This window comes from Oryx dammah, unplaced genomic scaffold (genome assembly GCF_014754425.2).
Source record: "Oryx dammah isolate SB20612 unplaced genomic scaffold, SCBI_Odam_1.1 HiC_scaffold_27, whole genome shotgun sequence".
In the NCBI taxonomy this organism is placed as follows: domain Eukaryota; kingdom Metazoa; phylum Chordata; class Mammalia; order Artiodactyla; family Bovidae; genus Oryx; species Oryx dammah.
This window is the reverse complement of record NW_024070211.1, coordinates 23,863,582-23,935,670: the sequence shown is the minus strand read 5'-3', so window position 1 is coordinate 23,935,670 and position 72,089 is coordinate 23,863,582. Positions and strand designations below refer to the sequence as shown.

General features: G+C 39.8%; 1 protein-coding gene and 1 long non-coding RNA gene across 2 annotated transcripts; both read right to left on the bottom strand.

Annotated features, from left to right (window-relative positions):
- Nucleotides 1-11,101: 11,101 nt before the first annotated feature.
- SCG2 (secretogranin II) lies at nucleotides 11,102-16,803 on the bottom strand. The gene is made up of 2 exons (XM_040228482.1): nucleotides 16,599-16,803; nucleotides 11,102-13,453 (listed from the first exon to the last, which is right to left on the bottom strand). The coding sequence occupies exons 1-2, from the start codon at nucleotides 16,603-16,605 to the stop codon at nucleotides 11,598-11,600; spliced, it is 1,863 nt and encodes a 620-aa protein (XP_040084416.1). The 5' UTR covers nucleotides 16,606-16,803; the 3' UTR covers nucleotides 11,102-11,597.
- Nucleotides 16,804-24,264: 7,461 nt separating this feature from the next.
- Nucleotides 24,265-28,867, bottom strand: LOC120854464. Its single transcript, XR_005718994.1, has 3 exons — nucleotides 28,858-28,867; nucleotides 26,861-26,866; nucleotides 24,265-24,337 (listed from the first exon to the last, which is right to left on the bottom strand). It is a non-coding gene; the product is annotated as an uncharacterized LOC120854464 (long non-coding RNA).
- Between the last annotated feature and the right edge of the window lie 43,222 nt (nucleotides 28,868-72,089).

Below are 72,089 nucleotides of genomic sequence, written 5' to 3'. Positions count from 1 at the left end.
TACAGTTTTCTATATATAGATCTTTTGTTTCTTTAGATAGATATATTGCTAAGTATTTTATTCTTTTTGTTGCAATGGGGAATGGATTGTTTCCTTAATTTCTCTTTCTGTTTTCTCATTGTTAGCATATAGGAATGCAAGGGATTTCAGTAGGTTGATTTTATATCCTGCAACTTTACTATATGCATTGATTCAGTTCAGTTCAGTTCAGTTGCTCAGTCGTGTCCAACTCTTTGTGACCCCGTGAATCACAGTACGCCAGGCCTCCCTGTCCATTATCTACTCTCGGAGTTTACTCAAACTTATGTCCATTGAGTTGGTGATTCCATCCAGCCATCTCATCCTCTGTCGTCCCCTTCTCCTCCTGCCCCTAATCCCTCCCAGCATCAGAGTCTTTTCCAATGAGTCAACTCTTCACATGAGGTGGCCAAAGTATTGGAGTTTCAGCTTTACCATCATGCCTTCCAAAGAATACCCAGGACTGATCTCCTTTAGGATGGACTGGTTGGATCTCCTTGCAGTCCAAGGGACTCATTCTCAAGAGTCTTCTCCAATACCACAGTTCAAAAGCATCAATTCTTCTGCACTCAGCTTTCTTCACAGTCCAACTTTCATATCCATACATGACCACTGGAAAAACCATAGCCTTGACTAGACAGAACTTTGTTGACAAAGAATGTCTCTGCTTTTGAATATGCTATCTAGGTTGGTCATAACTTTCCTTCCAAGGAGTAAGCGTCTTTTAATTTCATGGCTGCAGTCACCATCTGCAGTGATTTTGGAGCCCCCCAAAATAAAGTCTGACACTGTTTCCACTGTTTCCCCATCTAATTCCCATGAATAGATGGGACCAGATGCCATGATTTTAATTTATTGAAAGTTGAACTTTAAGCCAAATTTTTCACTCTCTTCTTTCACTTTTATCAATGGCTTTTTAGTTCCTCTTCACTTTCTGCCATAAGGGTGGTGTGATCTGCATATCTGAGGATATTGATATTTCTCCTGGCAATCTTGATTCCAGCTTGTGCTTCTTCCAGTCCAGCGTTTCTCATGATGTATTCTGCATATAAGTTAATTAAGCAGGGTGACAACATACAGCCTTGACGTACTCCTTGTCCTATTTGGAACCAGTCTGTTGTTCCATGCCCAGTTCTAACTGTTGCTTCCTGACCTGCATATAGGTTTCTCAAGAGGCAGGTCAGGTAGTCTGGTATTCCTATCTCTTTCAGAATTGTCCACAGTTTATTGTGATCCACACAGTCAAAGGCTTTGGCATAGTCAATAAAGCAGAAATAGATGTTTTTCTGGAACTCTCTTGCTTTTTCCATGATTCAGCAGATGTTGGCTGGAATCAGTCTCTGGAACCAGAGATTTAATCTCTGATTCCTCTGCCTTTTCTAAAACCAGCTTGAACATCTGAAAGTTCATGGTTCATATATTGCTGAAGCCTGGCTTGGAGAATTTTGAGCATTACTTTACTAGCATGTGAGATGAGTGCAATTGTGTAGTAGTTTGAGCATTCTTTGGTATTGCCTTTCTTTGGAATTGGAATGAAAACTGACATTTTCCAGTCCTGTGGCCACTGCTAAGTTTTCCAAATTAGCTGGCATATTGAGTGCAGCACTTTCACAGCATCATCTTCCAGGATTTGAAATAGCTGTACTGGAGTTCCATCACCTCCACTAGCTTTGTTCATAGTGATGCTTCCTAAGGCCTACTTGACTTCACAATCCAGATGTCTGGGTCTAGGTGAGTGATTACACCATTATGATTATCTTGGTCATGAAGATCTTTTCTGTACAGTTCTTCTGTGTATTCTTGCCACCTCTTCTTAATATCTTCTGCTTCTGTTAGGTCCATACCATTTCTGTCCTTTATTGTGCCCATCTTTGCATGAAATGTTCCCTTGGTATCTCTAATTTTCTTAAAGAGATCTCTAGTCTTTCCCATTCTGTTGTTTTCCTCTATTTCTTTGCATTGATCACTGAGAAAGGCTTTCTTATCTCTCCTTGCTCTTCTTTGGAACTCTGCATTCAGATGCTGATATCTTTCCTTTTCTCCTTTGCTTTTCGCCTCTCTTCTTTTCACAGCTTTTTATAAGGCCTCCCCAGACAGCCATTTTGCTTTTTTGCATTTCTTTTCCATGATGGTCTTGATCCCTGTCTCCTGTACAGTGTCATGAACCTCTGTCCATAGTTCATCAGGCACTCTATCTATCATATCTAGTCCCTTAAATCTGTTTCTCACTTCCACTGTATAATGATAAGGGATTTGATTTAGGTCATACCTGAATGGTCTAGTGGTTTTCCTTACTTTCTTCAATTTCAGTCAGAATTTGACAATAAGGAGTTCATGATCTAAGCCACAGTCAGCTCCCAGTCTTGTTTTTGCTGACTGTATAGAGCTTCTCTATCTTTGGCTGCAAAGAATATAATCAATTTGATTTCAGTGTTGACAATCTGGTGATGTTCATGTGTAGAGTCTTCTCTTGTGTTGTTGGAAGAGGGTGTTTGCTATGACCAGTGCATTATGTTGGCAAAACTCTGTTAGCCTTTGCCCTGCTTCATTCCGTATTCCAAGGCCAAATTTACCTGTAGTACCAGGTGTTTCTTGACTTCCTACTTTTGCATTCCAGTCTCCTTTAATGAAAAGGGCATCTTTTTTGGATGTTAGTTCTAAAAGGTCTTGTAGGTCTTCATAGAACCGTTCAACTTCAGCTTCTTCAGCGTTACTGGTTGGGGCATAGACTTGGATTACTGTGATATTGAATGGTTAACTCTAGTAATTTATAGAGACCAAAATAAAGCAGGAGTAGCAGTATTCATATCAGATAAAATAGACTTTACAACAAAGGCTGTGAAAAGAGACAAAGAAGGACAATACATAATGATCAAAGGATCAATTTAAGAAGAAGATATAACAATTATAAATATATATGCACCCAACATAGGATTACCGCAATATGTAGGACAAATGCTAACAAGTATGAAAGGCAAAATTAACAATAACATAACAATAGTGGGAGACTTTAATACCCCTCACACCTATGGCTAGATCTACTAAACAGAAAATTAACAAGAAAACACAAACTTTAAATGATACAATAGACCAGTTAGGCCTAATTGATATCTATAGACATTTCATCCCAAAACAATGAATTTCACCTTTTTCTCACGTGCACATGGAACCTTTTCTAGGATAGATCACATCCTGGGCCATAAATCTAGCCTTAGTAAATTCAAAAAAATTAAAATCATTCCAAGCATCTTTTCTGACCACAGTGCATTAAGATTAGATCTCAATTACAGGAGAAAAACCTTTAAAAATTCCAACATATGGAGGCTGAACAACACACTGCTGAATAACCAATAAATCACAGAAGAAATCAAAAAAAGAAATCAAAATATGCATAGAAATGAATGAAAATGAAAAGACAACAACCGCAAACCTGTGGGACACTGTAAAAGCATTGCTAAGGGGAAAGTTCATAGCAATACAGGCATACCTCAAGAAATAAGAAAAAAGTCAAATAAATAACCTAACTCTACATCTAAAGCAACTAAAAAAGGAAGAAATGAAGAACCCCAGGGTTAGTAGAAGGAAAGAAATCTTAAAAATTAGGGCAGAAATAAATGCAAAAGAAACAAAAGAGACCATAGCAAAAATCAACAAAGCCAAAAGCTAGTTCTTTGAAAGGATAAATAAAATAGACAAACCATTAGCCAGACTCATCAAGAAACAAAGGGAGAAAAATCAAATCAACAAAATTAGAAATGAAAATGGAGAGATCACAACAGACAACACAGAAATACAAAGGATCATGAGACTACTATCAGCAACTATGTGCTAATAAAATGGACAACGTGGAAGAAATGGACAAATTCTTAGAAAAGTACAACTTTCCAAAACTGAGCCAGGAAGAAACAGAGAATATTAACAGACCCATTACAAGCACAGAAATTGAAACTGTAATCAGAAATCTTCCAGCAAACAAAAGCCTGGGACCAGAGGGCTTCACAGCTGAATTCCACCAAAAATTTAGAGAAGAGCTAATACCTATCCTACTCAAACTCTTCCAGAAAATTGCAGAGGAAGGTAAACTTCAAAACTCATTCACCATCACCCTAATACCAAAACCTGACAAAGACGCCACAAAAAAAGAAAACTACAGGCCAATATCACTGATGAACATAGATGCAAAAATCCCTAACAAAATTCTAGCAAGCAGAATCCAACAACACATTAAAAAGATCATACATCATGACTAAGTGGGCTTTATCCCAGGGATGCAAGGATTCTTCAATATCCACAAATCAATCAATGTAATACACCACACTAACAAATTGAAAAATAAAAACCATATGATTATCTCAGTAAAACAGTTATTCAAAACAACAGAAAATCAGACACTGTACCATGGATGCAGGAGGGTAGTTAAAAGTAGAGATAAGGGTTTTTAGACATAGCGGGTTTGCAGCCATCTACATGGACATCAAGTCTACGTATTCATAGAAACATGAATTCATGTATTCATTTTTCTCAGTAAAACAGGAAGCAAGATCATCACCTAAGAGGATAGTTGGTGAATGCAGGATTGGATATTTGTAGATGGAGGAGAAAATATGATATTATCATCTAAGAAGAGAGAGATCTAATGGTTCAGGGGATATTAGGATTCCAGAACAGCATTAATGGGCCACTTGAGGTCTGTGAGTGTGAATTTAAAGTGAAATTTATCAGCGTGGTTATGTGTCCTCTCCTGTTACATTCAGTTGTAGGACAGAAGGTAAGAGTGGGTGGAAAACTGGACTTGACTAGAATTCTTGTTTGGCAAAAGAGATTACAATGAAGGGAGAGATAGAGAGGGGTCAAAAATGTTTTCAAAGGAATGACTATAATGATGAGCCATGAAAGTTAAACTTGACAACAAGGGTGGTGAAGAGTAAAGGGGATAAGAGAGAGTGAAAAGGGATGGTGGGATCCACAGGTTCCATTTTTGGTGGGTGTGAGGGATTATTGGAATTAAGGTACTAGAGGCAGTATAGCGGGAATATAGAAGGTGACTGCTAGTGTGAAATATTTGGAATTCAGATTTGGGATAGGTTGCATTTATTAGTAAGCTTGTAGTTATTAGTAAGGTTGAAGTTATTTTCAAGTGCATAACTATGCAAGTGAATAGGTGATGGAGAATGGAACCTGAAAAACATTGGAAAGGTCATCATTATGAATATTGAAATCAACAAGTATTAACACAGCAACGGTGTGAGAAAAAGTGACAGCGATCAGGGTCTGTGTTTAGTGGGTGAGTAAGTGACCTGGGCCAATAGATGTCTGCAACATGGAGGAGTAGAGGCTGAGTAAGTAATGACATGAGACAGGAAGTTGGATGCTTTTATGGAAGAGAGAAGACGAACTGTGAGCAGCAAAGAGGAGCAAGAAAGAGAGTCTCAGGGGAACCAGGAACCTCAGAGGAGAGGCAGGATTCCTTAGAAAAAGGTTAAAAAGAACACTTACAAAAGAGTTTGAGGATGCAGGGGATTTTGTTGACAACCAGCCTGAGTATCAAAGAACAGATGAAAAAAGATACTAGATATAGGAAGGAGTAGGAATTGGATCCAAAGAAGTGACATCCAAAGTTTAGGGGGCATTTTAAGTTGAACCATTCTATGAAGACTTACAAGAACTTTTAGAACTAACACCCAAAAAAAGATGTCCTTTTCATTACAGGGGAATGGAATGCAAAAGTAGGAAGTCAAGAAACACCTGGTACTACAGGCAAATTTGGCCTTGGAGTACAGAATGAAGCAGGGCAAAGGCTAATAGAGTTTTGCCAAGATAACGCACTGGTCATAGCAAACACCCTCTTCCAACAACACAAGAGAAGACTCGATACATGGATGTTACCAGATGGTCAGCACCAAAATCAGATTGATTATATTTTTTGCAGCCAAAGATGGAGAAGCTCTATACAGTCAGTTATAAACAAGACCAGGAGCTGACTGTGGCTCAGATCATGAGCTCCTTATTGCCAAATTCAGACTTAAATTGAAGAAACTGGGGAAAACCACTAGACCATTCAGATATGACCTAAATCAGATCCCTTATGATTATACAGTGGAAGTGAGAAATAGATTTAAGGGACTAGATTTGATAGAGTACCTGATGAAGTATGGATGGAGGTTCATGACATTGTACAGGAGACAGGGATCAAGACCATCCCCAAGAAAAAGAAATGCAAAAAAAGCAAAATGGCTGTCTGAGGAGGCCTTACAAATAACTGTGAAAAGAAGAGAAGCAAAAAGCAAAGGAGAAAGGGAAAAATATATCCATTTGAATGCAGAGTTCCAAAGAAGAGCAAGGAGAGATAAGAAAGCCTTCCTCAGTGATCAATGCAAAGAAATAGAGGAAAACAATAGAATGGAAAAGACTAGAGATCTCTTTAAGAAAATTAGAGATACCAAGGGAAAATTTCATGCAAAGATGGGCTCAAAAAAAGACAGAAATGGTATGGACCGAGCAGAAGCAGAAGATATTAAGAAGGGGTGGCAAGAATACACAGAGAACTGTACAAAAAAGATCTTCATGACCAAGATAATCATAATGGTGTGATCACTCACCTAGAGCCAGACATCCTGGAATGTGAAGTCAAGTGGGCCTTAGAAAGCATCACTATGAACAAAGCTAGTGGAGGTAATGGAATTCCAGTTGAGCTATTTCAAATCCTGGAAGATGATGCTGTGAAAGTGCTGCACTCAATATGCCAGCTAATTTGGAAAACTTAGCAGTGGCCACAGGACTGGAAAAGGTCAGCTTTCATTCCAATCCCAAAGAAAGGCAATACCAAAGAATGCTCAAACTACTACACAATTGCACTCATCTCACATGCTAGTAAAGTAATGCTCAAAATTCTCCAAGCCAGGCTTCAGCAATACATGAAACATGAGCTTCCAGATGTTCAAAGTAGTTTTTAAAAAAGCAGAGGAACCAGAGATCAAATTGCACCATCCACTGGATCATCAAAAAAGCCAGAGAGCTTCAGAAAAACATCTATTTCTGCTTTATTGACTATGCCAAAGCCTTTGACTCTGTGGATCACAATAAACTGTGGACAATTCTGAAAGAGATGGGAATACCAGACCACCTGACCTGCCTCTTGAGGAACCTGTACACAGGTCAGGAAGCAACAGTTAGAACTGGACGTGGAACAACAGACTGGTTCCAAATAGGACAAGGAGTACATCAAGGCTGTATATTGTCACCCTGCTTAATTAAATTATATGCAGAGTACATCATGAGAAATGCTGGGCTGGATGATGTACAAGCTGGAATCAAGATTGCTGGGAGAAATATCAATATGCTCAGATATGCAGATGACACCATCCTTATGGCAGAAAGTGAAGCAGAATTAAAAAGCCTCTTGATGAAAGTGAAAGTGGAGAGTGAAAAAGTTGGCTTAAAGCTCAATATTCAGAAAACTAAGATCATGGCATCCAGTCCCATTACTGCATGGCATAATGGGGAAACAGTGGAAACAGTGTCAGACTTTATTTTGGGGGGGCTCCAAAATCACTGCAGATGGTGATTGCAGCCATGAAATTAAAAGACGCTTACTCCTTGGAAGGAAAGTTATGACCAACCTAGACAGCATATTAAAAAGCAGAGACATTACTTTGTCAAACAAGGTCTGTCTAATCAAGGCTATGGTTTTTCCAGTAGTCATGTATGGATGTGAGGGTTGGACTATAAAGAAAGCTGAGTGCAGAAGAATTGATTCTTTGAACTGTGATTTTGGAGAAGACTCTCGAGAGTCCCTTGGACTGCAAGGATATCCAAAGAGTCCATTCTAAAGAAGATCAGTCCTGGGTGTTCATTGGAAGGACTGATGCTGAAGCTGAAACTCCAATAGTTTGCCCACCTGATGCAAAGAGCTGACTCATTTGAAAAGACCCTGATGCTGGGAAATCTGAAGGCGGGAAGAGAAGGGGACGACAAGGATGAGATGGTTGGATGGCATCATCGACTCAATGTACATGAATTGGGAAAACTCAAGGAGTTGGTAATGGACAGGGAGGCCTGGCATGCTTTGGTTCATGGGGTAGCAAAGAGTCAGACACGACTGAGTGACTGAACTGAACTGAACTGTACTGAAATAAGGGGTGACTTGGAAATCTTGTATGAAGGGCATCATTAGCTTTGTCTTGAGTGCGTGCATCCATGCTCAGTCACTTCAGTCGTGTGTGACTCTTTGCGACCCTATGAACTGTAGCCCGCCAGGCTCCTGTGTCCAAAGGATTCTCCAGGCAAGGATACTGAGGTGGGTTGTCATGCCCTCCTCCAGGGCAGCTTTGTCTTAACTGTCCTCAAAATGGGTAGGTTCGAGAGGCTGAGTGTTGAGGGGAGGGAAGGCTTGGTAGATGGTGGTCTTGACAAAAGTATACAGATTTCTGGGCCATCTGACTCCTGATGGAGGCATCAGTTCAGTTCAGTTCAGTAGCTCAGTCGTGTCCGACTCTTTGCGACCCCATGAATCGCAGCACGCCAGGCCTCCCTGTTCATCACCATCTCCCAGAGTTCACTCAGACTCACGTCCATTGAGTCCATGATGCCATCCAGCCATCTCATCCTGGGTCGTCCCCTTCTCCTGCCCCCATCTCTCCCAGCATCAGAGTCTTTTCCAATGAGTCAACTCTTCGCAAGAGGTGTCCAAAGTACTGGAGCTTCAGCTTTAGCATCATTCCTTCCAAAGAAACCCCAGGGTTAATCTCCTTCAGGTGGAGGCATGGACTCCTACAAAGGGGTACAGTCATAGTGAGCTCTTCCAGCAGTGGCCTGCAGAGGGCACTGGTGAGGAGGGCTCAAGCTACTTCCTGACTTCTGCTGAAAGAGGCTTCAGGGCAGGAAAAAGGGCAATGTTGCCCTAATCTCAATTAGTTTGTCATCCACCTCCTTGAATTATACTTAGAGCTTAATTTCTTATGCTAGTAAGCAGTGTACTGAAACACTTATGAAAAAGTATCTTTGGATCAGAAATAAATACATCTGATGACTCAATAGCTGGGGAATATGGTGATGCTGCAAAAGGGCAAAGATGCTTGCTGACTGGTGTCTGAGAGAAGTCACGCAGAATATATATATCCCAAATTAAAATATCTTCCCAACTGCCAATCATGGTGCCAGAAATGTCACCGTTAGAGAATCAGGGAATCTCAAGCGTAACTGAGACTGAGAAAAAGCAACATGGTTCCACAGAGTGAATGCAGGATTTGGCATCCCACTGATCTGTGTGTAAACCCCAGCCCAGGGCCTCATCAGCTGTGTAATGTCAGTTAACTTGCTCTAATTTTCTAACCTCCCCATAGAATATTCACACATGACAGGGAGGGCAAGTTTCTGTTGGGTGGAGACAGGTGTCAAGGTCGCGTTTCTGCTCCGGGTGACCATGGAAAGATTGTTGATTTAGGACATGAGGAGTGGCTGGCTGCATGAAACAGAAAACTGAAGAGAATGTTTAATGGGCAGAGGACATATGTGGACATCTGCAAAGCACGGTGTATAAATATGCTCTTAGACTTTAAGCCCCGCAAATATCCTGGATCTCTGCATAATCTCCAATTCATAGTATTCCCCTGTGAGGTATTTGAATAAAAAGCACTTATTAGAAAGAGACACTGTAGAGACAATTCACCTCTAAGCTCTCTTCCACTTACAGATTCTAGAATTCATTGAGAGTGTATGATAATTGAACAGAAAAGAGTCTGGGCAAAGTTAAAAAACAGGAAAACAAAAGTTCAGTGTTTTTCCAAAGGTATGCAGGACCCTCTTAGTGTGTTTTGACAATTCAAGGATTTCCTCTCCACCCTCCCTTCCTCATAGCTCAGACGGTAAAGAATCTGTCTGCAATGCAAGAGACCAGGATTTGATCACTGGGTCAGAAAGATCCCCTGGAGAAGGAAATGGCAACCCACTCCAGTATTCTTGCCTGGAAAATCCCATGGACAGAGGAGCCTGGCAGGATACAGTCAATGGAGTCGCGAAGAGTAGGACATGACATAGTGACTAAACAGCACTCCCTCCCTCACACACACACACACACACACAGACACACAGATGCCCTCTCATGGAAATGACCCACACTGAGATACATAGGCCTCTTACCACCCCACCACCAATGCCCCAATCGTCAGCTGAAAGACCACTCCCAGAGAGGCAGTGGGGTGGAGTTAGGTTAGGAACACAGGCTTTGGCAACTCGTGACACTGGGTGATTTGGGGGCAACTATTTAACCTTTCTGAGTTTTGCTTTTTCTGGTGTAAAAGGGAATAATAAGAGGCCCTTGACAGTGATACAGCACAGACTGAATGGGGTAAAGTGTTTAGTGTTGTGCCCAGGGCACAATAAATATTCAATAAATAGTAACTACGATTTGTTTCCTTGTTTCTTTATGAGCACTGTTGTTCTGTTGCTCTATATATTTTCTTGCTGCTGCTGTTGTTGTTGATTCCCTGTTGATATGTCAGGATGCTGATAGCCTCAACCCCTGAAGTAATGCACATTAAAACAATTCTGTACAGCCTCACCCACTCAGGATTTTCTCCAGACACAGAGAGAAGGCAGTTGATGTATTCTCCACTGTGCTTGTGTCATTCACTTACCCAACAGTCAGTCTGGGGGGTCCTCTGACACCTCTCACACCATACAAAAGAGTAGCAGTTTTGTCTTCTGGGGAGCAGGGTAACCTGAAAATAGGTAGATTGCTTCCGAGTCTGGTTGTTTCCAATTGCCCTATGCCCATCTCTTCTTTTTCAGTGCTTAAACTTCTTTTTAAGTTTTTTCAAAACTTAAATGTTTTTATGTACAAAAGTCAAAGGTGAAAGGTATAAATAGAAATTATTCCATAATCACAAAAAAATTAAAGGCAAGCTCTAGGTAGTGAGCTGCTAGAGGATATTGCATTCTACAAATGTATAATGTAATCGTGTATTTCCATTCATTATTTCTTACCTGGATTGATTGTGGAAGGAAATAATTTTCTCCTTTAGCTCCATACTGCTTGATCCACAGCCATTGCCTCTGGATTTCCAGAATGAATAACCCACAGTTGTCCAGAAATAACGTTTATTAAGCAACAATAAAACACACAATAGAAAAGGCCTTATAAGTAAAACTATATACTTATAATGCTTTATTGTTTTTTTTTTTTTTGCTCCAGTACTCCACAAAACACTACAGACAGTAACAAAATAATTCAGTAAATATTAAAAACTTTCAAGAGACTTATAGGACACTCTTTATCATATGTGAGCATCAACAATGCCACAGCTATTAGATACACTATTAAACACTATCATAGATATCTTTCTTGAATTAGGGTTATGATTAATATTTTTATTTAGAAGTCATAACATTTACACATACCCATACACAGGAGAACAGTTCAGAGTAAGTGAAGCAGATACTCCAATGAAATGGAATCATCTGCTTGTACAGCATTTAAAGGTATTACAGTGTTAACAAGAGAGAAGTCAGCACACTAAAGAGAAATATTGGGGTTTGCTTGGGATGGGAGGGGTGAAAATAGGGCAATCAATGAAAGCTGCTTACATATTTTCCATTGCTCTCTTAGCAATGTGCTCCCTTCCCTTTTCTCCCTTTTCTTGGTTGAGGTATTCCAGCACTTTCACTAACAGATCTTCATCCAAGTACGGTCTGTTGGGAGTATCATCACTCTTCAGGGTCCCTACAGGGAGCCTTTTGCTTACCGAGGCCAGTTTGTCAGTCTCCTGAGAGCTGTGTTGACTCAAATGCTCTTTGAGGGCCTGCTCGATTTGGTTCTCACCCTGTCGATCATCTTCAGTTGAGCCTTGACTGGGAACTCGCTTCACTGGGTTGGCATTCATGATCTCAGGGTATTTAACCAGCATCCTGGCCAAGTACTCTCCTAATTCTTGATCCTTGTCATTCAGGTTCTCATATGCCATCTGTCTGTTTTCAACATCTGGCATCCAGACAGCTTTGGGGAGCTGGTTAGCTTTAGATCTTCCAGGACCATAGGGCAGTCTTGACAGAACTTTCTCTCGGTTATACTGATTGGGAAAATATGGAGGCTTTGGATTTGCAGCACTCTCCATCCCTAAAAGATTTAGAATGTCCTCCACACTGAGCCCATCCGGTAGGGCCTCTGCCATAGCATGACTAGGTGTTTTGGGGTAGCCATTCTTGGAGAGCATCTTATTTTGGAACAGATCTGTATGGTCTAAGTCAACCTCTGAGATATCTTCAGGTTCAACAGGAATCTCAAGCTCCTGCCCTGGTTCCACTGGCTTCTCTCCAGTTTTGAGCATGTCAATCAAGTCTTCAGGGGGTATCTGTAAATTCCTTGAGATTTCAATCAGCTGATAAATAGATTGAGGATCAAGTGGTTTCTCAAAGAGCCTGGTTGCTCTTTCCCCAGTTTGCCCATTCTGGGACCTCCCACTTCCTGCAGCAGTCACTAACCTTTTCAGATAGGCAATTACTTTGGAGACATCATCTGAGAGTTGGTCTTTACTCTCTTTCTGGAGATCTTCATCTTGGAGGCCCAGCTGCCCGGAACGCTTCATTTCATCATTGATTTGCTCAGTTTTGTCTGCATTCTCTTTGCTGTCTCTTACCTCTTCCTGAGTTTGACTCTCTATTTTTTCCTCTACTGGGTTCCAATCCTCTCCCCCAACCACGTCTTCATAGGCAATGTTATTAGCCTTGTAGATATCATCTTCATCGTCTGTGTAAAGTTTTTGCTCCTCATCAGCCCTCTCATGCTTCTGGTTGTTTGGTCCCGTCAGTTTCCCCAGCTCTTGGAAGACAGACTCCAATGTAGCAAGATTTTGAGGAGTGTATTGCTCCTCCACCATTTCATTTGTGCGTTTGAAGGGGTTGTCCCTGGAATTCTCTTCATACATAGGAGGGAATCTCATGTGCTTGAGCTTTCTCTCTGCCCACTGTTGAGTCTCATAATCATCAGGCATGTCCATTGGAAAGTTCTTCTCTGAATTCAAAGTATAAGGCCTGTTTTCCTTTGGGGCAGACTGGGGCTCATTTTCAGCCTGTCTCAAAGCTTCAGCTATTATCTTCATCCATTCATCTTCACTCAGGGAATCCCTCGAACTTTCTGGCAAGTCACCGTTTTCTTTTTGTTGAAGGGGAACAGAAACACCTTGGTAGGGGTTGTAGTCTGAGTTGCTTTCTTCTTTGTGAGCTTGTTGTCGGAGATTTTCTATGTACTCTAAAGCCCTGATCATTTCAGGACTGGGAAACCTTTGGACATTTTCCAATCTGAGATCTGGTTCCTTCTGAAGCAGCTGGTTCCTCTGAAATGAAGCAGCTTCAGCTTCAGAGAGGAGGAAAATTAAAGGGATGAGAGACAGGACTGCTCCAAGCCAGTGAGTCTTAGCTTCTGCCATGTTTGAAAGATTTCCTTAAAGCATAGAAAACAGGAGTTAACACAAATGAAACTATTTGACTCTATAGCAAAAAAAGTAATTAATCATTGAGGGGGAAAAAGAACATAGATTACTCCACATTAATTTAGGATGACTCTTTTTGAAAACTATAAATGTTTCATATACAATCTTCACAAGCTAACCACAGGGATCTTTAGCAAAATTGTTGCCCATTTTGCATCAAATTTATATGGCATTCTTTTGGTTAAAATAATAGCAAAAACACTGATATGAGGTTTCTCAAGTATGATTTTTTAAATTATAAGACATGTTTTGTTTTAGGATGCATTATTTCTGTTAAATAAAGATTTTCCAAGATGAGTTTTAGTTATTTGTACAGCATTTATATTGAAAGCACTGGCAGAAAAATTAGATGGCTCAATTTAAAACATGCATGTACACACACACACAGACGTATATCCTTATCAAAAACCATGTGGTTTAATTACTGACTTGTCCATCTAATTTGTTGTAGAAACATAACAAAAGTGACATTACTATATAAGATGAAGTGATATTCCATGTTAATGTTAATCATACTGAATTCTCTTGTGGATGAGTCTCACTCATATATATTTTCAGAAATAACTTGTCCTTTAGTCTGATACCAAATCATATTATTAATTTTGGAAGGTCTGTACCTTAATGACCTCCAGAATATGGGTCTTCTCAAGTCCAAGCTAGTTGGCAAACTTAACAAATTTTTTTTTTAATATCCCCAAAGCAGTATTTATTTACTCAATGAATTCCAAAATATTGGATTTAGAAGTCTGGTATTTTAGAATCATTCATCTTGACTGATGTAATAGCACGCTTGGTACTATCAGGATGCACAAGCACAATAGTAAGAATTGCAAAAAAAAAAAAAAAATCCACGATATCCAATGATATCTATTTCAGTGTAAATGTACCAATGTACCAAAATATAAACTGTTTTAAAACATCTGTGCCCCATATTTCTTCTAATAATTTTGCTGAGACTGTCTTGTAAAATGCAATCATGATTATATTTTCCTCAGCCCTCAAGAGATATAGTAAATAATAACAGATGCTACAAAGAGAACATAAGTTTTCTGAACCAGTCTATTTCTGAACTTGTAAGTGTTCAAATTCAGCTTGACTCTGTGACTATTTGGGTGTGGACCTATGAAATCTCAAATGACTCATTCTGTTAGAAAATTTTAAAATAATCACTATGTAATTCTCAATTTAGAAAAATGCATACAGTGTATTGAATTCTTCCATTTAAAATTTTTCATTCATTCTTTTTCTTCAAGGCCTTATAGTCTCTTGTATGAATTAGCAAGAGGATTAGTTTTTACATGTTTTACATTTAGCATTGCTAACATTGAAATCTATTTTAATATGTGCAATTTTGTTACAAATAAAGTAAAGGAATTTTTTAAGTTTGCTCATGATATCTTAACTCAATTGTGGTTTTGTGATATATAAGATAAGTTATTGGATATCATTACTGTTAGCTTAGACATCAATTGTAGAAAATATCATTGTTCACTAGATCATATTGGTATTTAAGTAATATTTTCAGTTTTTAGAATCTAAAAATGTTGTACTTACAGAAATTTCTTTAGTACAGACTTATTTATTAAAATGATTATTTAAATTAATTATTTAAATATACACTTACTTACATTAATTTGGCTACTTAATTTACTGAAGGGAAAATATTTAAAGGCATGTCAGAGAAAACTTCTAAAATACTATGAATCAATGTTTACTAGAGCAAATTGTATTTATAACTTATTAGGCTTAAATAAAAGTACATTATGCATTCTCATTTATATTATTTCAGGATTAGTTTAAATTTTAAAATCAACTTTCCACATTGGCATTTGGACTAGCAATTTTAAGAATCTTAGTGAATGTATTTTCTTTGAAACCATTACCCTGAAGTATCCTTAACCCAGTTATATGCTAGGTTATGTGATGATCTTTAAAATCATTATTTTGTAGGTGAACTTTGCTGTGGTGTTGGGGCAGAATATTCAATGCAGTTATTTAAACCACAGGCCTAACAAGAGCTACCATTTGGTCATTTACTCAGATTCAGTTTGGGTGACATTGTTATTACCTTTGACTAAGACTCAAGGGATTTTTTTAGATGAGCTGATAGCAGCTCATCTAAATAGTGAAGGTGGTTTTAACAGTTCTGATGTTCTATGTAGAGTTTGAACCAAAAAACCTCATAAGATAAAATGTCTTTTCTATTTAAATTATACTAGAGCATTGACAAATGCAACTGAATGTATCAAATTTGAGCAATTCAATTAGTTAGGATACAGGAAAAAGAAACACTTGTCCCATTCAAAATATTTAGCAAAATGTTGTACAACATCTTTCAACCAAAGCATAATAATAAATAATTTATATGGTTATAAATGTTTCCTCCTACATTTCAGTTATCTCTTTGTAATCCACGGTCATATCCAACCTAAAACCCAAGATGATATTTTCCCCTGAAAAAAATGAAGAAGCTCATTCTAGTCTTACTTTGCTAGGACCAAAATTAGTAAACAATAATGTAAGCCCTTTCAGAGTATACCAATTGAGAAAATAATTGTATACAGTTAGTTAAATTTGAGCTCTTGCAAAGTAAATGTCAAAGAAAAAACAAGCAAACAAACAAACCTAGCTCCAAAATTGGTTGTTTCTATCACCGGAACCTGTTTAACAACCTTTGAATCATCGGACACCTACTGTTAAGTATATTAAGTATATAAATTGTATCCCTGCCATTGTATCTGGTCCTTAGGGGAAGAAACAATAAACTAAGGAAAGAAACAAAATGTCAGGCTTGGTTAACTTTACATTAATAATGTGTATTGACACAAATATCCTTAACTTTTTCATGTTCTTATATATGATTATCTAAATAACACAGTGGTTAATAAATACCTGACAGCAAGCAGTGTAAATCACAGATGCATATATATGTACATATATACAGTGTCCCTAGGTTGCCAGATGAGCAGCAGGTTGCCGTTCCGTTATTCTATAGATATAAGCTTGCCAAATGGTCTTTTTCTTCTTAGCTAGGAATTAAGGAGAGAATACGCAATTTAGAACTTTCCAGTAAGTAGAAGGGAAAAGCAGTCTTACCTCTCATTTATATGACAGAGAAAGTCCACAGCATGTTCCTCCTGGTCCGCGGCTTGAGCTGCTCGGACCGTTTCAGCACCCGGACAGCTCCTCGGCTTATAGCGAGCCCCCGCGGCTGACTCCGCACTGCCACACTGACGTCACCCGCTCAGCCACAAACCGGAGCACAGGCGAGCTTTTTCAAAGAACCCGAGAGAAAATAATCACTTTATAGATTAAAAAAAAAAAAAAAAAGTTGCATGCTTACGCCACCTGTCTTTCTGTGGCAAAAACTGCAGTTCCCTTTCTTTTAACAAAATCTTTGAGGCTTGAAATAAAATGTTCTGCGGCACAATTTCCCTTAGAAAAATCCGTCAGATAGACGTGGCTAATTGCAATATAATCTCATCTGTGTCCAAACTGCTTGTGATAAGGGTTTTCTGTTGCTATTGTTGTTATTGTCATCATTGTTAAAAGAAAGTTTTACAGTAAGGACTTTTTTTTTTTCCTTCAGTGGCCACAAAGAAATTACATTAACATTCCTCAGTATGCTTCAAGAGGAACAGAATACACGTTATGAATATGAAGTCATATTTCATATCATAACCACAAGTAGCATTGTTTTTAAAATCATGTTTATTTGACTAGAAAAGTGTCCTCTTTTTTTATGTGAGTCGACCTCAGGGCTCTAATGAATTAGGATTTTAGTCTATGGTTTCAATATAATTTTGAAGTGTGTATTTCTTAAGGACTCGGGTCTAATAGTTGATAATTCTATATGAATCTGTTGGCATCTTTTACAACATCTGATCTCAAAAAGGGAAGCTAGGAAGTTGAGAATACTTTCCATAAGAAAAAAAAATTGCTGTTTGAGAAAAGTGTGACACATATGCAACTGTAATTGTTTGTAACTGAAAGGAAGTTATAATATAAATATTTTATTCTTCCAGTTGAATCAGGTGAATCGAATACATTCCATAAATGTGACCAATTCAAGGAATAATATAGTATTAATACTTAACTTCCAACCTCTCAGACTTGTAGTCATAATCATTGTGCTTTACCAGGTAACCTGATTATATAGTTTATAATCTATATGTCTAAATTTTTAACTTCATTTTATTAAAGATATTGTTTTCCTAGAAACCATATATTTTGAAATAAACGTTATGCAAAAGAATCTTGCTATATAAAAGATCCCCTTTGTCTCTGTTAAATGAGTAATTAGCCACTGATTTACTCACTCAGTACGTTGTAATGCCTACTAAGTGCTAGATACAAAGATAAATAGTATCTACATGTATATATTCATATATATTTGTTAGGTTGGCCAAAAAGTTCATTTGGTCTTTCTATAAGATGTAATGGAACAACCTGAACAACCAAGCTTTTTGGGCAACCCAATATATATATTGGTCTAGTGGAGATAAGAGACAAACAGATTATTTTTATTTTAGGATAAGAGACAACAGGTTATTTTTATTTGATATAAATTGAAAACCACTAAGAAAGATGTCAGCCAGCAGACACAATAGGGAACATTGTTCAGTCTAGAAATCTTGAATGGGAAGTGTTCTGGGAAAAGAAGCCTGAGCTGAGATTTCCATTATCAAGTTTTATTTAATGATTTATAACTATTCTAGGTACACCACAATACTCTTGAACTCCTTGAGGAAACAGAAATAGTTTAAAACCTTAGGAAAAAAATAATCTTGGGGAAAATAACCCTTGATTTTCTCTCTTTGATCTCCTGGTTAAGATATTTGATTCCTGATGACTGGTCATCTGTGGATTGACATGGAACTCATAGGCTTAAACTGGAGTCCTATGGCCAATTTATCTAATCTATTTATGCCTCATAATGGGTTTTTAGCACCATTATGGTTAAGTGCTAAATTGATGAGACCTGAGTTAACAAATCTCATTTCTCAAGTGCATCTCAAAAAAATAAGTTCATTTGCAGATATCTTTGTTAGCTTTGCACACATAACATTTTCTTAAATCCTGACAAAGATAAACCACTTTGAGTTTCACCTAATTTACTTTCCAGTACTTCTGTGTGGCCAGTTGAACTAACCAATATCAACACAGCATCAGAAAATTCCACAAGATTACTCTTAAAGGATTGACTTGATTCAATAGAGGTCTCAACAACCCTCAAGGAAGTCACTCTTGATCAGCTAGTACATATATGTGAAACTAAACTTTTTGGCAAGGATCAGAAGCTGTAGTTCTTCTAAGATCCCATAGTCAAACTCTTTGTTGAGAATGTCTTTAATTATCAAAAATCCATATAAAACCTCATTCAAAAACTCCAAGTAGAAGTGAGATGTCAGGAGGCAGCCAGTGGGATGGACTGGCTTTATCAGCTAAAGGTAGAGCATTGGGAGAGCATTGAGCCATTTGTGAGTAACTGAATTCCTTTCTACTATATAAAACTGTGATAAACACCTACCATTTACTGAGTTCCATTATGTTCCAGGCACTGTGCTTGGAGTTTCGGCAATCTAATTTAACCCTCTTGTCAACTATAATCGGTAGCTCTATTTGTCTCCATTTTACAGTTGAAGAATCTGAAGTTCAGAAATAACTCAGTTGGCCACTGTTTCCTCTCTCATAATTGGTAGAGGTAAGATTTGAACTTAGCTCTTTCCAAAGGTATAGCCATAATAAAGACCATGATTTGGGCACTTTAGCTAGGTGATAGGAATACAGAAATGACTATGGCTTGGATCTAATAACGAAAGATCCAAGTCTAGAATACAATCACTTTGACAAAATTCTCAAGGGTTGTTTCAATTGTTTTTCCTGGTCACTGCTCAGGGGGTACAGCCCCAGACTCCTATTTGGGGCAGCAAACATGGAAAACAAGAGTCACATTAGATCACCTCCTTGATGTTATGGGGGCATATTATAATGTCTTCCAAATAAGAGAGTAGTTACTGAATTTGGAAAATTATATTCAGTGGCCTCTGTTTTATGGATTTTTCAATGAGTTATACTTAATATATCTCTAAAAGTCATTAATTTTTTTGCCAGTAGTTATTTTTTCTAAAGGGAACTATATTTTCTAATAGAAATCTATTTGGAAAAAAAGTTAAAATGCAATATACATAGAGAAAGCAAACTTCTTGTTGAATCTTTTAGAGCATGTATAATATAGTAAAGATAACTTATAAATCTTTTTATCACTAAGCTTGAGATAAGATCATTTTGAACATTCCTCACAAAATTTTAATTTTCTGTTAGCTCTAAATTGCCAATTATCATTGCTTCCAAGAAGCAAAGCTCTATATCTTGGACATTTTCAAAATAATTATGTACTGTGTATGATAATGGTTTTTACTAAATTAGTTTGCATCCTCACTGTGGTGCTGTTAAGATCAAGCTAATCATTCACAACTTAAATTTAAGTAATTAGAAGGGACTCATTCCTTTTTAAGATCAGATTTTCTTAAATCTTTGTTATTTAATTTCATATTTCATTTAGACCAGATTCTGATTCTCCTATCATTTGTACATGCAATTCTCTACCTTAGTAATCCTTCAGTTTGAAATGTCTCTTCCACTCCATTACGCTTCTCATTTTGTTTCAATTTATATGAAAGCAATTAAGATCCAGAAGGCCAATACATCTTCTTTCTTCTCTTTCTCTCCCCTCTTTCCCTCTTCCCATTTTCCTCTAACTTCCTCCCTCACCCCTCTCTCTTGGAAAACAAGATTTTCATGGAGAATCCAGTCTGTAGCCTTATTTTATACAGTTCTGGGAGTTCTCACAGCAAGTTCACTGGAGTAGTTTGCTATTCCTTCCTCCAGGGTATCACGTTTTGTCAGAACTCTCCACTATGACCCGTCTGTCTTGGGTGGTCCTGCATGGCACGGCTCATAACTTCACTGAGTTAGGCAAGCCCCTTTGCCATTACAAGGTAATGATTCATGAAAGAGGGCAAACTCTGGGAGATGGTGAGGGACAGAGAAGCTTGGCATGATGCAATCCATTGGGTCACAGAGTCAGACACAATTTGGCAACTGAATAGCAACCGGTCTGCAGCATATGTGACCTGAGGTCCTCCAGCACTTGCTGGGGGACAGAGGTGGTCTGTACTGTCTTCCCTGAGCCCCTCAAGGCCTGGGATCCTTTTTATCACTCATTCATCCCCTGTTTTCCTCTCTTCCCTCCTTCCTGCTTTCCTTCTTTATACTTCTTATTGACGCTTTACCTCCCTGATGTGATGCTTTACCTCCATGATGTGTTGCTTCCAAAATTTACCTAAACTCTTCTAATTATAGTACAATGTATTACAATAAGTTCTAATTTTTTACAATTGGAATTTATCACAATTTATTTGTTATTATACTTTGCTACAATAAATTACATTTGATGGCTTTAAAAAGAAAACTCACTATCAAAGAAGAGTAAAACGTTTTTCTACTTCCCTTGCAAAAGCAGAGCTTGTCAGAGAACATATAAATTGGAAACTTCATACTGTATTAATATTAATATTGTAACTACTTAATACTATAAATACCTAGTTTTTCAGATGACATTCATTTGGACAATGGCTGGCCAAAAATAAGTTGGGTTGAATTGAGTTAACATTTTCTCATGCCTACTGTCAAAGCTTCAAACACTTCATTTTGGAAATTTTTATCCTCTCAAAGTATCCTTATGCAAACAAACTGCCTTTATTTGTTAGAGCTCCAGGCACTGCCAGAAAACTATGCTTAAAAAAATTTTTAAGATAAATTTTTTTTCATTATAGGAGCACTTTCTTTTTTTCTACTGTTTCCCTTATTTTGTAAAACATTTTCCTAGTAGTTTAGTTAAAATTTTAAATTTCACATAAAGAAAACCAAACTACTTATAATTGCAGTGTCTGTTTATTCTTTGTAACGGTTTTGCTCCTCTTAGCAATTACTGGTGGCCTCACATGGACTAGATAACATTTAAGATGCTTTCTAACCCTTGAACCCAATACCTCTTTTCTTTGTGAAATGAAAATCATCTGTGAAACTACATTTGCATTTGTCTACTAAGTACTAAAATATGATCTTTCTCATAAACCCTCAGTGAGAACCACTTAAACCAAATAAATTTAGGCTTTCTTCTCCATTGCCTTTGGATTCTGAAGCCATCTGGTGCTCATAGGAAGAGAAAGTACCATTCTCTTAAATCTAATACCATGCGTGTTTGAGCATCTGCTTCTTCAGTGGGTTAGGGAGAACAAAGTTCATGTGCTAGAAGTTACTTTGCCTGAAACAACACTGTATGTCTTAATCTTTCAAATTTTCCTGCCACAATTGTTTTGTGAATCAACATTTTCAGTATTTACATGCAAATATTTTAATAAGGATATTTTCTGTTTGGAAACAACCCAACTACATACTCCTATGCCTCCTTTTAATAGGAAATCCAGAAAGATGTAGGAGAATCTTGAAGATCAAAGTTCAGCATCTTTACCAGGTGGCTCAGATGGTAAAGCGTCTGCCTACAACGACGTGAGAGACCTGGGTTCAATCCCTGGGTTGGGAAGATCTCCTGGAGAAGAAAATGGCAACCCACTCCAGTATTCTTGCCTGGAAAATCCCATGGACAGAGAAGTCTGGTAGGCTACAGTAATGAGGTCGCAAAAAGTTGGACATGACTAAGTGATTTCACTTTAGCATTTCAGGTCTGGGGCTCCCACTGACGTACCAGATGACTTTCACAGTTCACTTAGCCTTTGCATGGATTTTAGAGAGCTGTTTTGATAAAAGGAATATATCAGTTCTGGAGGTAGGGCACTTGCATATATAATATCAGGTAAGAGCTGAAAACCTAAAATGTTCTCCTCGAATCCAGCCACTGTGTCTGTATTTCACATCACAGTGGATTTTTCTCTTGGATATTTTTGTCCAGAAATTAGCACACAAGTTGAAACATCTAATTACTTTGACACTGAAATTATTTGAACTGTAAGTGGGGGATATAAAATACATGGTACAGCAGTGATTTTCAAAGTGCAGTCCAGATCAGCAATATTGGCATCACCTAGATGCAGAGGACACCACCCTTATGGCAGAAAGTGAAGAGGAACTAAAAAGAGTCTTGACAAAAGTGAAAGAAGAGAGTAAAAAAGTTAGCTTAAAGCTCAACATTCAGAAAACAAAGATCATGGCATCTGGTCCCATCACTTCATGGGAAATAGATGGGGAAACAGTGGAAACAGTGTCAGACTTTATTTTTGGGGCTCCAAAATCACTGCAGATGGTGATTGCAGCCATGAAATTAAAAGACGCTTACTCCTCGGAAGGAAAGTTATGACCAACCTAGATAGCATATTCAAAAGCAGAGACATTACTTTGCCAACAAAGGCCTGTCTAGTCAAGGCTGTGGTTTTTCCAGTGGTCATGGATGGATGTGAGAATTGGACTATAAACAAAGCTGAGTGCCAAAGAACTGATGGTTTTGAACTGTGGTGTTGGAGAAGACTCTTGAGAGTCCCTTGGCCTGCAAGGAGATCCAACCAGTCCATTCTAAAGGAGATTAGCCCTGGGTGTTCTTTGGAAGGAATGTTTTCATTTCATTTTAGTTTTCAGCTAAAGCTGAAACTCTAGTACTTTGGCCACCTCATGCGACGAGCTGACTCATTGGAAAAGACACTGATGCTGGGAGGGATTGGGGGCAGGAGGAGAAGGGGACGACAGAGGATGAGATGGCTGGACGGCATCACTGACTCGATGGACGCGACTCTGAGTGAACTCTGGGAGTTGGTGATGGACAGGGAGGCCTGGTGTGCTGCGATTCATGGGGTCACAGAGAGTTGGACACGACTGAGCGACTGAACTGAACTGAACTGAACAGTTGTAATTCAGTATTCATTGTTACCACATATAACCTAGCCTGTCCTGACTGATACAACTATTGAAATCAACTTTGGGACATCATTATAACTTGAATGTCTATACCCTACTGTCATAGTCATACCCAGACAAAAATGATGAGATGAATTTTCAGTGAGGCTCTTGTCCTGCTTCCTGGGATTCCTGTTTTCCAAGAAGCCAATCAGATGTATCTGTGTTTCCCAATGTATAGAGGCATATCCTCAGCACTATCGAAAGTCATTTGATGCCAGATGTAGACATAGCATCAAGTAACACTGAATTTCATAGTCTGAAATGTATTCTTTGCACAATGTCACAATTTTCTTGGTTCCATAAAGACAATTTCAGTTGGGGGCTAGTGTGTTTTTAACAGTTTTCTAACATTTGAAAATCTTCCTTTTTGGCCTCAGGCTTAGAGCTGTCTGTAAGTTGCAGGATCTACCAAGATTTGTTAACAACTTTATATTTTTATTGCAATATGGTTTAGGTTGCTTCCTGTTTATGTAGGTGGTAAAATTTTCAAATTGAGGCAGTGATACAGACCTCCTTATATTTAAGCTTAAGAAAAGAAGCGTTTACAGAACACATTTTTCTGTATTTTTTTCTTTTCTAATATTTATTTTATTTATTTGGCTGTGCCAGGTCTTATTTGATCTTTGTTGTAGCGTAAGGGATCTTTTTTAGTTGAAGCATGTAGGATTTTTATTTATTTATTTATTTTTTTGGTTACAGCATATGGGATCTTCAGCTGCAGCATGCAAACTTTTTAGTTGCAGCATGTGAATTTCCTTTTTTAGTTGTGGTATGTGAACTCTTATTTGGGGCATGTGGGATCTAGTTCCCCAATCTGGGTTTGAACCTGGGCACCCTGCATTGGGGGCATGGAGTATTAGCCACTGAACTTAAGGAAATCCCTGTTTTCTTAAATATAGAAAACACACACTAAGAAAATAATAGTATTGATAATGCTTAGAGATAGCAGAAATAATTCTTTGATTGACAATTTTGGGGGAAAATTCTGTGTTACACTGTTGTTTAACCTTGTGCTGTGTGCTTAGTTGTGCAGTCGTGTCTAACTTTTTGTGACCTCATGGACTGTAGACCACCAGGCTCCTCTGACCATGGAGATTCTCCAGGCAATAATACTGGAGAGGGATGCCATGCCCTTCAACAGGGAATCTTCCCAATCCAGGGATCAAACCCAGGTCTCCTGCATTGCAGACGGATACTTTACCATCTGAGCCACCATGGAAGAATAACCTTCAGTGAGATTTAATTCTCATTTTGGCACCCAGAACCACTATAAAGTCACATCCTCCTCCTCCTCTTCCCATCTCCAAGAATGTTATATTCCATGGCCAAAAAGAAAGAAAAGTTCTTAATATAAAAAATATTTCAGTTCCACAGTCAAACTTGCCTAAGAAAAATTCAACAGCAGCAGTTACAGATGGCAGAAAATAGAACGCCAAGCTTCTGTCTAGCTGTGTGACCTCAGGCAAATCACTCAACCTCTCTGGGCCTCGGTTTCCTCGTTTGTCAAGTGGGGGTCCTATTACCTAGGCCGCGGGCCTCAGACAGTTGCTGCAAGAATCCAGTTATATAACAGTTGCAGAAATGCCCTGGAAAGTTTGAAGCTTTCTGCAGCTGGGCTGCCTGATTATTATTCATCTCCCAGCCCCTGAGAATTCACCGAGCTTTCTGTACCTGAATTTTAAAACGGTAACCAACCAAAAAAAAAAAAAAGTCGTTTCCTTTGTATCAGTGTGATTAGAATTGATTTTCTGGACGCTGCTGCAAGGCAAGTCGTTTGCAATCTCGCCTCAATTAGGAGGAAGAGAAGAAACGCAAGTGTTTGCGTAAACGCTGGAAGCCAGTTCCGCTCTCCAGCCCGCGGAGGTGGGGTTTCTTCTGGGAGGCCGCTTCTGGCACAAGCTGCCTCGACTCCAGAGTGGCGTCAGACGGATGAATTGGAAGTCCAAACACACACGGCTATAGGGAATAAGACGTGAGTCACGGTTTTCTGGGGCTGAGAGGCAGCTATGAATGAAAGCGAACATTTCTTTTTAGGCCCGCGCCGCCGCCGCTCAGCCCAAGGCCAGGTTCACGGTTTAATCATCAGCATCTCCGCACAGCCCAGCACGAAGGGGCACAGTGGAGGCAATTTTCGCATTAAGCATTCATAAAGACGAGGCCGTTCCATTCATCCCCCGGCTCTGTCTTAATGAGCCTCGGGAACAAAGCTGAAGTGTCGTGACTTCGGTGCCTTTCCCTGATGGGCGGACTTCAGGAGGCTGATGCTAGAGACAGCACAGCAGCAGCGTTTCAGAGGGCCCGGGGATGCAGGCACCACACGCAGCCCCGGAAATGACTACCATCCCGAAGGCTTCCAGCCATCTTGCTGGCTGAGCCAGCGTCAGGTTTCTGAGCGAAGGGGATTCCTTAAGGGCTTTTGTTTCCTGACCTCAACTATGAAATCTCTAAATTGCCTCTGACTCCCTAGTATCTAAGAATTTAAGTAGGATTTGGGGGTCTTTTAACAGCAGCCACCAAAAGGCAAGGAGATAAAAATCCCATTTGTCTACTACAACCGTGGATTCCTTCCTTCCAAACTATGCTTTGTTACTCTTCATCTTAGCCAAAAGTCAAGGATCTCTTATCTGTTAAAAGAAGGGAGAATTGGTTAATGGGCAAGTTCTGGCGCCAGGCTGCCCAGGTTTGAACACTGTCTCTGCCACTGACCAGTGTGGAGGTCTGATCAGGGTGTTTTCTTTGTGACTCTGCTTTCTCCTCCATAAAGTAGAAATCATTAGGCACCTCACAGGGTTTTTTGCACATTCAACCGTAAGCATTTAATAAATAGAGTGATACTTATTAGTAGTAGTAATACAGTATATAGTACTATTACTATTATTATTAACAAATGTTTATCAGGTATTTCCCTGGTGCCAGACAATGCACCGAGAGTATAGAAGGTATCAAGGATAGAAGTGAATAAAATTCAGGGGTTGCCCATACACCCATGGAGTCTAGTGAGGAAAATGGCTTTTGGGGAAGACATCTGTATACAGAGCTAATTGTAATGGGCTAGGATAAACATATACACAAGGAGCAGTGGATGGAGAGAGACCACAATTAGTCCTGCGTAGTCAGGCTGGAGACTTCAGAGAGCAGGGAAACTTTGAACTTGTCTAAGATGGTTTCAAGCTGCTGGGGAAACAGATGCATTTGCTTCATCTCAACCTCCCAAGCAGCCTGCATCTTTACACAGAGCTTTCTTCCATTGTCTACAGAGCAGTCTGATCCCATACCCTGCATGTGATCACGGGGTGCATGGCTATTCTGGAGCCTCATCTCTGGATCTAGGGCCTCTCTCCTCATACCTGTGCTTCCTCAGAAGACATCCATGTTCCAGGATTTACCTGTGTCTTCCAAATACAAAGATAATAAACCCAGTTTAAAGAATGAGTCTATTTTAAGAATAAGAAAGAGATTTGCCAGAAGCCAAGATTTCTTCTGCTATCAGAATATCCTCCTCTTTGGGCCCTGGAATTATAGTTTTTATCAAATAGTTTTTATCATAGTTTTATCAATAGTTTTATCTCATAGTTTTTATCACATAGCCACAATAGAACACTGAGATTACCATTTTTCAGGAATTCTTAGATGAGAAAAGGAAAAGTACATACCATACATCAACATGTATGGCTCAGAATATGATGGATATAGTTACTGGCTGTAAATGACATCTACTCTGGAATTCATAGACTATAGCACAAGTTTTGTTTTGTTTTTCTTTGCAAAGTCAATCAAATCCAATTCAATAATTGAATTTCTACTAGATGCCAAATTCTAGGGATATTCCTATAAATGTAATAAAAGGAGCAGAAAGCCATGGAAATACACACAAAAAGATGAACTAGGAAAATGAAGGGAATGGTATAGTGAGAATAGTTAATGTTCATTAAGTTTACTACGTGCCACACATTTTACAATGACTGTATCTTTACGTAGGAAATGCTGCTGCTAAGTCACTTCAGTCATGTCCGACTCTGTGCGACCCCATAGACAGCAGCCCACCAGGCTCCCCCATCCCTGGGATTCTCCAGGTAAGAACACTGGAGTGGGTTGCCATTTCCTTCTCCAATGCATGAAAGTGAAAAGTAAAAAGTGAAAGTGAAGTCACTCAGTCATGTCCGACTCTTGGCGACCCCATGGACGGCAGCCCACCAGGCTCCTCCCCCCATGGGATTTTCCAGGCAAGAGTACTGGAGTGGGATGCCATTTATATGTCAAATTCTCCAAAATTGCCATTTTTAGATAAAAATTGTTGCATATGGACAATATTACGTGATTCAACTAATTTTGTTGATGAGGCCAATGAGGTTCAGAGAGTGTCATGAGCAGACACAAATGACCTGTGGTCAGACAATCTGGGCTGTATTTCTGGCTTTACCACTCAATGTTTCCCATCCTTATAAGGACACTGGGAGGATTAAGTGGAAAGCCGTGATAAATGCAGTTACTGGCAAATTATGAGACCTTAATACTCTTTTCTTCTATAATAACCAGCCCCTGCTTAAGGGAGAAAAAGAAAAGAGATAAGCTGACCCCCATTTCCTAGGCAATCAAGGGATTGAGGGTGGATGGACTTTCTGAACACCAAGTCAGACTGAACACCAAGTCTGGCCCTGTTTACCCCAGGTCCCAAATCTGGAAATATTTAAGAATGTAAGGTAGCAGTTCAGCTCAAGGCTAAATTAGAGCCAAGAAAAATCATCCTACATCAACCATGGACACCAGGGAACTAGACCAGAGGAAGGTTCTGAGTTAGAGGTTAAAGGAGCAGACTCTGAAAGAGGGGGCTTCCATGGTAAGTAGAACCTGGAGAAATCAATGAGTTCAAGGTCAGGAAACTGGAGACAGAGGGCTTTTGTTGAATTTCTGGAGACTTAGGATGAGCCTGCCAGGTCTGATTAAAGCGAATGCTGAGAAGTTGACAAAAACTACTGGAATGGAGCATGAAAAGAACATAGCGAGTCATTTCAGTTCAGTTCAGTCACTCAGTCATGTTCAGCTCTTTGCAACCCCATGGACTGTTGCATACCAGGCTTCCCTGTCCATTACCAACTCCCGGAGCTTGCTCAAACTCCTGTCCAGCCAGTGATGCCATTCAACCATTTCGTTCTCTGTCGTCCCCTTCTCTTCCTGCCTTCAATCTTTCCCAGCATCAGGGTCTTTTCCAGTGAGTCAGTTCTTACACAGAGTAAGACATAGAGTGTAAGAGAACTAAAATGTTGAGCATCCCATCGGTGGTATCTCTGAGGGCAACTTCCCCAAAGCCATGGACATGGAAAAGCTTTCTAAAGATTCTCATAAAGCCTCCTCTACTACTTCTGTTTGCTGCCCTGGGGCAAACCATGAGGGAGAGCTGGCACCTGGCAATTATGCTGACATGATAGGAACTCTCCACCCCCCATCAGAATTGAGACTACAGTTTTCACCCTCATAGTCTCGGTATTTTATACCACCCCCAAAATATGATGAGGTAAGTAAAACAAATTTAAGCTAAAGAATTTGGTGATCATCTTTTAAATAAGTGGAATCCCCGCTGAACACATTTAGATCTAATTGGGCATTGCTGGCACTTGGTTTTGTATAATTGGACCTTACATAGGCTACATGGTGAATGTGTCTCCCTCGGACTCCCACTTCACCCCGTGAATCTGATAGAAGCAATTCCCTCCTGCAAGACCCATGATTACTCAGTGTTGCAAAACCCAGCAAGACGGATCAGATGTTCATCGCGTTGTGCTTGTCATCATCTCTCTTGTGATTACTTGTCACCATCAACACAAACCATGGCCACAGAACATGGGTTGTTAAGTTGTTTTGTTTTGTTTTGTTTTTTAAAGAAAAGGAAATAGTACTTGTTTGGGATCCCTACATCTTCCTTGGTACCCCTCTCTCTCCATGACTGCACCACCATGAGGACCAACCACACTGAAACTTGAATTTCCTGAAGCCCTACTCTCGGATTAAACCAATCTGTGAGAAAGACAGAAAATGTCATTTGAGTAAGCTTCCACTCAAGCATTCCTTCAGTCCTTTGCTCATTCACCAAATGTTTAGTGAACTGATTGAATTATTCAGGACGGAATGATCTGTGTTCCCTGCCCTCTCATAGCTCAGAGCCTAGTAGGTGGCAGTGAGGTTTATGGAGGTGGATGACAGAGACACATACATATGTCCTTGTGACCAAAAAAAAAGACAAACAGAAGAAAGTACATTCTCAAGAGAGTCACAGAGAAAAGGCCAAGAAGCAGTAGGAGTTATTAATTCTCCCCAAATTCAAGAAAGCAGTCATGAATATGATGGCATTTAAACAGGGCCTCGAAGAAACGAAGCTCATGCTAACATGAGCCAGATACAGGGTGGGGAGAAAACAGGTCTGCAGGAAAAAATAGAATTTGGTTTGTCATGATGAAAGCTAACATTTATTAAATGTTTTCCTGTTACAGATTTTTAAGATAACTTGTAATATTTAATTCTTATAATAATCTTGTGAGACAGGTGTCCTTTTTTCTTACTTTACAGAGAAGAGAAACATAATGGCAAAAATATCCAGCAACATTCCAAGCTCAGGCTTTTACTAAGGGGAGGAGCTGCCTGCCTCCTAACCATGCCCCCACACTGAAGGATGTGGCAGAGCAAGTCTAGAGTCTTGACAGAGGACCCCATCCCCTTGGAATGCCAGGTGGAAGGGCTTGGGCTTTTTTATTGTCCTACTTTCTAAGGACAGAAAGGAAATAAATGACAACACAGAGGAAAACAACTTGGGCAGCTGTGTAGAGAATTCATTTGCATTTTAATGAGAACGTTTACCACCTCCAGCCAGAGCTTTTAACTAAGGGAAGCTCAAATTCAAGGTGGGAGGGAGCTTAAGAGGTTAGAGACTTCCAGATGGAGCCTGAGTGGGAACAAGGTCAGCAGAAAGAGACTCACAAGTCTAGCGAAGGTAGCTCTCCAGCAGAGAAGAATCCACCCCATTCCTTCTTATTCTATAAGGAGGGAGAAAATCTCTGTCATTTTATCCAAAGTCACAGAGGTCTAGAGGGTGGCAGAACGGAGATCCAAACATTAGTCTTCTCTCTCCAAGTCTTATGTTCCTTCCATTGCATGACTCGTGTTTAAGCTTCTCGATATTTCAACTAGGAAGAGCCCTCTAACAGGCTGCCTGAAGCTGAGCTTCCAAGCTCTGCCAGGTGCCTCCAGCCCAAGTGGCACATCCAGCTCCCGTGGCACCACGTTTGTGCAGCACAGGGAGGACTGTCAACTGCTCCCTTTTTCCCACCCCAGGCTACTTGAAGGTGCACTCCTCCACTGCCCGGGTGCCTCCTACTCTCACCCATTCATGTGTTGTCTCCTAAGTTTCCCCGTGGACTGTAGCCCACCAGGCTCCTCTGCCCATGGAATTTTCCAAGTAAGAATACTAAGAGTGGTTTGCCATTTCCTACTCCAGAGGATCTTGCCAACCCAGGGATGGAACCCATGTCTCTTGCATCTCCCGCATTGGCAGGCGAATTCTTTAACACTACTAGCGCCACCTGGGAAGCTCTTCTCCTAAGTTTGAAAGTGTGCATGCTAAGTTGCTTCAGTCGTGTCCAACTCTGTGTGACCCTATGGACTGTAACTGCCAGGTGACTCTGTCTATGGGATTCTCCAAGCAAGAATACTGGAGTGGGTTGCCATGCCTTCCTCCAAAGGATCTTCCCAACCCAGGGATCAAACCCCTGACATCTCTTGCATTGGCAAGCAAGTTCTTTACCACTAGTGCCATGTGGGGAGCCCTCTCTTAAGTTTAGACCAAAGCAAATAATCTAGAAGTACCCACAGAAAGTGAAATCCAGTTGGGATGGCAGGTGGACCAGATGCAGAAGATCCTTAGGAATGAGATATGAATCTCATGATCACTGTGGGACTTATCCTCTTATGACTACATGACTGGACACACAAAGCTATTGACCTTTCACCTAATTGGTCCAAATTAGGTTTTGCATCTGATTGCATGCAAGCCATGCTGATTTGTTATTTGTGCATTTGGCCACCTGATGCAAAGAGCTGATTCACTGGGAAAAGACCCTGGTGCTGGGAAAGATAGAAGGCAAGAGGAGAAGGGAATGACAGAGGATGTGATGGTTGGAAGGTATCACAAACTCAATGGACATGAGTTTGAGCAAACTCTAGGAGATAGTGAAGGATGGGGAAGCCTGTTGTGTTGCAGTCCATAAAGTCACAAAGAGTCAGACATGACTGAGTGATTAAACAACAGCAAGAGGAAACACAGCCAGCTCTGTGCTCCTCTGCACACCACTCTTTCTTTCTTTAGTTGGAGTGTCTTAGGAGGAGAGAGTACTTCCTGACAAAGAAGCCACTTTTCATCAAGTCATTCAACATTTTGCAAATTTGACTCAAGCAACCCCAGTAGAAAGCTTCTCTGTTTGCTGAAACGGCAGCCACATGGACTAAGAGAGGAAGACCAGAAGACCAGAAAGGCAGCCAGGAGGGGCAAATCCAAGCATGATCAGTCAGTTGTCTGTCGAAGGAAGTTTCATCTGCTGGGTGAAGCGTAGGGAAAATCAGCGGTACTCCACATCAGGAATGCAGCAATATTGATGGTGACTGTAATATTTAGAAGGAGAGAAACAGGATCCACTCACACAGAGGAGGACTCTGCTCATATCTAGGTCAAGTGTAAGAGACCAACCAAGCAGGCAGGATGGGGGTTCTTGACCATCCCCTACTGAAACTCCTTGAATGGCTAGGCACTGCTCTCAAATTCACATCCTAATTTCTGGCTCTGCTCAGCAGTTACTGTTGAGCCTGTCCCTCCTTACCTCTCAAGATCCACCTCCTTTCACTCTAGTCTTACTTTTCTGCCCCTCAGTCACACAGGGCTTTCTCCCACTCCAGGACCTTTGTACATGCCATGTCCTGAATGTGGAGCATGGCTCCTAAGCCCTCTTAATTAACTTCCATTCAGTGTGTAGCCTTCCCTTTACTCATCATCTTCTAATGAAGCCATCTTTGACATCCAGGTTGAAATAGGTTCCCTTTTCACAGACTCACAAGGACCCCAATTTCCTATTGTATTGACTATATTTTCTTAATTTCTAGCTTGAAGAAGTATAGTCAAACTCTCTGATTTCTTTTTTTTTTTTTAAGATTTGTTTGATGTGGCCATTTTTTAAGTCTTTATTGAATTTGTCACAATATTGCTTATGTTTGGGCTTTTTGGCAGCAAGGCATGTGGGATCTTAGCTCCCTGACCAGGGATCAAGCTCACACCCCCTGTATTGGAAGGCAATGTCTTAATCACTGGACCACCAGGGAAGTCCCCCAAACTGGCTGTTGAATCTGCATTGTATGATAACACGCCCCATCCTGAGTGAGCCTCCATAGCCATTTATCTCACCACCCAGGTAACATGAGGATGGTAAAATTATACATGAATGAGGTTAGGGCTCCACTTTGCTAAGGAGAAAATCATAAGTAGTCAGGAACTTACTTTGCGTGTGTTTATGTTTTATTATTTATTTCTTATTGCAACATAATTGAGATAAACATTGTATAAGTTTAAAGTGTTGATTTGATATGTTTATCTGTCTCAAAGATTACCACCATAACATGAACAACCACCTTCTATCACATCACATAATTATCATTTCTTTTTTGTGGTGAGAACATGTAAGAGCTAGTCTCTCAGCAACTTTGAATAGGTAACAGAGAATTGTTGATTATAACAAGAGCTTACTTTTAAGATTTGTCTGAAAGAAGGCATCTGTGCTTTCAGGAAGCCCTGAGGGCATTGCAGAGTGTTTCTGGAAATACGTCCATTCCGTTAACACCCAAGGGCATTTAGGAACAGTCTGAGTGATGGTTGACATAGCTGTAACTGTAAAATAACAGCGCTGATAGCCAACTCCCAGGGCTTAATCACAGGATACGAGTGTTGCCTTCCTTCTTGCTTTCCCTTTAAGATGCGTCACAGAGGCTAAACATACATCCTGAGCGTTTCTTTGGAAGCCTGCTCTGCTTTCTGACACAGCATGTCCAATTAGATGCCCAGCATCCAGCACCTCTGACCCCATCTGTGGGAGGAAGGCTCCCAAGCTCCGGCTTCTATTTCCAGCCTCAGAGAAGACAAGCCCAGGGAGGTGACGCATCCAAACACCTCGCCTGTTGTTTCCTAATTGACAGCCTGAAAACATCACATCAGATGATCCTCTCTCCAAACCCAATTAAGTAGCTTGCTTCTCCTAGAAGACAAGTTTTTTTTTGGTTATCTCCCTTTATCCTCATTCTCCATTCCCATTCCTAACTCTGGCCACCTCCCCATAGGCAAGCATACTAATGTGTTTAATGCTTATCTCTCTTGTAGGCTTACAACATGGGCTTTATTGTACAGTATGTATGTATTTTATGTACATTGTATTATACACTGGGTTTTTTGCACTTTTTTTTCACTCATCACTGTACGATATAGTTACTATGTGTGCATCTAATCTGTACATTATGAATGCCCACACCTTACCTGGTCACTGACTCAGTGACAGAGCCTCTGCTTGCTTCCAACTCATCTCTGTGAACAGTGTTTTCGAAGGCGTCTCTATGAGTATCCCCTTCTATCTGAACATGTTCTTATTTTTCTAATGGCTAGATTGCTCTCCGGAGGCTCTAAAGAACTCCTCTATCTTCACATTCCCATCCTAGCCAAGCCTTTGGCATTTTCCAGCCTCCCACTTTTTGCCAAAGTAATATGTGTAAAGTGGTATCTCATTATTTTAATTTGCATTTTTCTGATCGCTAATGAGTCTGAGCAACCTTCCATATGTTTGATGGCTTTTTGGATTTCCTCTTCCAATTAAATTTTCTATTTATATCCTTTGCCTATTTTTCTTTTGTGTTTGCTGTCTTGGAAATATTCATCCCTTGTCAGTGTTAAACACTGCAACTATCTTATTCCATTCTGCCATCTATTAACTTTCTCTATAGTGTTCTTTGCTGAACACAAATCCTTAATTTGGATGTCCTTGAATTTAACATTTTTTTATCTTAAGTTATTCATTCAAGGTTTTATTTTAAAAGACTTCCTTTACCCCATGTCCCAAAGATATTTTTTTACTCTTAAGTTAATAGTTTTCCTATTTATGTTTATGTCTTTAATCTCTTTAAGGTTCATCTTTGGTTGTGGTATTAGTAAAAATCTAGTTTTATTTTTCTCCATGTAAGGAGCCACCTTTCCCAATCTGACCTGCTAAACCATCTGTCTGTCAACTCCCCATTGATTTATGGTGCCATATTTATTGTAGTATATGACATTCTGTATATTTGTGGGACTCTTTCTCACCTTTTCATCATATTTCACTAGTGTATATATTTGTTCTTGAGTATATGCCATACTTTTTCATTGTAATAGTTTTATAGTACATTTTGATTTCTGGAAAGGCTAGTATGCCCTCAATATTTTAAAAGTTAACTTAGATATTCTTGGATCTTCCTTCTCTGAAATAAACTTTAGAGATTTACCAAGTTTTTTTTTTAATGTAAAACTAGAAAGTTGAATGATATTCATTAAATTTAAAGATTAATTTTTTGAGAATTTACATCATTACATCCAAATAAATGTTTATTCATTTATTTATATAATTTTCTATGTATTTAGTTTCAAAATTTTTGTGTATTTGCACAAAGTTAATTCCTAAAAGCTTTATGGGTTTGGTTGTTATTATAAGTGATATTAAAATTTTCATTTTACTATATTTGGTACTAGTATAGAAAAAATTGACTGCTATTTGCAATTTAATTTTATATGCTTAAACCTACTGAATCCTTTTGTTAGTTCAAAGAGTTTGTATGCTGATGTAATTGCACTGTTTTAGATTAGTGTATATCATCTGCAAATAACAATAACTATTTTTTGTTTTCCTAAGACCTTATATAACTTTCAGATGGGCCAGGACTGTGAAAACAAGGGCTGGTATAAAGATTTTTGTCTTTTCTGATCTTAAAATGTAATACATTATAGTTCCTGTATTATTTGCCACAGGTTTGGGGGACATAAAGTTTAATCAAGTTAAGAAAATCCCTTTCTTTTTTTAGCATCTGTTCATCTTTTATTTCCCATAGTAATCTCATTCATTTTTTTTCTTTTCTTTTTAAATTTAAATTTATTTATTTTAATTGGAGGCTAATTACTTTACAATATTGTGTTGGTTTTGCCATACATCAGCATGAATCCTCCACGAGTGTACATGTATTCCCAATCCTGAACCCCCTACCCACCGCCCTCCCCATACCATCCCTCTGGGTCATCCCAGTGCACCAACCCCAAGCATCATGTACCCTGCATTGAACCTAGACTGTCGATTCATTTCTTATATGATATTATACATGTTTCAATGCCATTCTCCCAAATCATCCCACCCTCTCCCTCTCCCACAGAGTCCAAAAGACTGTTTTATATATCTGTGTCTCTTTTGCTGTCTCGCATACATTTTTTTTAACTATTTACTTTATGTTGGAGTATAGCCGATTAACAATGTTGTGATAGCTTCAGGTGGACAGTAAACGGACTCAGCCATACATATACATGTACCCATTCTCCCCCAAACTCCCCTCCCATCTAGGTGGCGGCATAACATTGAGCAGAGTTCCCTGTGCTGGACAGTAGGTCCTTGTTGGTTGTCCATTTTCAATATAGGAGTGTGTACACATTGACCCCAAACACCCCAACTATCTCTTGCCCCTTCATTTTCCCTGGGAACCATAACTTGGTCCTCTAATTCTGTGAGTCTGTTTCTGTTTCGTAAATAAATTCATTTGTATCAGGAAATTCCTTCCTATTCTGCTCCTTTTTCAATGCCATACTGCTTAGCTCACTTATTTTTAAGTCTTTCATGTCTCATATTGTCACGTTATTGTTATCAGAGTGCAGGGTCTGCTAGATATTGATCCTACAGAGTTTTCTCAAAGATACCACAGTAGTTACTCTAGTCCTGCATCCACAACCACGGTGTTTGGGAGGAAATGTCAAAGTTTTAACTCAAAACAATGACTTCCAATTAAGGACTCACTGATGGCTGATTGTGTCCAATGCTAATCTTAAATTGAAGGAGATTCAGGGGGTGTATATAAAGCCATCTCCCCTCAGTCAAGAAACATAAACTTTCTCTGGTGTCATGATTGAAGCATTGACAAAATGGCAAATTTTAGTTCACAACACAACTGAGACATTTGGAGCCATTGAGATTTTAAAGGAAAAGTTCACCAACCATAACGTAACAGGAAGGAGAAAGGTTACATGTACTTGAATGAAGCCTTAAGGGTATGGAAATATTGTAACAGGAGAAGGGGAATAATAGAGGCTGAAGAACTCAGGCAATGATTGTTGTTTTTCAGTTGCTCAGTCATTTCAGACTCTGCAGCTCCATGGACTGCAGCACGCCAGGCCTCCCTGTCCATCACCAACTCCTAGGGCTTACTCAAACTCATGTCCATTGAGACGGTGATGCCATCCAACCATCTCAGCCTCTGTCGTCCCCTTCTCCTCCTGCCTTCAATCTTTCCCAGCATCAGGGTCTTTTCCAATGAGTCAGTTCCTCCCATCAGGTGGCCAAAATACTGGAGTTTCAGCTTCAACTTTAGTCCTTCCAATGAAGATTCAGGACTGACTTCCTTTAGGATGGACTGGTTGGATCTCCTTGCAGTCCAAGGGACTCTCAAGAGTCTTCTCCAACAGCACAGTTCAAAAGCATCAATTCTTCAGTGCTCAGTTTTCTTTATAGTTCAACTCTCGCATCCATACATGACTACTGGAAAAACCATAGCTCTGACTAGACGGACCTTTGTCAGTAAAGTAATGTCTCTCCTTTCTAACATGCAGTCTAGGTTGGTCATAGTTTTTCTCCCAAGGAGCAAGCATCTTTTAATTTCATGGCTGCAGTCACCATCTGCAGTGATTTTGGAGCCCAAGAAAATAAAGTCTGTCACTGTTTCCATTGTTTCCCCATCTATTTGCCATGAAGTGATGGGACAGGATGACAATGATTAGTATCTGGTATAAAGAAGGGATCTGACTAGAGCAGAAAATAGTTGGAAAAGTATGAAATAAGTTCAGATAAGCTTGGTGAGGCCAGAAAATGAAAAGTCTTAAAACTTAGCAAAGCAACTTAGTTTTAAAATGGTAAACACGAAAGGTATTTGATGGATTAATAAAAGGAGTGCTTTAAAATTACAATTTTCTAATTCTATTAGAAATATATATGCTCCCTTTATAGCTTGGATCCATTCAATAGATATTATTGAAATCAGGTACTGATGGAGTAGATGTGTACTCTAAGATTCAGTTGAGTGTTCTGTTTAGACCATAGACCAGACCTTCCCAAGAGCTATTTAAGTTTGTTCTTTCTATTGGCTTGTCCACTTGTTGGTTGGTTTGTTTCAAGTTTTAATTTAGCATGCCCATGTACAATAAATTGCTTATATCTTACTCAAGGATTTTTGATTTGGCCATGCGTTTTACAACATAGAACTTTCCATTTCTGCTGACCAGAAAATAAGCTTATTCATTAACCGCATCTTTGACTAAACTCTGGCTAAATTTTCCTAAACAGAACAGCTTATTAATCTGACTGGTAGGTTAGCTGGCTGGAGTTATGGGTTCAGTTATGTTCACCCAAATTCATATGTTGCAATCCTAACCTCCCATACCTTAGAATGAGAACTTATTTGGAAAAAAGAGCCACTGAGGATATAATTAGTTAAGATGAGATCATACTGGAACAGAATCCATCCATAATCCATTACAACTACTGTACTTTAAAAGGGGCGAATTTGGAGACAGACATGTGCAGGGAGAAGGCTGTGTGAACATGAAGCAGAAATAAGAGTGATGCATTTATAGACCAAGGAACGCCAAAGACTGTCATGAAACTAACAGAAACCTAGGAGGGAGGTATGGAGGAAACTTTGTCACAGCCTCAGAAGAAACCAACCTTTCTGACACCTTGATCTTAGACTTCTAACCTTCATAACTGTGAGACAAATTTCTATTGTTTCTGCCATGCAGTTTGTGGTACTTTGTTACAGCACCCCCAGCAAACTCATACAGTTGGTTCACAGATATGCACTACCTTGGCTCTATCAGAAGGGCAAGAGTGAATCAGAACAGTAAAGTAGCAACACAAGGGAGGAGGAGTGACAGTCTGGCTCCTTTGTGGGTCCTTGTAGAATTAGCTCCTTAAGAGCTTTGTGTTAGAGTTTTTCACTTATTTTTTGACCATGCCACACAGCACATGGGATCTTAGTTCCCCGACCAGTGGTTGAAGCCATGTCCCCTGCACTGGAAGTGCCAAGTCCTAACCACTAGACTGCCAGGGAAGTACCAAAGAGATTCATGTTAGAATTTTAGTTGAGAAGTTCAAAATGTCTGGATAGGACAATGTATCCTGGAGAACATGTTTTCTTCTCAACTCAGAGATAGAGATAATAGTTAAGATATAGTAGAGATAATAGTTGAAGAGAGTGATAATAGTAGAAGTTTTTCAGAAGAGAAACAAGGTATCTCCCAAAAGTAGGGTGCTTACAAGTGTCCTGTTGTTCATGCAGCCAGCCCTAATACTCCACAGCTGAAGGACAAGGCCTTGAGCTGAAAAGAGGATGCTAGTGAAAAGGCTAGCTACCCAGGAACCAAACATCCTTAGCATCTGATAGAATTCTCAGATACGTGGAAGGCAGGCTTGGAAAGGAGTCACACTAGTAAAACAAAGGGGATGAGTCATTTTCAACTTGGTTCATGGCATATGGGTTTGGGGCATTTGACTCAACTTAGCCAATCAGCAGTGAGCACTTGGAATCTTGGTAAGAGTTTCAGTGAAGCAGGAGCATTTAAGAGGTTTTCAAAGATGTGGAGCAGAGTCCAGGGGCATCATGACAAGTGTCTTATTTGGGAAGATACCAAGGGTGGCTACCTACACTAACCAGTATGGTGAGGTGACTCTGCCTTGATCTTATCTTCCCAACTCCCCTGGTTTTGCCAGTTTGACAAGCCTGCCTCTATATTTCCCATTGCTGGACTTCTCACTGGCAGTACAGAGGTTAAAAATCCACCTGCCAATGCAGGGAACATGGGTTCAATCCCTAGTCCGGGAAGATCCCACGTGCCATAGGGCAACTAAGCCTGTGTGCCGCAACTGCTAAGTCCAGGCTCTAGAGCCTGCGAGCCACAAGGGAAGCCACCACAATGAGAAGCCCGTGCCCTGCAACGAAGAGTAGCCCCCCCTTGCCACAACTAAAGAAAGTCCATGCACAACAAGGAAGACCCAACACAGCCAAAAATACATAAATAAAAATTAAAGCAAAAAATAAATATAATTCCCATTGTTCATTGCTGCTTTGGTGTGTGTGGCTGGAAACCAGGAACCCTGACTGGTAGAGTCACTCATATGTTCTGCCCGCATGGGCCCCCAGCACTAGTGACCTTAAGTTTCTTCAGCCTCTGGGACCTCAGAGAGCTGCATCCCACTGCTATGCTCTCTTAGCACTTTGTGCATGCCTCTAATGTGCCACCCATGACCCTCCATCTGTTTTTTTGCCTGCCCAGACTGATCCTGGGCTCTTTCAAAATTAAGAAAGGGACTTCCCTGGTGGTCCAGTGGCTAAGAACCCGAAGTCCCAATACAGGGGAGTTAGGTTTGATTCCTGATCAGGGAACTAGATCCCACATGGCCCAACTAAAGATCCTGCATGCCACAACCAAGACCAGCTAAATAAATTAATTAATTAAAAAAAAAATAAGAGATCGGTAACATTTGGCTTTGGCATTTCAGATTCAATCTCACTGTGCATGCTAAGTCACTTCAGTCATGTCTGAGTCTTTGTGACCCTATGGACTGTAGGCTGCCAGGCTCCCTGTCCATGGGATTCTCCAGGCAAGAATCCTGGAATGGATTGCTGTGCCCTTCTCCAGGGGCTCTTCCAGACCCAAGGGATCAAACCCGGGTTTCTTACGTCTCTTGCATTGGCAGGCAGGTTCTTTGCCACTAGTGCCACCTGGGAAGCTCAGTCTCACTAGCACCTAATAAACATTTTTTCTTTTTAACATACTTTTTTGCAGAGTTGTCTCCTATCTCCCTTAACCTCTTCCTGATTTTTGAGGATTTGAGAATAATATGGCTCCCAGAGGAAATGGAAGAACAGTGTATGAAATAGAACCAGGGATCTTTTGGATTCCTTTAGGTGCTCAGATGCCATACTTTTGAGATGGCCTGAGACTCTAGTCCTATCCACTCTTGGATTAGTTCTCCTCCCTCTGGGTGAACACTCTGCTACCTTCATTTTTGTACCAGAACCACCATTTCTGTAAGTCTTCCAACAAGTAATTGAAAGTTGAATGAAATCTAGTCTAACCTTTTTTAATTTATTTTTTTTTACTAATTAACTAGACTCCCCCAAGGCAGTAATAGGCCCACTAAGACTCCTACTAATACCTCCTCAAGAATTCTAAATCATGAGATTACACAAAGGGCCTTTCCACAACTCTTGCTGGACTTCCATCTCTAATTTCTTGCTGGTTCCTGGAAACTCCATCTCCAGCAGGCAATATTACTTAATTAACAATATTTGTCTATAAGCTTTAAGTAAGATTTTCTAATTGCAACAGTTTCACATCACTTTTGTTCACATTGATAAGTTATTTAAACATCATGAATAATTCAGATTGAGGTTTTGAATTGTTAATCAGAATAATGATAGCTGCAGTTCAACAACTTCACTTGCAGTGACTTTGAAAAAGGCTCTGAAACCATTTCCTTCAACAGCCTGAGGTTCTGCTCTCAAAGCAAAACAAGAAATTGTCAAAATTGCCAAATAGTGACTATGTTTGTGTTAACTTTGGACATAGTAATACAATGCAGACTGATATCACTCCATGGCTACATTTCACATTTGCAAATATCACTGCATTCTCTCTCGCATTGATTTGCAATCTCTCTATTAGTTCAGCTCAGTTCAGTCACTCAGTCGTGTCCAACTCTTTGCGCCCCCGTGAATCACAGCACACCAGGCCTCCCTGTCCATCACCAACTCCCAGAGTTCCACTCAGAGTCGCGTCCATTGAGTCAGTGATGCCATCCAGCCATCTCATCCTCTGTTGTCCCCTTTTCCTCCTGCCCCCAATCCCTCCCAGCATCAGAATCTTTTCCAATGAGTTAATGCTTTGCATGAGGTGGCCAAACTATTGGCATTTCAGCTTTAGCATCATTCCTTCCAAAGAACACCTAGGACTGATCTCCTTCAGAATGGACTGGTTGGATCTCCTTGCAGTCCAAGGGACTCTCAAGAGTCTTCTCCAACACCACAGTTCAAAAGCATCAATTCTTCAGCACTCAGCTTTCTTCACAGTCCAACTCTCACATCCATACATGACCACAGGAAAAACCATAGCCTTGACTAGATGGACCTTTGTTGGCAAAGTAATGTCTCTGCTTTTCAATATGCTGTCTAGGCTGGTCATAACTTTTCTTCCAAGGAGTAAGCATCTTTTAATTTCATGGCTGCAGTCACCATCTGCAGTGATTTTGGAGCCCCAAAAATAAAGTCTGACACTGTTTCCACTGTTTCCCCATCTATTTCTCATAAAGTGATGGGACCAGATGCCATGATCTTTGTTTTCTGAATGTTGAGCTTTAGACCAACATTTTTAATCTCCTCTTTCACTTTCATCAAGAGGCTTTTTAGTTCCTCTTCACTTTCTGTCATAAGGGTGGTGTCATCTGCATATCTGAGGTTATTGATATTTCTCCTGACAATCTTGATTCCAGCTTGTGCTTCTTACAGCCCAGCATTTCTCATGATGTACTCTGCATATAAGTTAAATAAGCAGGGTGACAATATACAGCCTTGATGTACTCCTTTTCCTATTTGGAACCAGTCTGTTGTTCCATGTCCAGTTCTAACTGTTGCTTCCTGATCTGCATATAGGTTTCTCAAGAGGCAGGTCAGGTGGCCTGGTATTCCCGTCTCTATTAGTGCATACCCTAAAAGACAGAAACAGTGTGGCCCTAACAGAAGCAGAAGATATGAAGAAGAGGTGGCAAGAATACACAGAAGAACTATGCGAAAAAAGATCTTCATGACCCAGATAATCACGATGGTGTAATCACTCACCTAGAGTCAAATATCCTAGAGTAAAGTCAAGTAGGCCTTAGGAAGCATCATTAGGAACAAAGTTAGTGAAGGTGATGGAGTTCCAGCTGAACTATTTCAGATCCTAAGAGATGATGCTGTGAAAGTACTGCACTCAATATGCCAGCAAATTTGGAAAACTCAGCAGTGGCCACAGGACTGGAAAAGATCAGTTTTCATTCCAATCCCAAAAGGCAATGCCAAAGAATGTTCAAACTACTGCACAATCGCACTCATTTCACATGCTAAGTAATGCTCAAAATTCTCCAAGTGAAGCTTCAACAACACGTCAACAGAGAACTCCCAGTTGTTCAAGCTGGACTTAGAAAAGGCAGAAGAACTAGAGATCAAATTGCCAACATCTATTGAATCATAGAAAAAGCAAGTAAGTAAGTGTTAATCATTCAGTCGTGCCTGACTCTTTGCAACCCCATGGACTGCAGCCCACCAGGGTCCTGTGTCCATGAGATTTTCCAGGCAAGGATACTGGAATGGATTGTCATTTCCTTCTCCAGGGAATCTTCACAACCCAGGGATCAAACCCAGGTCTCCTGTACTGCAGCAGATTCTTTACCAACTGAGCTACAAGGGAAGTCCTAGAAGAAAAAAAATAGTAAGAGAATACCAGAATAACATATATTTCTGCTTCATTGACTATGCTAAAGTCTTTGACTGTGTAGATCACAACAAACTGTGGAAAATTCTGAAAGAGATGGGAATACCAGACCACATGACCTGCCTCCTGAGAAATCTGCATGCAAATCAAGAAGCAACAGTTAGAACCAGACATGGAACAACTGACTGGTTCTGAATTGGGAAAGCAGTCTGTCAAGGTGGTGTATTGACACCCTACCTATTTAATTTATATGCAGAGTATATCATGCAAAATGCCAGGCTGGATGAAGCACAAGCTGGATTCAAGATTGCTGGGAGAAATATCAATAACCTCAGATATGCAGATGACACCACCCTTATGGCAGAAAGCTAAGAGGAACTAAAGAGCCTCTTGATGAAAGTGAAAAAGGAGAGTGAAAAAGCTGGCTTAAAACTCAGCATTCAAAAAACTAAGATCATGGATCTGGTGCCATCACTTCATGGCAAATAGATGGGAAATGATAGAAGCAGTGACAGACTTTATTTTCTTGGGCTCCAAAATCACTGCAGTTGGTGACTGCAGCCATGAAATTAAAAGACACTTTCTCCTTGGAAGAAAAGCAATGACAAACATAGACAGTGTATTCAAAAGCAGAGACATTACTTTGCTGACAAAGTCCGTAAGTCAAAGCTACGATTTTTCCAGTAGTCATGTAGGGATGTGAGAGTTGGAACATAAAGAACATTGAACACTGAAGAATTGATGCTTTTGAACTGTGGTGTTGGAGAAGACTCTTGAGAATCCCTTGGACTGCAAGGAGATCAATTCAGTCAATCCTAAATGAAATCAATCCAGAATATACATTGAAAGGACTGATGCTGAGGCTGAAGCTCCAATACTTTGGCCACCTGATGCAAAAAGCTGACTCATTGGAAAAGACCCTGATGCTGGGAAAGATTGAAGGCGGAGGAGAAGGGGAAGACAGAGGACAAGATAGTTAGATGTCATCACCCACTCAATGGAGATGGGTTTGAGCAAGCTCCAGGAGATGGTGATTAACAGGGAAGCCTGGCATGCTGCAGGCTTGGGTTTGCAAAGAGTTAGACACAACTGGCACCCCACTCCAGTACTCTTGCCTGGAAAATCCCATGGACAGAGGAGCCTGGTAGGCTGCAGACCATGGGGTCGCTACTAGTCAGACACGACTGAGCAACTTCACTTTCACTTTTCACTTTCATGCATTGGAGAAGGAAATGGCAACCCACTCCAGTGTTCTTGCCTGGAGAATCCCAGGGATGGGGTAGCCTGGTGGGCTGCCGTCCATGGGGTCGCACAGAGTCGGACACGACTGAAGCAACTTAGCAGCAGCAGCAGCAGACAGAACTGAGTGACTGAACAACAACTAAAAGACAATGGAAACACCCCTTTCTGCTTAAGGACTATCAAGTAAGCAGAATTTAACAAGTGTCTCAATCTGAGAACAGTTAAAGATTGCTGTCTATGCGGAATAGTCCTGGCCTCACCTATACCCCTTGACAGATGACTCACTTTCCAATCTGTTACACCAGGTTTCTGTTTTCAAAACAAGCCCTAGCTTGCATGCCCTGGCATGCAAGTGGCCCCTGATAGATCCACTTGGATGTCCCATCATCTCAATACACCCACAGTTTAACTGATTCCCTGTAGCTCAGGTATGTTTTTTTACCAAGTACTGTGTCTTGGCTAATGATGGGGAGACAGCAGGGTATAGTAGTTAAAAGCACATCAGTTAAAGTATTGGATTGGCCAATGAGTTCATTTGGGTTTTTTCCATAAGATGGTATGGAAAACCTGAACAAAATTTTTGGCCAACCTAATAATTCCCAGCTGGAAATCCTAACTCACACTTATAGCTACATAACTTGAACAGTCTTCTTAAGCTCTCTGTGCTCCAGTTAACGTCATCTGTAAGATGAGCACGATAATACCAGCACTTATTTCATAGGATTAAATGAGTTAGCATTTCTAAAGCATTTAGACCAGCTCCTGGCCCATAATAGGCATTTTAAATGTGTTAGTTAAAATGCCATCTCCCTCCACCCCATCAAATCGCCCTGGTAACTACCTTCCCTCCATCTTTTTTCACCTGTTTCCCGTCCCGCCTTCCCCATGAATCTCTCCTTTATCACATCAGCACACAGTGGTCCCTCCCTTTCTCAGCTGCAAGTAGCACGTGAAACTGATAGGGTTCTGTTCCCTTGTTGGTACATGTCTGCCATATTCATTATATCTGCCACCCACTTGTCATTCCTCCTGGGATAGTTATCCTTGGGTGTTGGTAGACTTTGTTTCTCTTTTATTAATCACTGAAGATCAGGGCTTTCATAATTCCCAGCTGGCTCAGTGCTAAGCATGTAGTAAGCATTATATAACTGGCAATTATTTGTTTTGGTAGGAGTGAAAGAGAAAAAAGAACAAAGATTATGACAGAAAAACATAAGAAGCACTGAGCCTGAGAGAATAGGTCATGTTTCCTAGCCCTCTGCACTCTCAGATCATGACCTTCCTCACAGTTTAATTATTTGTTTAATGATTATAGCCTCTGCTAGAATGTAAAACCTCCATAAAGGTGAAGGTCTTGGGAATGCATTTCCACTGCTTCTAGGATTCTTAACTGTAACTATGTGGCTATTACTCTGATAATGCCTCTGGTTATGGGCAGTTATGTTTATATGATACTGAATAGCCTGAATGTGAGGAGATTTTGTAATTTACTATTAATCACCAAAAGACTTTCCAGGTGGCACAGTGGTAAAGAACCTGCCTGCAATGCAGGAGATGCAGGTTCAATCCCTGGGTCAGGAAGATCCCCTGGAGAAGGAAACGGCAACTCACTCAAGTATTCTTGCCTGGGAAATCCCACGGGCAGAGGAGCCTGGCGGGCTACAGTCCATGGGGTCGCAAAGAGTCAAACACAACTGAGTTCTGAAGGTGGTGGTATTAATCACCAAGTCATCGCGGTTAGATTTCTGCAAAGAAGAGAACTATTTACACAGGGCTAATAAATGACTCTCTGCCTGTAGTTCAACTCCACAGATTTTTAATAGCCTAGATCTGAAATTCAGCATTAAGGAATTGACTGTTTTACCTTAACTTCACAAATATATTTCTTTTCTGACACATAGGAGAAATCTATAAATTCAGTTCCCTGTTGAAACAAGAATGAAGGAAAAAACCTGAAATCATCAGAATTTACCATGTCACCAAGCGCCATTTGTCTCTGCAATTTACCCTGATAAGCATCTCATAGTTTGACTGGGGTAGAATAAGATACCTTAAGAGTGATTGACATTTGTTTCCATTAATTTGTGGAACTAGAGAAATAAAAAATTTAATAAACACAAATTATTCTCATGACATTTTAACTGTTTTAAGCATTTGAGCAGATTGGCAGTGAATAGAATGTCCTATTTAAGTATATTCAATCTAAAACACCTCGTTTGCCCTATAAAGAAAGACAACCATTAGTGAAAAGTTTATTTTTCAAAATTCAAAAAGTAGCTGAAATATGCCATGATTTTTCAGAAAGCATGCTTTGATGACCCAGATTTTTCTTGTGAGCTACTCAAAAGAGAATCTCTAGAATGGCTATCAAAGTACATGAAAGACACTAACCTATGAAATAGAAACTTAGAGACCATTCAGGAAGGAATCATGACTCATACAATTACTCTTCTTATAATGCTGATCAATGTCAGGCAACATATTTCAGCCAGAGACTTCTCTAAACACTGACTCATTAAAGCTCCTATTAACATATACTTTTCAAAAAAAATTTTAAAAGCTGGGCTTCCTGGTAGCTCAGTGGTAAAGAATCCATCTGCCAATGCAGGAGACACGGATTCGATCCCTGAACTGGGAAGATCCCACATGCTGCAGAGCAACTAAGCCCATGAGCTACAACTACTGAGCCAGCGCTCTAGTGGCTAGATGCAGCAATTACTGAAGCCCACATGCCCTAGAGCTTGTGCTCTGCAACAAGAGAGTAGCCCCCACAACTAGAGAAAAAGCCCATGTAGCAACAAAGACCCAGCTCAGGCAAAAAAAAAAAAAAAAAAAATTAAGTTAGAAACCTGCTGCTCTTATAAACACAAAATAGACACATGTCAAAATTTCCATTCATTAATTTATTAATGAGCCAGTAAGTAAAAAGAGAAATAGAGTCAGATACTCCATAGAAGGCTAAAATAAGTTTGCTAATAGTTTCAAAACTGGCAAATGTCCTACTAGGCAATAAATAGTAACTTTAAGGGTGATAAATTTTATGGGTAGGAATTATTTGCTTGGTCCCCAAACATAATTTGTGATATCAAATTTTGTACCAGCTAATTTCTGCCTTTACAAGGCTGTGAAAATTTCTAATTAATAGGAAATCAGAAGTTTAACAAAGATATAGCCTCCTCTCTGGAAAATCAGATAGTCCCCAGGAGAGGTGGGCCTGCTAAAAACATGCAATATTGCACTGAAAAAGCACTCAGTAATGATTGGAAAAAATCCCCTGGAGGACGAAATGACAACTCACTCCAGTATTCTTGCCTGGAAAATTCCATTGACAGAGAAGATTAGCGGGCTACAGTCCATGGGGTCACAAAGAGCTATGATTTAGCAATTGAGTACATGTACACACCATGCTAGCCTAGTTAGCTTGGCTGCCATAACAAAGTGCCATAGACTCAGTTGTTTAACCTACAGAAATTTATACAGTTCTAGAGGCCAGAAATCCAAGATCAAGGTGCCAGCAAAGGTAGGTTTTCTTCTGGGGTCTCTTCTTTTGACTTGATTTGACTTGCATGTAGCCACCACTGAGCCACCACTGTGCAATCACAGAGCTCCCTCTGCCTCTTCTTTTAAAGGCATTAATCCCATCTTGAGGGCCCCATCTCAGGACCTCTTCTAACTCTAATTGTTATAATGGTATTTTTTATTTTGTTATTTAAGATGATAAGCAAATTCATTCCTACAGAATAATACTATTTTGAAAGAATAATCATCACCAAACCTGACACTCAGGGGTATGGTCATACAGATTATTGAAATATTTGAACACTTTTATATGAGTTGGTTACCTGTAACTGCCTCAAGTCTCCCAAAGGCTCTTTCCCTCCCTCTGAATTCCAAATACTGCTGGGCCTGCCCACCATCCAGTTACTAAATGTATAACATCTCTAAGTAGTGGCAGTTCAGACTGATCTCTACTCATACCCTATTATTTAGAATGTTTAAAAGATCAACTCTAATTCATAACCACTAAGTCTTGACCTCTTAATATATGCCACCATCATGGTAAGTCTTTATTTGAATTGCTTTATACATTCCCTGCATATCGGAGGTTATTGATATTTCTCCCGGCAATCTTGATTCCAGCTTGTGCTTCTTCCAGCCCAGCATTTCTCATGATGTACTCTGCATAGAAGTTAAATAAGCAGGGTGACAATATACTCCCTTGACGTACTCCTTGTCCTATTTGGAACCAGTCTGTTGTTCCATGTCCAGTTCTAACTGTTGCTTCCTGACCTGCATATAGGTTTCTCAAGAGGCAGGTCAGGTGGTCTGGTATTCCCATCTCTTTCAGAATTTTCCACAAGTTTCTTGTGATCCACACAGTCAAAGGCTTTGGCATAGTCAATAAAGCAGAAATAGATATTTTTCTGGAACTCTCTTGCTTTTTCCATGATCCAGCAGATGTTGGCAATTTGATCTCTGGTTCCTATGCCTTTTCTAAAACCAGCGTGAACATCTGAAAGTTCATGGTTCACGTATTGCTGAAGCCTGGTTTGCAGAATTTTGAGCATTACTTTACTAGCATGTGAGATGAGTGCAATTGTGCAGTAGTTTGAGCATTCTTTGGCATTGCCTTTCTTAGGGACTGGAATGAAAACTGACATTTTCCAGTCCTGTGGCCACTGCTGAGTTTTCCAAATTAGCTGGCATATTGAGTGCAGCACTTTCACAGCATCATCTTTCAGGATTTGAAACAGCTCAACTGGAATTCCATCACCTCCACTAGCTTTGTTTGTAGTGACGCTTCCTAAGGCCCACTTGACTTCACATTCCAGGATGTCTGGCTCTAGGTGAGTGATCACACCATCGTGATTATCTGGGTCATGAAGCTCTTTTTTTGTACAGTTCTTCTGTGTATTCTTGCCACCTCTTCTTAATATCTTCTGCTTCTGTTAGATCCATACCATTTCTGTCCTTTATGGAGCCCATCTATGCATGAAATGTTCCCTTGGTATCTCTAATTTTCTTGAAGAGATCTCTAGTCTTTCCCATTCTGTTGTTTTCCTCTATTTCTTTGCTTTAATTGCTGAGTAAGGCTTTCTTATCTCTCCTTGTTATTCTTTGGAACTCTGCATTCAGATGCTTATATCTTTCCTTTTCTCGTTTGCTTTTCGCTTCTCTTCTTTTCACAGCTATTTGTAAGGCCTCCTCAGACAGCCATTTTGCTTTTTTGCATTTCTTTTCCATGATTGTCTTAATCCCTGTCTCCTGTACAATGTCACAAACCTCCATCCATAGTTCATCAGGTACTCTGCCTATCAGATCTAGTCCCTTAAATCTATTTCTCACTTCCACGTATAATCATAAGGGATTTGATTTAGGTCATACCTGAATGGTCTAGAGATTTTCCCCACTTTCTTCAATTTAAGTCTGAATTTGGCAATAAGGAGCTCATGATCTGAGCCACAGTCAGCTCCCAGACTTGTTTTTGCTGACTGTATAGAACTTCTCCATCTTTGGCTGCAAAGGATATAATCAATCTGATTTTGGTGTTGACCATCTGGTGATGTCCATGTGTAGAGTCTTCCCTTGTGTTGTTGGAAGAAGGTGTTTGCTATGACCAGTGCATTCTCTTGGCAAAACTCTATTAGCATTGCCCTGCTTCATTCCATACTCCAAGGCCAAATTTGCCTGTTACTCTAGGTGTTTCTTGACTTCTTACTTTTGCATTCCAGCCCCCTATAATGAAAAGGACATCTTTTTTGAGTGTTAGTTCTAAAAGGTCTTGTAGGTCTTCATAGAACCATTCAACTTCAGCTTCTTCAGCGTTACTGGTTGGGGCATAGACTTGGATTACTGTGATATTGGATGGTTTGCCTTGGAGATGAACAGAGATCATTCTGTCGTTTTTGAGATTGCATCCAGGTACTGCATTTCAGACTCTTTTGTTGACCATGATGGCTACTCCATTTCATCTGAAGGATTCCTGCCTGCAGTAGTAGATACAGATGATGACACCACCCTTATGGCAGAAAGTGAAGAGGAACTAAAAAGCCTCTTGATGAAAGTGAAAGAGGAGAGTGAAAAAGTTGGCTTAAAGCTTAACATTTAGAAAACTAAGATCATGGCATCTGGCCCCATCACCTCATGGGAAATAGATGGAGAAACAGTGGAAACTGTGTCAGACTTTATTTTCTGGGGCTCCAAAATCACTGCAGATGGTGATTGCAGCCATGAAATTAAAAGACGCTTACTCCTTGGAAGGAAAGTTATGACCAACTTAGATAGCGTATTCAAAAGCTGAGACATTACTTTGCTAACAAAAGTCCATCTAGTGAAGGCTATGGTCTTTCCAGTAGTCATGTATGGATGTGAGAGTTGGACTCTGAAGAAAGCTGAGCACCAAAGAATTGGTGCTTTTGAACTGTGGTATTGGAGAAGACTCTTGAGAGTCCCTTGGACTGCAAGGAGACCCAACCAGTCCATCCTAAAGGAGATGAGTCCTGGGTGTTCATTGGAAGGACTGATGCTAAAGCTGAAACTCTAGTGCTTTGGCCACCTCATGTGAAGAGTTGACTCATTGGGAAAGACCATGATGCTAAGAGGGATTGGGGGCATGAGGAGAAGGGGAGAACAGAGGATGAGATGGCTGGATGGCATCACCGACTCGATGGACATGAGTTTGAGTAAACTCTGGGAGTTGGTGATGGACAGGGAGGCCTGGTGTGCTGTGATTCATGGGATCACAAAGAATCGGACATGACTGAGCGACTGAACTGACTGACTGACTGATACATTCCCTATCACCACCCTTTGTAGTAAATGTTAATATCATCCCCATTACACAGTTGAGGAAACTGAGGCTCAGAGGAGTCAATAACTTGTCCTAGGCCAAATGGTGAGTGATGGAGTCAGAACCTAAACCAAGCAATCCAACCTTGGAGCCTGTACCCCATTCTGCTTCTCCAGCCCTGGAGAGGCTCTATCCTTGGCTTACAGCCTTGACCAGGGCACAAAGATCTATTCAGCCTATAGGCCTCGCCTCCTATCCACTAGAGCAATGAGTAAACAAAGTTATCTCCTGGAACTGAATACCAAACTGCTGCTTATGTTCAATACTTAACAGTTGTTTACTTCCTCCAAGCTCTCTCTTATAAAGTATGACAAGAATGGGAAATTGTTGATTCCACTCTTTTCATACCAGTTTAAGTCATTTGTGCTATTCATATGTGTTCACTACATAATCTAATCACTTTGTTTCACCTATCTCACTTGGTAGCACTTAACCAAAATAATTGTCTGAGCATCCCTGATCATACTTCAAAAATAATGTTCAGAGGCACAAACAGTGAGTGGTCTTTGTTATGCCCAGAGTCCGAGTCCCCAAAACTGAGAGAATAAGACGTCCACAGCAATGCAAAAGCATGAAGGGGTTTTATTTCTAGCTTGAGCTAGGGCTCCCACCACATCCAACACAGTGGAGTGGAGCAAGGAGCCCCGAGCCCAGATTTACAGCAGTATTTATAGATTTTAGAACAGAGTTGGCAAGGGCTGATTGGCTGCAGGAGTTTCCTAGTATTTACTAATTGGCTAACCTTTATTGGCTGCAGGGGTTTCCTGGTATTTACTAATTGGCTATTGGCTGCAGGGGGATGTCTTTTACGTCCTGATAAACTCAAACCAGGTTACGGAGAGTATGCTGATTAGACAAGTCCTGGCATCCACGGGGATGACCTCACTGGGCAATGACTCAGCTTTTCCCCTGAGTCCTACCTTAATCCCTGAAGCCTATCATGGTGTTGGTTAGGTCCCAACAGTCTTATGGTGGTCTTTATGTCAAGTCCTAATAATAAAATGATGATGAGGATGGAAACATAAGATTTTAAAGTGGAAAGTTAACAGATACACACTACTATGTATAAAACAGGTAAACTACAAAGTCTTACTGTACAGCATACGGAACTATCTTCAATATCTTATGATAACCTATAAAGGAAAAGAATCTGAAAAATAATATATATGTATATAAACATATATGTGTGTGTATATATAACTGAGTCATTTTGCTATACAACAGAACTAACACAATCTTCTAAATCAGCTCTACTCCAATTTTTTAAGAAAGCACAAAGTCTCCTTAGAAGTAATTGCTGTTGCTCTTCAGTTGCTAAGTCATGTCTGACTCTTTGTGACCCCATGGACTGCAGAACACCAGGCCTCCCTGTCCTTCACCATCTCCAGGAGCTTGCTCAAATTCATGTCCATTGAGTCGGTGATGCCATCCAACCATCTCAGCCTCTACCATCCCCTTCTCCTGCTGCCCTCAATCTTTCACAGAATCAGGGTCTTATCCAATGAGTCAGCTCTTCTCATCAGGTGACCAAAGTCAGCTTTAGCATCAATCCTTCCAGTGAATATTCAGGACTGATTTCCTTTAGGAATGACTGGTTTGATCTCCCCGCAGTCCAAGAGATTCTCAAGAGTCTTCTCCAACAGCACAATTCAAAAGCATCAATTTTTCAGCACTTGGCTTTCTTTGTAGTCCAGCTCTTACATCCATACATGACTACTGGAAAAACCTTAGCTCTGACTATATGGACTGTTACCTGTTTTTTTTGTTGTTGTTGTTATCTGTTTGTGTCTCCCCAAAATTCATATATGGAAACCTAATTCTCAATGTGATGATATTGGGAGGTGAGGTCTTTGGGAGATTATCAGGTCATGAGTGTAGAATCCCCATGAATGGAATTAATGACCTTTATAAAAGAAGCTCAGAGAGCACCCTTGTACTTTCTGCCATGTTGAGGACACAGCTGTCTATGAACCAAGAAGTGCACCCTTCTCACCAGACACCAGATTGACCAGCAACTTGATACTTAGACTTCCAGCCTCAGAACTGTGGGAAATAAATTTCTGTTGTCTGTAAGCCACCAAGTTTATGGTAGTCAGTTATAACATCCTGAATAGAAAAAGACACTAACTCATACACTCACCTTCTTCTTTATAGTAAAGTTTTGACACATCCTATATCATGGATGAACTTCAAAGACATTATGTGGTATAGAATCAGCCAGACACAAATGGACAAATATTATACAACTCCACATATATGAAATATCTGGGCTAAAATGCATAGAGACAGAGAGTAGAATAGAGTTTACCAGCAGAGTGGAGAAGGAGGGTAGAGTGGGGAATTATTGCTTAATGGATGCAGAGTTTCTGTCAGGGATGATGAAAAAGTTCTGGAAATAGTGGTAGTAATTTTACAACAATGTGACTTAAAGTAGCTGAATTGTACACTTAAAATGGTTAAAATTATAAGTTTTATATTATATATATTTTGTCAGACTAATTTTTTTAATCCAACAAACTACTCATATCTGAGGAACTGACAAAACTCAGCCACTTTAAGAAAAAAAAAGCAGCAGAGGCAAGATAAAGATTTTTTCACACATATGAAAACTGGTGATATTTCATCAGCAAACCATTATTACAAGAAATATTAAAGAAAGTCCTTTAGGCAGAAGGAAAATGATATCAGATGGAATTGTGGAAATATGATTCTATATCAAGGAATGAAAGTTCAGAAGTGGTAACCACATGGGTAAATATATGAGGTGTATTTCATTATTGTCTCTTTAAAGGATAATTGACTAAGCAAAAATATCAGCAATGTAGTATGGAGTTTACAATACATGTGAAAGTAAAATATAGTAATAGCACAGAGGTCAGGAAAGAAAAGGAAAGAGTTATACTATTGAGAGGCCCTTATACTATACATAATATGTATAATATTACTTGAACATAAACAGTTTTGTTTTAAGCCATGTTGCCCAGCTTATGAAATCTCAATTCCCCCACCAGGGACTGAACCAGACCATGACAATAAAAGCCAAGATTAAATACAGAAGACAGAAATTACTGTAGGTAATACAGAAGGTTAAATGCTTAAAAAAAAAAAAAAACACAGTTTAAAGTTGGAGAAGGTTGAGTCCAAATTCCCATCATTGTAAATGTGATGCAAAGTCAGGAGTTGCTACACCCATCACCTCTGCTGCTAATTTTAAAGCCACTTCCATCCACAAATCCAGTGACCAGAGTGAGACGTGGAATCCAGCAACTGCTAAAATTTGTTTCTGCTGCTGCTAAGTTGCTTCAGTCGTGTCCAACTCTGTGCAAACTCATAGACGGCAGCCCACCAAGCTCTGCCTCTGGGATTCTCCAGACAAGAGCGCTGGAGTGGGTTGCCATTGCCTTCTCCAATGCATGAAAGTGAAAAAAGAAAGTGAAGTCACTCAGTTGTGTCTGACTCTTAGTGACCCCATGGACCACAGCCTACCAGGCTCCTCCATCCATGGGATTTTCCAGGCAAGAGTACTGGAGTGGTTTGCCATTGCCTTCTCCAAATTTATTTCTATTAAAACCTAATTGTCCATCTCTGTCCACATTCTGCTGAGAGATGACATGCCCTGTCCTTCTGCTTTTCATGTCTCATGAAAGTTCATCAAATAACTGAATCTATTCAGTGTTCAGGACCCTACCTGCAAAAGAGTCAAGGTAATGCCACATTTTTAGCTTTCCAACTTCCCTAAAAAGGAGGAGGGCAAAATGAAGACAGAGAAAGTCAACCTATGTAACCAGTAAAACTAAAACTAGTCAGTTTGGCTGACAGAATAATTGACTCACCATTTGAAATCATTTGTTAACAAAAAATTATTTATTTCCATTTTACTTGAAAGTTTTTCAGTTTATAAAGTGATAACTCTTTTAAATATAAGTATGTATTTTATAAGTCTAATGCCAAAATCAAATTACAAACACATTTGCTTATTCCTGTGCATTTTATTAAAAAGCATTCAAATCAGTGTGCTGCACAAAAAGAAGTTGATCTTATTAGATACTTTTTTATAGTACTGTACCTGTTAAATCTTGTTTGGCTTGCCTATAACATAGTAATGAAACACTATTGAAATTAGTTTCAGGCTACTTTTCCAGGTCACCAAAGTTTTTTGTGTGTGTTTTTTTTTTTCCCTTTCAATGGCTAAAACAAAATGGGATTTAATATCCACAAGGCAAAATAACACAGGTAAAGTTAAAGATAATTGAACCCTACTATATATGTTAAATGGGGTCAGGGATCTTGGAATGAATTAAATGTCTCAAAACATGTGGAAAACATGCATATGCCAGTGAAAACATCTACTTATTCCATGGTCCATTAAGCCAAACAATATTTAGTACTTATTAAAATATTCTTATCAAACTTTCTTTGAGCATTGGCACTATTATTTCTGAGCCAAGTCAGGTCACCAAGATTGGCCCAGGGGAAAATGACCACTGGTCTCAGTTGAGTTTTAGTTTCTCACCATGTCTCAGTCATGAACAAGCAAGTAGACCTTGCAAAAGGTGGACCTAAGATTCCAGAAATGTAGTGGTGTGAGTTGAATGGGCTCTTGAATCCATCGTGGTTCATCATAGGAGCTCAAATTTCAGTGGTCTCAGCAACCCACGTGGTCTGAAGAAAGAGTCAGCATTGCATAGAACTATGGGCTTACTGCTTCATGTTCTATTTCAAGCCAAATAATATCAAGCTGGGGAGAAGATATGTCATCTATAGGTCTAGTTTATATACCTGTAATTTTAAAAATTATGCATCTATTATATATCTTGCAAATGTGGTTTGTAAAAACTCCTATAAGTAGGTGCTATTATTATCCCTTTTTATAAATGAGGAAACTAAGGCACAGAAAAATGAAATAATCTGTCCAAGTTCTCACAACTAATAAGTGGCCAAACAGAATTCCTATCCAGTTGGTCTGTTTCCAGAGTGCAGTATGCCAGTCCAAAATAGCCACAGCAAGCTGCTTCCATGAAATAATGTCTTATAATGCCACATTGTATATTTTCAAGTTTAATTTCTTGCTGTACCTTTAGCACTTCTCAAATTTTGGTGCCATAGGTCTGAAAACATAAACAGTTTTCCTTATTCTCCTTATCTCAAGTCAAAGCTGATATTTCAAATTACTCTCCAGATAGGGGCTTCCCAAGTGGTGCTAGTGATAAAGAACCTGCCTGCCAATGTAGGAGACATAAGAGAAGTGGGATTGATCCCTGGATTGGGAAGATCCCCTGGAGGAGGAAATGGCAACCCACTCTAATATTCCTGCCTGGAGAATTCCATGGGCAGAGAAGCCTAGTGGACTACAGTCTACAGCATTGCGATGAGTCAGACACGACTGAAGAGACTTAACACAGCACAGGGTAGAGTCCATCTAGCTGTATGCAAATAAGATTAACTGTTTACAAATGGACAGGTTTCTGCATTCAGGCCACTACATGTTTACTTTTAAAACATTTGTTTAAACCTATTAAGTTCAGGGATTCTGCCAAAGTTGCTTCCAAAAACATCAAACTCAAGTTTAATAGTCTTACAGAGAAGGAATATATTGACTCACATAATGGAACAGTACTGAGGTTTCAAGTGTGGCTTAATTCAGGACCCAGAGCGTGTTAATAGGATCCATACATTAGCTCTACAGTCCCAAGGCTTTCCTGATAATACAACCAATTGCCACAACTGAATACCCTTAGCCCTGATTGGCCTGCCTGGAGTCACGTGACCTGCTTGGATCAAGCAGGATGCTGGGGTAAGTAGCACAGTGTCTGCTGTAGGAAGTAACAGGACCTCAGTCTCTAAGGTCTCAATAATCACTTCCCCTGCTCCACCTCTTTTCTGACTTAATAAAACAAACTTGAACTCAGAGCATTTCAGTTTTGTATTAAAGAAAGGATATATCTTAAAAAAACACACAAAAAACACTATGCAGTCATTATCCTTCACATTTCCAATGTGAGACAGGTCAGTGCAGTTCAGTCACGTCCGACTCTTTGTGACCCCATGACCCCATGGCCTGTAGCACGCCAGGCTTCCCTGTCCATCACCAACTCCCAGAACTTGCTTAAACTCATGTCCATTGAGTTGGTGATGCTATCCAACCATCTCAGCCTCTGTCGTCCCCTTCTCTTCCCGCCTTCAATCTTTCCCAGCATCAGGGTCTTTTCCAATGAGTCAGTTCTTCCCATCAGGTGGTCAAAGTATTGGAGTTTCAGTTTTAGCAACAGTCCTTCCAATGAATATTCAGGACTGATTTCCTTTAGGATTGACTGGTTTGATCTCCTTGCAGTTCAAGGGACTCTTGAGAGTCTTCTCTACCACAGTTCAAAAGCATCAATCCTTCAGTGCTCAGCTTTCTTTATAGTCCAGCTCTCATATCCATACATGACTACTGGAAAAACTATAGCTTTGACTAGATGGACCTTTGTCAGCAAAGTAATGTCTCTGTTTTTTTAATATGCTCTCTAGGTTTGTCATGCCTTTTCTTCCAAGGAGCAAGCATCTTTTAATTTCATGGCTGCAGTCACCATCTTCAATAAAGCCTCCCACTATTTCCATTGTTTCTCCACCTATTTGCCATGAAGTGATGGGACCAGATGCCATGATCTCAGTTTTCTGAATGTTGAGTTTTAAGCCAACTTTTTCACTTTTTTGAAATAGGTCATGTCCCTCGAAATAGGAGCTTTATTAAGTCAGTATGTGCACAGAATTTTCAGGTGATTTTCTCAAAAGACTTCAATTTTAACTGTTTTATTGGACTCACAGGAAAAACAATTCATTACCAAAACATGTTTGCCAATGTTACTGTTTTCTTTACAGTAGTTTTTTTTTCCGTTTTTTTTCTTTTTTTATCTTCATAGCAAGTGATACCTGCTATGAAGAGATGAGGCTCCCATCCAATACTGAAAGCTCGCCTTTGCATTAAGCTTTGGTGACGTCAGAGAATCCACACTATTAGGTCATTGGCTCTTTGAGAATAGCAGTAAGTCTTGTCCACAACCGAGTATTCAGGACCTACTACAGTGCCTAGGACATATGAAAATGTTCTTTTAATGCTTAATAGACGAATGAATGAATGATAATAGTCAATATTTAGGACTTACTGTCAGAAACTATTCCAAGGGTTTTATATTTATATATTAACTCAGTCTTTGTAAAAAAGCTTTGAGGGCAGATACAGCTATTATTCCCATTTATCAGATCAGAAATCTCACATACATAGTAAGTGATGAAATGATGTTTTATTTTTGTTTGCTTAATTTTTAAGTTTTTAAAAACTTTACTTAAGTATAGTTGATTCCAATGTGTTCATGTCTTCTGTATAGCAAAGTGACTCAGTTATATGTATATAACTGTACACTGTATACGTATAAGAACTTTTCCTATTCTTTTTGATTATGGTTTAATGGTGTTTTAACCAGGCAATCCAGCATGAGAACCCATGCTCTTAAGCACCATAATCCACTCAAGACACTGACACCATGGAGTAACGACTATATGTATAGTCTTAGGAGTGGGAGCTGCATGGTGGATGCTGAGTCTCTTCCTTGTGAGACCTAAGTTTCTAAACAGCCCTTGGTATTAATTTGCTTCATCCCCACGGGTATCATTTCCCTTTCACCAAACACCCCCAGCTATCCCAACGCACTTGTCACTCTGACAAGATCTCTTCCCCCTCTAATATTTCACAAGTTCTATATTTTTAAGATGTGTCTGAAAATAGTTTATTTCATACTGGGAAACAGAGGTCTCAAGCTCAAGTGTCTCTGGTTCTCACAGATAAAGGAATTTTGACAAGTGTGGTCAAATGTCACTGGCCTTTCCTGCCAAAGGGCATTTAGATGCAAAATACTTAATTTTTAGTGGTGGCCAAACAAAATGGTTGAGAGGCTGCACTAGGGACCAGCAGCTTTCAGCTCTTACACTGAGCTTAGAGATTTGTTCTAAGTAACCCTCACTGAGAAAGCCCCAGTGGTCTCAGAGGACACCCCTAAAATAAAATCAGAAGAAGACTGCTGAAGCTAAATCAAGTGAGGGGGACCAAGTTACCTGCAGTAGAAATCTAGAGTTGACCTTTGTAGTTAGTTTTCCTTTTGTTTTTTAAAACAAGTTACACCTTAAATATCTCTTCTTATAGATATTTCTTTTAACTGTTACTTTACCTTTTATATAAGTTGTGTATTTAATTTAAAAAGAATGGTTTCTTTGTTTTAAGAAATGCAAAGGATTTGGAGCTAAAAGAATAAATGTTCCATTTTCCTCACTTTGGAATCCATTAAATATTAATAGAGTCAGAGCTTCTCCTTGACAATGATAACATCTGTCATTTTCTTAGGTCTTATCCTTTCCTTGCAGGAGCTCCACAGGCAACTCCCAAAGGAAAATTTCCTGAATGGAAACAATGGGAGCTCTCAAAGCGGGGAAGAGTACCCTTTCTGCGTGGAAATTGAACAGTCTGCATGTGTCCAAAGGAAGTCAATAAAAAACAAAAGCAAGCACAAGAATTAACCAAGAAGTACATCAAAAGCTGTAGTTTATGAAAATAGACTTATCAAACATCTTCAATTAAGAAGCTTAAAATGATTCTGTACATTAAAAAAAAAAAAATAGAGTAGAGGGATACCCAGACCTTTGGTCACCTCCACTTTAGGAATGCTTAGGTTTATATTTTCATTTTTGTATTCAAAGTCATCTAAAAATATGTTATTTAATGACATTTATGTTCAAACATCTTTTGATATTGATTTCTAACATAATTCCACAGTGATAAGAGAACAAACTCTGTATGATGTCAGTGCTTTTAGAACATGAGATTTTCACACCTTGTTGTATGTCCCTGGGTAAGTTCCACTGTCTCCTGGTTTATAGTGTATGGGAACTTGAATAGAATTTGTATCCTACTTTGTGTGAAAATCGTATAAATCTTAGTTATGTTGAATTGGTTCACAGTGCTTTTCAGATGTACTATATCCTTCTACTTTTTTGTCTGTTTTTGAGAGTTTGATATTAAAACTTCAACTAAAAATTTTAATTTGAAAGTGAAAGTGAAATCGCTCAGTCGTGTCCGACTCTTTGCAACCCCATGGACTGTAGCCTACTGGGTTCCTCCATCGATGGGATTTTCCGGGCCAAGGTACTGGAGTGGGTTGCCATATCTACTTAAAAATAATTGTAATATATCATGGAACTATATGTAACTATCTTCTGTATTTTCCAAGTCTCCTGTAAATATGTTATCATACTTTCATAATTTAAAAAAAGAGAAAAATGCAAAAATACAAAAGCATAATTTAGAATGCTTTTAATCCATTCAGTAAAACATCAATTAACTAGGCTGTAATTAATTAGAACATTTCATTACCTAAATTTTGTTTTGTTTCTCAAATGTTTTCTTTAAAGAAAAGTAGCAATTAAAAATGATATTATAGGTTTCTTTAAAATAGATTGCAAAGACTAGCAGTTAGCATAAATTCATCTCAATTTTCTATACCTTCTATATTTACAGGCTTGTTCCATAAAAAAAGATTACTTTGAGATAAAGCTCAGAATCATCAAAAAAGATTTAATTTGAATCATTATGCTATATTGAAACTAAAGCTGAAGAGTGGGCTCATACTTTTATCTATATGTACTTGAGAAAGATTTTAGTAGCAAATTAAAGTTGAGTAAACAGAGTATTCCACGCTTGGGGTATTCTACTTGAAAGAAGTCAACAGACACTGCGGTACACAAAATCAGATGTGAAGAAGACAGCTTTCCCCCATCCAGGAGGCCAGGTAAAGCCTCTGTGAAGTGAAAATCATTCCATCGTGTCTGATTCTTTGCAACCCCATGGACTATAGTCCATGGAATTCTTCAGGCCAGAATACTGGAGTGGGTAGCCTTTCCCTTCTGCAGGGGATCTTCCCAACCCAGGGATCAAACCCAAGTATCCCACATTGCAGGTGGATTCTTTACCAGCTGAGCCACAAGGGAAGCCCAAGAATACTGGAGTGGGTAGCCTATCCCTTCTCCAGTGGATCTTCTCAACCCAAGAGTTGAACCAGAGTCTCCAGCATTGCAGGTGGATTCTTTACCAACTGAGCTAACAAGGAGCCTTCGTAATTGCCCATATGTGGGCTGATCTTTCACACATAGGATTTGGGGCTGCAGTTGCTCTTTGCAGAAAGCACAGAAAATTGTACCTTTATTGCTTCAGCCTGGAAGGAATATATTTCAGTTCCTGCTACAGTCCAGTGGCCAAAGCTAGCCATACTGTTCTGTCCAACTTCAAACAGGGCTGAGAATGATTATTTTTCATGTGTTAAGGGGGTGCTAGAGAATGGGAGATATGATGAGCCCCGGTAATGACAACCATGGTGCAATACGCAGACTTAGTGGGCCCAGCTGAAACCATTAGGTGGCATTTCCAGGGCTTCAAAGAGTTCTGGTACCAAATCCTTCATGTCTCAGTTCAGAAAGAATTCAGTGAGAGGGAAAATGATAGATATGAATGTTAGAACAGGACGCTTGTGAGAATTACAAGCAGGTGGGCGAGAGAGTGTCTCCTCAAGAATTTAGTGGGTTACAGGTTTGTAATCAAAGGAAAAGTGGGGAAGGGGAAAGATCACTTTTTTTCTCATTTTTGAGTAGACATCATGCTTTCATCATTAGCAACTCCTCCAGTTTGGGCAGTAGAATTTTCTTGATTCTATGTGGTCAACTCTGGACTGTCATGGCACTAAGGCAATATTATCTCAGGTCTCAATACAATGAGAGGGTCTTTACTTTGGAATGTCACCTTTCCATAAATTATTGTTTTTATGTGTGTAAAGAGCATATCCTGCATGCATGCTCAGCCCCTCAGTCGTGTCTGACTTTGTGACTCTGTGACTCTGTGGACTGTAGCCTGCCAGGCTCCTCTGCCCATGGAATTTTTCAGGCAAGAATACTGGAGTTGGTTGCTATTTCCTCCTCTAGGGGATCTTCCCAACCCAGGGTTGGAACCCAAGTTTTTTGAGTCTCCTACATTGGCAGGCAGATTCTTTACCACTGCACCAGAGAGCATGTTGTAGGGGTCACTAACTCACTGAGCTCACTGAACAGGACGTGGTCTCACACCACCACTGTTTCATTGTTTGGGGGCATGTCTCGTGCTTCTGCTGCATGGTTTTGTTGCTAAGCAAGCCTATCTGGTTTTGTGGTTAAGCAAACCTGCTTTCTTCAATGATCATTAACTTAGAAAGGTCATCCATATTTTTTCTACTTACAATCCTCTAGTGGGATTAACTATTTAATCACCTACTTTCTCCCTTTACTCTGTCCCTATCACAACCAGTAGTCTGTACTTCTGCTCTAATTTCTCCTTGTGCAACTGGATGAGGAGGTCAGACTCCTGTGAGTCCTGGAACTCTAATTTTAAGACAGAGGAGGCTGGGTGAAATTCTTCAAACCAGGCTTATCACTCAAAAATCAGTGCATCTTAATCCCCACTTGATTCTCTGTGCCTGCCTTCAGCTGGTCGGGACCCGTGGGAGAGAAAGATGAGTGGTTGGCCTCCTCCCAAAAATCCACATCTGGCAAAAATACAGAGTGAAGTCAGACTTAGAGAACGAACTTATGTTACCAGGGTGAAGGGTGGAGGGAAGGGATGGTTAGGGAATTTGGGACCAACATGTACACACTGATATATTTAAAACAGGAAATAAAGTCCTATTGTGTAGCACAGGGAACTCTGTTCAATGTTATGTGGCAGCCGAGATGGGAGAAGGGTTTAGGGGAGAATAATACATGTATATGTATGGCTGAGTCCCTTCGCTGTTCACCGGAAACTATCAGAACATTGCTGATCATCTATACCCCAATATGGGCTTCCCTGGTGGCCCAGCAACAAAGAATCCACCTACCAATGCCTGCCAATGCAGGAGATGCAAGTTCGATCCCTGAGTTGGGAAGAACCTCTGGAGAAGGAGATGGCAACCCACTCCAGTATTCTCGTCTAGAAAATTCCACAGACAGAGGAACCTGGCTGGCTACAGTCCATGGGATATCAAGAGTCAAACATGATTTAGGAAGGAACTAAACAAGCAGTAACAATATCCCCATACAAAGTAAAAAGTTTAAAAAAGACAGAATTGCATAACTCACAAGGACCTACTCTATAGCACATGGAACTCTACTCAATATTATGTGGCAGCCTAGATGGAAAGAGAATGGATACATATATATGTAAGGCTGAGTCCCTTTACTGTTCACCTAAAACCACCACAACATTGTTAATCAGCCAGAGTCTGATAAAATAAAAATATATTTTTTTAATGTAGCTGCTAAGTCACTTCAGTCGTGTCCAACTCTGTGTGACCCCATAGACAGCAGCCCACCAGGCTTCCCTGTCCCTGGGATTCTCTAGGCAAGAACACTGGAGTGGGTTGCCATTTCCTTCTCCAAAGCATGAAAGTGGAAAGTGAAAGCGAAGTCACTCAGTCGTGTCCGATCCTCAGTGACCCCGTGGACTGCAGCCTTCCAGGCTCCTCCATCCATGGGATTTTCCAGGCAAGAGTACGGGAGTGGGGTGCCATTACCTTCTGAGGTGGACAGTTCTTCACCCTATCCAAGGTTGTGTGTTATGAGTAAGGATTAACAGTTCACGTTTCTGAGAAGAAACTGAAGCTATTCAATACCAAACTGTCATCTGTGCCCACTCCTTCTGTCCCCATTATGCATTCTGCATGGGAAAAACAGAAGTGTTGACACAGAACTCATCCAAACAGCCTCCAGATGTACAGTCTTATTACAAATTCCCACAAGATACTCTGGAGAAATAATCCATCTTCCAGTCCAATTAGACATAAAGCAGGAAATCAGGAAACACAGATAGAGAGGGTACTGAGTTGATGAGAGGGCCCTTTTGCTTAAAAAAGTACTTGCATAATTCAACAAATGGAAATTCTCTTACACTTGGTACACTATGTTGGGGTCAACAGAGTCATTTGAGGTTCTTATTTTCTCTCTCTATCTTTCTCTAAATTCTTTTCCTGTAAGTGCTTCCATTTTCCCTTTTTACAACAGAAGATGACTATATTTCTAAGGTTTAAAGGAGAAACAAGACATTTTCCATGTCAGAAAAGAGTGCTGCAATTGGGGAAACAATGTTTACTGCAATAATTCAGTTATGTTCAGTAACTTATGTTACTTTTGTAGAAAATCTTAGCTTTCCATGATATAAAACATTAGGGTTACAACTAAGTTTAAAAAAAATACTAAATGTAGAAAACTCCTTAGAAGCTATTTTTAATTTTTTTGTTCATTTATAACTTATTTTTAATTGGAGGATCATTGCATTACAATATTGTGTTAGGTTTCTGTTGTTCAACAATGTAAATCAGCTACAATATAAGAAGACATTTATCTCCTCTCTCTTGACCCTCCCCAAGAGGCTACTTTACCAACATATTAACCGGCTTGTTCTTTGGATGATGAGATTTCAAGTGATTTCCTGGGCTAATGGTGCCAGGTTCCTTAGAGTATTTACATTTTACTCTGTTGGGGCCCTGATATGCTGTCTGGGAAATCAGTTTCTCTTTAAGTGACCCCTTTGACCCTGAAGTCTCTCTTCCTCTTGTTTTGCTTTTCAACTTTATTGAGGAATATTTGACAATTGAAATTGTAATATATTTGCACAATATAATGTTTTGATACAATATATACTGTAAAATTATTCCCATTTCTGAGCTAATTAAAATACCTAATCAGTTCAGTTCAGTCGCTCAGTCGTGTCCAACTCTGTGACCCAATGAATCACAGCACGCCAGGCCTCCCTGTCCATCACCAACTCCCGGAGTTCACTCAGACTCATACCATCGAGTCGGTGATGCCATCCAGCCATCTCACCCTCTGTCGTCTCCTTCTCCTCCTGCCCCCAATCCCTCCCAGCATCAGAGTCTTTTCCAATGAGTCAACTCTTCACATGAGGTGGCCAAAGTACTGAAGTTTCAGCTTTAGCATCATTCCTTCCAAAGAAATCCCAGGGTTGATCTCCTTCAGAATGGACTGGTTGGATCTCTTTGCAGTCCAAGGGACTCTCAAGAGTCTTCTCCAACACCACAGTTCAAACACATCAATTCTTCGGCGCTCAGCCTTCTTCACAGTCCAACTCACATCCACACATGACCACAGGAAAAACCATAGCCTTGACTAGACGGACCTTTGCTGGCAAAGTAATGTCTCTGCTTTTCAACGTGCTATCTAGGTTGGTCATAACTTTTCTTCCAAAGAGTAAGCGGCTTTTAATTTCATGGCTGCAATCATCATCTACAGTGATTTTGGAGCCCAAAATTAAAGTCTGACACTGTTTCCACTGTTTCCCCATCTATTTCCCATGAAGTGATGGGACCGGATGCCATGATCTTCATTTTCTGAATGTTGAGCTTAAAATACCTATTACCTCACATATTTACTCTTTTTTTTAAATTCAATTCATTTAAACTGAAAAAAAAAAAAGGTTTACTCATTTCTCCCTTTTCTGGCAACCACCAATCTGCTCTCTACATCTATGATCTTGGTTTTGTTTGCGTTGAGATTCCATATATTAGAGAGATCATGCAGTATTTGTCTAACTCTAACTTATTTCACTTAGCATAATGTCATCAAGATCCAGCCATGTGTTACAAACAAATGGCAAAGTTCTATTTCTTTTTATGGCTGGATAAATTCCATTGTATATATACACCATCCTTTCTTTATTTGTCCACTGATGGACATTTAGGTTGTTTCCATATCTTGACTATTTTACAAGATGTGCAATGAACATGGGGATGCAAACATCTTATCGAGTTAGTATTTTCCTTTTATTCAGATGAATACCCAGAAGTTAAATTGCTGGATCATATGAAAGTTCTGTTTTTTCTTTTTTTTGAGGAACTGCAATACTGTTTTTCATACTGACTGAACTAGGTTACATTCCCACCTAGATTGTGCCAAGTGTCCCCTTTTCTCACATCCTTGCCAACACGTGTTATTCTCAGAGGGAACTGCTCCGTGTGTACATCCATGAGAGAAAGAAAATTCAGGAGCTTCCCATATCACTCTCTTGGTCTGAAGTGAATCAAATTCTCTCTTAATATCTGAGGAGTCTTCAATCTTTCAAATGAAAATAAATGTGTTTATTACAATCAAGTAAAAATTTCAGTTATTTGTGTTGATAGAAAATTTCTACATCGATTTGGTCCTCCTTGTTACTAAAACTACAACGACAATATTTTTGTTATGAGCTGACTGTGTCTCTCCAAAATTGCATGCATTAAAGCCCGAATGCCTATGAGGCTCGTTTGGAGACAGGGTCTCCAGGAGGTAATCGATTTTAAATGCCACTAGAAGGGTTGATAGGATTAATATCCTTACAGAAAAGCCTCAGGAAATCTGTCTCCTTCTTCCCTTCCTCATAGACACAGTAAAGAAAGACCATGTACAAAGGTATCAAGGAGGTAACCATCTGCAAAGCAGGAAGAGAGCTGTCATTAGGAACCAAATTAGCCCATATCTTGATCTTTGACTTCTCAGACTCCAGAACTGTAGAAAATTGATTTATGTTTTTTAAGCCACCTAATCTCTGACATTTTGTTATTGCAGACTGAGCAGGCTAAAACAAATTGCTCCTACCTATTTTTTTGTCTTGTAAATTTTTCTTCAAGGAGTATGCATTTCTTCTGTGGAAGTTATTCTGTTCATGGACTATTTCTGGCTCTCTGCTTTCGGAGCCTATATAGTATTGCACTCCTTTATCTCCCTTGAAGTTAAGCAGAGCCATGAGACTATCTGGCCCAACAAAAACAGGCTGACCATGATATATACTTCATTCTCTTCCCTCAGCTGATGTGATTCTAGAACCTGGAAGCACATGATGTTGACATAGTGTTTCTATCATCCAGGATCTTTAAGTGACTATGTTTAGCAGAGACTTTCTACCCAATGGTCACTGCTTAAGAAATAAATCTGTGATTTCTGGTTATTTTTTTTTTTCCTGTTGCATAGAAAAGCCTGTCTTGACTGGTATAGCTTCACCATTTTTATTCAATATAGTTTTGGAAGTCCTAGCCATGACAGACAGAGAAGAAAAGGAAATAAAAGGAATACAAATTGGAAAAGAAAAGTAAAATGTCACTATTTGCAGGTGACATGATACTATACTAGAAAATCTTAAAGATGCTATCAGAAAATTTCTAAAGCTCCTCAACAAATTCAATAAAGTTTCAGGATACAAAATTAATACACAGAAATCTGTTGCATTTCTATAAACTAAAATGAAAGGTCAGCAAGAGAAATTAAGGAGACAATTCCATTTATTATCACTTCAAAAAGAATAAAATACTTAACACATAAACCTACCTAAGAAAAGTCTCTAGCAGTAAAGAACCCACCTGCCAATGCAGGCTACAGGTAACAGACCCGGGTTTGATCTCTAGGTTGGGAAGATCCCCTGGAGGAGGGCATAGCAACCTACTCCAATATTCTTGCCTGGGAAATCCCATGGATAGAGAAACCTAGTGGGCTATAGTCCTCAGGTTTCCACAGTCAGACACAACTGAAGCAACTTAGCATACTCACGCAAGGAAACAAAAGACCTGTACTCTGAAACTTTAAACCTTTCAAAATTTAAATATCTGTTTTTTTCATGGAATTAGACTTTACTTAGAACAAATTGTCATGTCAGTTGTCATCTACTTTGTGGTGTCAATGAACACTAAACTATACCCTCAACCCAAACACTTGTTATATGGCTCTGTCTTCAGTTATTAATAGTTTTATTCTTTTGAACCCAATTATTTCTATCTCTGTACATCTTATTGCTAAGTGATCATGCCCATGAAAATGACAACTCATTAAGAATGTTTTATCAGGAGTAGCTTAACATGAATATCCTTAATTTCTAGATAACTGAATTCTTGAAGCATAGGAGACAGATGAGGATATTGGGTAAGCTGCACAGTGGAGGGTTTTGGACAGAAAGGCATGAATCTTCTGGAAATAAAAAGTGAAAGTAATATAAAAAGAAGATAATGTCTTCACAATGTTTTTACTCAGAAAAGATTCCAAGACACTCCAAAAGAATGTAGTAAGTGCTTTTCTCTATGGGAAATTGAAAGTGTGAAAATGTTAGTTGCTCAGTCATGTCCGACTTTTTGGGACCCCATGAAATGTAGCCCACCAGCTCCTCTGTCCATGGAATTTTTCAGGCAAGAATACTGGAATGGGTAGTCATTCCATTTTTCAGTGGATCTGCCCAACCCAGGGACTAAACCCGGGTCTCCTGAATTGCTGGCAGATTCTTTACTGTCTGAGCCACCAGGAAAGTCCCTATCCCTATGTGAATTACTTTCTTATAAATCAGGAAAAGCTGGAGGAAGAAATGGGGTGTGAAATGTACCAATTAGAGGAAGAGCGCTGGACAGCAGTGGGAAAACGGAAATTCTTCTAATCATCACAAGGTATAGTTACAGGACCCTCATCAGAAACACAATTCCCTCTGAATTCAGCATTCCTTGGTACACATACAGTATGAATAAAATATTGAGCACTATTTCCAGAAGAATAGCCTGTTATAAAAATGGCAGCAGTGAAAGAAATGGGGACAGCAGGAGCAGTCATGAAATTGCCCTAGGAGTATATAACACATATTTTTCCATTAAAAGTAAATGCTTCACATAAAAATGCACTGCTTCACAGTAACTACTCTGTTTTGTAGCTTCTGTGAATCAAACTTGGGCTATCAAGTGTATAAGAGTGGAAAATAATGTGTCTTACTAATTACCATCTTATCCAATTGGCATGCAGCCTGGGTGGAAAAAAATTACAGCTTGTATCTCCCTATAAAAAGTTGATCTCCCCACAACTGTTTTCTAAAACATACCATTCCCTTCTTTATTTCCAAAGAATATGAAAGATGACAAGATACTCTCGCATTTCCCACTTCTGCTGACAGGATTCCGTACTAATTCCTTTGTAGGAATGCTCATGGTTACAGAAATGAAGAGCCAAATGAATCTTCAAATATGACAACGTTAGGAAAATCCTAGAATATTTGAATAAGATTAGTTCTTCTTCTCCCTCCAGTTTCTCCATCTTTCTCACTCCACTACTCCTAAAACATGAGTTCTTTGACTTCTTTGCGACATCCAGGCCAAGAGCCCTTACATTTTCTCTGAATTAGCCCTCTCCTATCATCATGTCCTTCCCTCTCCATCCCAAACAGCAGGGTCCATCACCTCAAGCAGGATCTAGCCAGTATCCCCAAAGCCTTTGTGCCACTATCTTTCCAATGTACTCACCTATCAATAGTATATCAGATTTGATTAGCAAATCACCTATTCACAATGGCATAAATGATAAGGTAATTATCCCACATAACAAGAAGACCTCTGGTTCAATCATGTTAACAAAAACCAAGTTTTGTCTTTTAACCCTGCATCTTTACATGTCATCTTGCCTTCAGACCATTTCACCAAGCCTCATCTGCAGGACAGCACTCCACTGTAGAAAATTGACCATCTTTTCCTCTTTCTTAGAAGCAGAAGAACATTTTCCTGTCTGTGGATTCTACCTTCTTACCTAGAATTCCATCACATGTTCATACCCTTGCCCAAATCAGTCATTGATAAGGGACCACCAAGGTTGGTTTAGGCTAATCAGGACCAACTTCCCTTGAAGAACACGTCTAAACTGAGGTGATGCATGCGTGCATGTTCAGTCATATCTGACTCTTTTCCACCCCGTGGACTGGGGCCCACCAGGCTCCTCTGTCCATGGAATGGGTTGTGATTTTCTACTCCAAGGGATCTTTCTGACCCAGGAATTGAACTTGTGTCTCTTGCACCTCCTGGATTGGCAGGTGGATTCTTTACCACTGAGTCACTTGAGACTGAGAAGAGTGGTCACCTACATACAGCAGTGCTCTGTTAGGAAGGAGGAAGGGAGAACAGTGAGTATGATGTAAGCAATTAATCGTTTGAATTTTACTGCAGTCTCACCATCCACCATTACTACAGCCTGACATTAGGCTCCGCTGGCAAAATCATGCATGTATAAGGAATGTACATTCATGACATTTTGACAAGTTGGACACTAATACCTCCTGACAGTTCATCTAGTCTTGTCTTCCCAGAGGGGATAGTCTATTCTTAATGCTGCTTCACACACTAACACTCACATCTCCCTCTCACTCTCTGAAAGTTACAGGGAAATTTGGTGCCATCACAAGAGCTCTATGAATTTTCTAAACAAGTTCTGCAAATGTACTTACATCTGCCCCAAGCTGTTTCTTCTTCCTTCCTGTGACAACAGAAAAGTTGTTCCTGATCCTAAACAGAGTAAAACCTTCTACAGCTATTACTGATTCTGTCCCTTCTCCCTTCTCCAGGATCCTTCTGCCAATAGGCCCCCTCTCTACCCTATTTTCAGTCTCTCCATCACTGCAAATTTAATCCTACCAATGTGTAGGGAGAGGCAAGTGAGCTGTTAGATGGGTGATTTAGGGTGGTTTTGTTTGGTGTCAAAATATTTCTCTTCTGATCTATGTTTCCTTTGTGATCCTGAAGGAAGTCTTTGTAACTCAACATTTGTTTGTCTAGTCTTATAAATAAAGAGGGCTAAAATAAAACCTTCAATGCTTTCAAACTGTAGTGCTGGAGAAGATTCTTGAGTCCCTTGGACTGCAAGGAGATCAAACCAGTCAATCCTAAAGGAAATCAACCTTAAACATTCATTAGAGGGACTGATGCTGAAGCTGACACTCCAGTACTTTGGCCACCTGATGCAAAGAGCTGACTCACTGGAAAAGACTGAATCTGGGAAAGATTGAGGTCAGAAGGAGAAGAGGGTGACAGAGGATTAGATGGTTGGATGTTGGATGGCATCACCGACCCAATGGACACGAATTTGAGGAAACTCAGGGAAAGAGAAGGACAGAGAAGCCTGGTATGTTGCAGTCCAGGGGTCACAAAGTCAGATACAACTTAGGGATTGAACAATGACAACAACAAAAACTCTATCAGCATGCTTATCTCTCAATTTTTAAAAGAAAAAATTCCCATTGTACCCCACATTCCCATCCATGAAATGCATGGGGCAAAACATTTTAAAGAGCTTTTATATAAAATACTTGCTAGCATAAGAAAGGGGAGAAGGGGAAATTAACGAAGAGGAGGAATAATCTGATGAAAACAAACACAGCTAATATTGAGAGAAGTACCTCCTGGGATTATTTGTCTCAAAGAATGTCTTTCAGTAGAAGGAAAGGCACCCAAAGAAATAATGAATCCCGTAGCACATGGAGCTCCCTTTGCTCCGTGTGTCCCTGATTCCTTCTTTTGCTTGGCAAACTCCTTCACTCTCTTCAAGACTCTGCTCAGATCTTAATGTCTCAGCAAACTGTTGGTTTACACCCTCAAGAACTCCCCAGGAGATAGGGATGCTCACCATGTCCCTATGTTTTAATTACTGCCAACATTAGACTAGGAACTCCTCAATGATACATTCCTACTCCTAAAACTATACATAAAACTGTACACATCTAGATTTATGTCTGGTACAGAGATATTTGTTGCCTAAATAATATGGATATTAATAAAAAGAATTCCCCAGGTGAAATTCAAAACAGGCCCCTGCACATGGAGAGCACAAAGAT